General features: G+C 35.5%; 2 protein-coding genes across 2 annotated transcripts; both read right to left on the bottom strand.

The window, feature by feature from the left end:
• Positions 1 to 29,749: 29,749 nt before the first annotated feature.
• LOC145798153 (L10-interacting MYB domain-containing protein-like) lies at positions 29,750 to 30,923 on the bottom strand. Its single transcript, XM_082885640.1, has 2 exons — positions 30,513 to 30,923; positions 29,750 to 30,379 (listed from the first exon to the last, which is right to left on the bottom strand). Exons 1-2 carry the CDS (start codon positions 30,921 to 30,923, stop codon positions 29,750 to 29,752), a joined length of 1,041 nt encoding a protein of 346 aa, XP_082741766.1.
• An 11,109-nt stretch (positions 30,924 to 42,032) lies between these two features.
• LOC114318639 (uncharacterized) lies at positions 42,033 to 43,253 on the bottom strand. The gene has a single exon (XM_028265573.2). The coding sequence runs from the start codon at positions 43,053 to 43,055 to the stop codon at positions 42,291 to 42,293; it is 765 nt and encodes a 254-aa protein (XP_028121374.2). The 5' UTR covers positions 43,056 to 43,253; the 3' UTR covers positions 42,033 to 42,290.
• Positions 43,254 to 61,849: the final 18,596 nt, after the last annotated feature.

Raw genomic sequence — 61,849 nt, 5'->3', positions numbered from 1 at the left:
ATGAAAAGTTTTTTAAATTTTGTAAATATAAATTGAAAACTGAAAACGAAATGGTTACCAAACAGATCTTGGATTGTAAAAATATCGTAAAATTAATAAATAATTAAACAAGTTACCAACGTAAATGACTTATCAAAAGACTCTTAGACTATGTATGGTTTGATTTTTAGAATATTTTTTTAAATTAAAAATTAATTTAATTTAGAAATAAAAAAATAAAAAATAATTATCATTTAAGGGTAAAAAATAATTATCATTTTAACTTTTGGACAGGTTATATACATACGAATGGCTATTTCAATTTAATTTGTAAAAAATTATTTCTAACTACTCGAAAGATAAAAATTATATAAAAATAATTATTATTTTTTATTTTTTAACCAAATTAATTTTTATTTAAAAAAAAAATCTAAAAATTATTTCTAACCACTAGAAAGATAAAAATTATATAAAAAATGATAATTATTTTTTATTTTTTATTTCTTAACCAAATTAATTTTTAATTTTTTAAAAAAAGTATAAAAATCAAATCATATATAATCTAAGAATTTTTTGATAAGTCATTTCTTACGTTTGTAACTTATTTAATTATTTGTTAATGTTACGACATTTTTACCATCTGAAACCTGTTTGGTAACTATTTCGTTTTCAATTTTCAATTTATATTTACAAAAATTTAAAAAACTGTAATAAAATTTTGTTTCATAATTTTTTTAGTTTATAAATGGTTGTCTCAGTTTATAAATTTGAGGAAAAATGTAAATTCAAAAAATGAGTTTACGTTGGTTTTTAAACAGAAATTTAAAAATTTTACTAACAAAAAATTTTTTTTCAATTAATTTTTTTTCCCAATTAATTTTTTTCAAATAATTTTTTTCCCGATTAAATTTTTTTTCAATGAATTTTTTTCCAACTAATACTAGTCGATGGGGCAATTGGTAATGCTATTTTAAACCTTAGGGAGGGGATTGTAATTTCTAAAATGTGAGGGGTGTCAATGTAATTTACTCAGTGAGGGCAAAATTGGTATTTAAAAAAATTAAATTGCTAAGGGGGATTTTGTAATGAAATTTTAAACCTTAGGGAAGGAGATGTAATTTCGAAAAGGTGAATGAGGAATTGTAATAAACATAAACCTCAGGAGTGTCAGTGTAATTTACCCATTACAAATATATCATCACATTTGCTTAAAATATAAATTAAAATTTTTAATTTTATAATAAGTAATTTTTTTATTAATAAATTATCAAGTCAATTAATAATTTTTAATAATATAATAAATTTATTTTAATTAAGAATTCAACTAATTTTATTATTATATAAGAAAAGAGTTATAATTTAAATTTTTAATTAATTATGTTAAACAAAAAATTATAACAATAGAGTATTTATAATTTTTCAAATCACATGGAATAATTCATATTTTAAATAAATTTCAATGTATTTATTTATAATGTACCCTTATAATAAGTACTTCAAAATAAATAAATAAATAAATTATGGCATAACATTTATATTTATACTTTTTTATGGCAGATTTATTAAAAAATCATTTTTCAAGTGTTTGTATTTCAATAAGTCTATAAGATATTCTTATATTTCAATAAGTCCTATTATTTAAACATTTGATCTACCAAATCATGATTTTCATATTTAAAGTATTTTTTAGACATTTCTACCCCTACAAATATTTTTTGAACGATTAGCAATTTGGTGATATAAAACATTCATATTTTACAATGTGAATGTTGTTCACACTGTCAATGTGAGCATTCACACTATAAATGTGAATATTATTGAAGGTATTTTAGTAATTATGTCATTCCTAGGACTTATTAGAATATAAGAAAATAATGTAGATTAAATGAAATATAAGTAGGTGAAAAATGATTTATGAAAAAGTGCCCCATTTTTTATTTATATTTATAGAATTTTGAAAATTATAAATAAAAATTGGGAGACTTACTGACATTGTGTCGGTGAAACTTTTTTAAGTACAAAAATATTATAAAAATTAATTATTAATATTATAAACTTTTTTATTAGTTTGTAATTTTTGTTGTCCGACTCAACTGTCAAGTAGTTGTCCCTTAAATATTCAATTAGTTTTTAAAAAATGTAAATGTAAATAGTAACACAAAAAAAAAAAATCAACTTATTTGTTTTGGTTTTCAAAAAAACACTTTTTAGAAAATTTTATATTTTTATTTTTTGTATTTTTTTGTTTTCAATTAATTTTTTTAATATTTTAAACAATTTTAAAATTTTTAGACACACCTAACATAAATATACTTAAAAAGTAAAATATTTGTGAAAAAAAATCTTTAAAAATTTCACTAAATACCAAAAATATAAATAAAAAAATACGAAAATTCAGTACATTTTTTGTATTTTTGTGTATTTATTAATTTTTTAAAATATTTTTTTCACAAATATTTTACTATTTAGATACATCTAAGTAATGTGCATCTAAAACAGTAAAAAAAAAACTTAAAATTTTAAAAATATTCACTAAAAACAAAAAAATACGAAAAATAAAAAACTCAATTTTTAGAAAACTGAAACCAAACACACTGAATTGTTGTATTTTTTCCTCTTTTTTTTTTATATCTTCTTCTCTTTCCAAACACTTTCAACCACCAAAGTCAATTTAACGGTTGTTTGGAATGTTATAAATAAGTGCACTTTTTAACTTTTTATTAAATATGAGTTGGGTATGGGTTGAGTTTGAAATGACGTGATAGAGAGATGATGTAATTTAAATAGGATAGTGACTTTTTGACTTTTTTAGATTATGACAAACAAGGCCTTAATACTAAATTTTCTTTTAATGCCAGCTAAACTGAACCATTTATTGTGAGGACCCTGAAAATTTTATTCTCTTTAAAACCCTAATGTTTGAATTATTTTCTTAAAGCCCCTCAGTTCCTTGAATTATTTCGAATCTTATCGGTTACCCCTTTTTTTTTTTATATCAAAACAGGAATATCCTAGTTGAATTAGGTTTCTCAGCCTAATTTAATTTAATTCTACATAAGTAAGGGTCCAATACATGAATTTAATTCCAAGCCCTCACTTCTTTATTTAAATTCAAAAATTACCCCAAGAACTAGTACATGTACTTTATATTATAGGTATCATCAATCAAATTGAGATCTATATATATATATATATATATACATTGGGAGATATGTCCCTACTACCTAAATTGAATAAAAAAATAGCCCCATCACCCTTCCCAGTGGCCGGGCACCCTAAGAAGATGTGAGGAGCCTATTTGCAAAAATTATAATCATGGTCTTCTAGAAACCCTAACACCTGGTACCCCTAAACCTAGGGTTTTGTTTCTAATACTAGTTTCATTTCAACTAGGGACCAACTAGATATTGCCTAATCCTATGATTAAGCTCTCTAATCACTTCTATTCCATTAGACTCCGAGTAAATCCTAACTTTTCCATCCAATTCCAACTAGTGGGCCTTTATGTCTTTTTATACCAAAATTTGCCTACAAATACCACCACCCCCTAGCATGGCAAACACAAACAACACACTCACACACACATTCGGCCTAGAGGAGAGAAAGAAGAGCAACAGAGAAGTCTTGAGAGGGAGAGAAAGGAAGAGGAGAAGCCATCTTGTTCAAGCCTAGCAAGTAAACCACAACACAACCTTCTCTTTCATTTTCCTTTTTCAAATACATGTTCTTAAGGGTTCTAAATATTTTTTTCAGATGTATTATTAATGAGTTACTTGTGTTAAAAATGATAAGAGTTGAGCCTTGATTCTACCTCTCTTGTATTTTCCCTTATTTCGATACAAAACTATCTTTTTCATACCGATCTCTCAAACTTTCCAAAGGCACACCTTCAAGCAAATTTTCTGAGTTTAACATATGTTAGTTAGCATATTTTCATCACAAAAGGAACAAAAATTTTCCCTTAGTGGATCCATTTTCTCACAAATCTTCTTGTTTTGGGTATTGTGACTTAGAATCTGTTTTCGCAGCCAACTTTCGAAAATTCTAGAAAAATGTAAAAAATTATTCTGGACCTCTATTTTATGTCAAAACCTTCCTTAAGGAGTTATCTTTCAACTAAAATTGGTTTCATCGAAAAACAGTGAACGGTTTGCAAGAAAATCAAATTTTCGTAACGGTCGACAAATCTGGACAACGCTGGAGTGTTTTCTAAATAACTTAAAATCTAGAAAAGCTATCCCATTTCTGAAATATGTTCTGGAAACTAGATTAAATTCTCTATGAATCATAAGAAGGCCGAGTCCAGTGAAAAATCTAAAATAGTCCTTTTCATTCTAATCCTCATGTGATATCAAATCTGGAAATTCTGTTATGCACGGGTATTTTATGCTCTTGTGTTCATGAAAATGCTTATTAGCTTATGATCATATCTTGGCATGATAGTGTGCATGTTATGGTTATGTTATTTATCTCCTTCATCTTAATGATGCATGCTTTTGTGGATAGTATTATCTTGTTAAGTTGGTCTAACCTTAAATTAAAACATTTAACTCAACGGAAAACTTAATTGGGATGGTATTGGGTTTTTCGATCACTTGAGTAATAAAAAGATGATAATGTGTGATGTATGGATTGTTGGGATACGTTCCCTATTTGGAGGTTAAAGTCTTGCGCAAGTGGTTTTCGGAACCCTTGAACGGAGCGGTTGTATTCGGACCTAGGTGGTTTGATGTGAGGAGGGATTTGGGCAAGCCCCATTATTACCGTCTCTTTTGAGGCCCTGCAGTTGGCGCTACGCGGTATATAACCGTTGGTAGGCATCCAAGGTTAGTTCTACAACAAAGCAGCAAAAGAGGGGGCATATCGAATAATCCGCGTCCGATTCTTGTGGTTAGGAGGACGAAATCTCTTTGGGGGATTTATAGTTTACTAACATCTAACTTGTAACCCTTTATTTATTTAGTATCATGCTTTACTACTTGATGTTATAATTGTGATTGTGTATTGGGCTGGGAAAAAGGGACGGGGTGTGTATGTGTTTACTGGGCATTCAAAGCTCACGGCGTATCATGCCAGGTGCTGAAGAGGAGTTTATAGCTGGAGACGACGAGCCTGAAACCTTCGAAGACTATTGGCTATCTTAGGAAAGTTAGAAATTCCTTTTGATATTTTGTAAGACTCATATAAAGTTTTAAACTTTCTTTTTAGGATGTAATGTAATGGAACAAGCTTTTGAAATTAAGGATATTCGTGGTTGTTATGTGCTTTTATTCTATATTTATATGTATACACCTTATCGTTGCTTATAAGACCTTGTGTCAATACCTTTTAAGATCTGTCAAAAGGGTAGTGCGTTGCCTAAGAAAACCGGACTTAGAAGGGAGGCTAATTTGACTCCTCCGCCGATCTGGGATCTTACTTGGTTACTGACCATAGGACTCATTAATGACTTCCCCTTGACTACAACCAATAGTGTAGATTCAGGGCATCACAACTTGGTATCTGAGCCTAGGTTCAACCTTTAACCCGCGCAATCCAATATGCAACTCTAGAAGTGTAATAACCCTCACCACTGATTACTGATAACCCTACTGATTACTGCTAAACTGAGACTAATTATGATAAGTAATTGAATCGATTGAAATACTAAACTGATCGATTGGATGTGTTAGTTTAAATGCATATCTGTCTGTTGATTGTTAAAGTATCTGTTTATATTTTATGCTTTAAACTGCAAATTGAAGGCCTTATCGACAGCCGAATCTAAAATTGATTGATGATTTATGATCATTAGAATCTATGTGATTTTATGGCATATTTAATTAAAATGTGATTTGGTATGTGTAAATTAGATTAATTATTGATAAATTGCAAGAGTTAGCCTTATTTACCATAATGTCATTAAGTGAGCCACTTAGTCAAACACATATTGAAGCCTTATTATTCATCCAACACAACATTTGTTCAGCCATATTCCTTGTTATTGCCGACTAGAGAGAGATAGATAGGGAGTTGGAGTGAATTCATCTTGTATTGCTTGGAAATTGAGAAGATTGGAAAAGTTTGTGATCAATTGAGCTCCTAGACTTGTAATTGAGAACTTAGGTAAGGAGTTCATCCTTTTAATTGTGAATTTAAGTTAGTCCTTGCATGTTTCATGCTATTTTGAAGAGTTGAGCCTAGAATTGGTTTAAATTGTTGCATTAGAGCTTGAATCATGCATGCATGTGTGCATTGTTGAGTTTGGAGGTTTGATTCCATGGAAATCTTGTATGCATGTTCATGTTTATGTTAAAGTTCATGATTTCATCTTGTTTTTGAAAGAATTGGCTCAATTGAGCTAGCTTTTAAAGCTTGAAAGTGGTTTAAAGTCTTGCATGTTACACATTCATCATGTTCTTGAAGTATTGTGTAAAATTGGGTTTAATTCCCTCACCTTTGGGCCTTGATTTTACAAATTGAGCTTTGAATCATGTCATACTATGTATTTACAAGTGTTTTTCAAGAAATGGGCCCAAAGGAATCGAAATTGTTACATTTGTAGTTGAATTTGAGCTTGAGGTTCAAATCTGGGAATTCCAGATTTTGAACTCACGCTCGAGCGGGGTGACTGGCGCTCGAGCGTGAAAATCGTGCTCCTAGCATTTTGTTTTGTTTTGAAGCCAGCTCGAGCGGGGTAATTTATGCTCGAGCGGGACCTTGTGTCTTATGCTCGAGCGGGTGTCGAGCGCCCAATCGTGCGTGAATTTCACCTATCCAGCACTATTGACTGTTTTTCAGTACGCTCGAGCGAGTAAGTATGCACTCGAGCAGAAACCTTTGTCTGCATTTCTGCTCGAGCGGAGTAACCGACGCTCGAGCGGGACTCCTGTTTTTTGAAAATTCTGAAAATGCTTTTAAAGTGCATATTTGCATCCTCATTTCATCCTAGGCATTCTTAGGCCTAGTTTAAGGCATCTTAATGAGAATATTGATGTAGAATCACACCGAGTCAAGATAGGGATTAAGTTATATTTTTCCCAATTATATAGCTTAGTATGTGTTCACTCTGTAACTGTGTAAGGTTGGCATCCAGAGACGCGCTCTAGCTTAACTATAGCCCAGAACTCTGTGAGTAACAACTGTGTAAAGATATGTTTAAATATGAATATCTTCTGAATGGTTAAATTGTACTGTTTCTGAATTGATACTGTCAACTGAATGAATGTATGTCCTCTATTCTGAACTGTACTGTGGCATCCATAGCAACTACTGTTACTGTTACTGCTACTGTTACAAAGATCTCTGTCGGTTCCCACGTTGGAACCACTACTGTTTACTGATATGATGGCCATCATTGACTGTTCGGTCTTTTAAGACCTACTGTTTACTGTACTACTATGCTAATGGATGTACCACATAAGACTATTATGACTGAATGACTGATATACTGAATCAATTGACTATTTTCAATACTGAAAGGACATTCATTCTTAACCTCTTTACGCATTATGTTATTCACTGGGCTTTAGCTCACTGCTCATATATATATGTAGGTGTATAGGCACCGAACCGTTGCTAAAAGCGTCGGGGTAAACTCAGTTTTGTCAAGCCAATCTATGTGCCTCACTGCGAGGTTCCGAGCCTGCCAAGCTATGGCTTAGGGGTGTTTTAATTTTCCTCCGTCCGTCTCTGTATCTGTTTTGTATTATTGTACAGACTGATAACACTGTACTGTACTGTCTTAATAGGGATTAAGTCCCTGACCTGGATGATTGTAAATGTTGTACAAACTGTTTTGCACTGATTGTATATATGTATGAAAAGTCTTTTTGCATACAGACTGTCACAGTTCATTGGACACTGTTTACTTACTGTTTTGGCTTCCGCCATGCCCCTGTACTCTGTATTACTGTATTACTGTTAAGCAGGCCTTCGGTAATCTCGGATTACTGGCCGGTTACGGTGCTAAACTCATAGGGGCGGGTTTGGGCTGTGACAAAAAGCCCTTACCCCTTATCTTATTTTATTCTATCACTCTATTATATTTAAGGAAGACTAACAAATAAAAATCTTTTCCACCTTAGGATGTCATCGGGAGACTATCCAGGACGCGGCGTCAGTCTCGACTCGTGGGGTACTTTCCATATGCAAGGAAGGAGGGCCATGTCTGTCAGCCCCTACTTTAGCCGCCGACGCTGTGTGAGTGCCGCCGAGGAAATGATCAAAACAAAGATACGTAAGGTGGCAACGAAATACTCCTGCTATACGAGGGAGTAGAAAAGATCCCTGGTACGACGCCGCCTATAATTTTTAAGTCGGGCAGCGAAGAAGGCGATCCGAATGGAGCAAGATTATCAGATGATGGACTCCTTGATACACCGAGCTTTGACCACCATAGCATACCACTGACCACCGATTCAGGCTGAAAGCTACGAATCTTGTTATCAGGGGCCAGGCAACAATCAACCAATGGATATGGAGCAGCCACCCGAACAACAAGGGGCAACCCAAGCCTACCCTATAGAGGTGTCATCTGAACACAATCCCCCCTCACCAATGTACACCCCCCCGCTTTTCGGACCAAGCAATTGACTCCGCTGATGAAGACCCAAAAGAAGACTTTGATTGGTCGGGAAACGAGAACTAGTTCAAGGAATAGTAAAACTAGACTTTTGTAAGATCTGCCGATGGCGATCCTTAGAATAAGATAGCTTGAACTTTGTAATGCGTAGATGCCCTTTGAATGTAACTCTGATTTAGGAGCACTTTTGTAATGATGCCTATTATAATATATGAATGATGTGTTGATCTATGTTGTTGACTGTTACTTGCTTTAGTACACCCTAAGGAAACTGAACCTTTATTTCAAATCTAAGTAGTAAGATTCTCTAAAACTGGAAACCAACTCACCACGTGCCATGAACAAAATGGTGGACACACGAGTGAATGGTTATACCGAAACCAACAACAATGCACGAAACCGTCCCAGGAATCAACACGGACCTTTCCCCGCAAGGGCTGACATCCCTAATAACCTAGGTCATTGAATTTTGGAGGAACTAGGGCAAGTAAAGAACAATCGGCAGAATGAGAGGACTCGACTCTTTTCTGAGTTTCGAAAACAAAGGCCCCCAAAGTTCATAGGTGTACCGAACCTAAAGGTAGCTGAAAATTGGCTTCAGCAGATAGAGAAAATGCTAGATACCATGGGCATAACCGAGGCCGCTGATAGAATAGCTTTGGCAGTATTCGAGCTTGATGATGAGGCTGGCCACTGGTGGGAGTTAATCAAGAATACTTGTGACGTAACAAGTCTATCATGGAACCAGTTCAAGGAACTGTTCCTAAATAAATATTTCCCAAATACGATCCGCCGAGAGCGAGTCAAGGAATTCCAAAACCTGGAACAAGGAAATATGACCGTGACCCAGTATGTTGCAAAATTTGAAGAGTTAGCCCGTTACGCAACTAGATACGTAGCAAATGATGAAGAGAAAGCAAGGATATTCGAGTAGGGGTTGGACCTTACAATAAGGGGAAGAGTTCTTCCGCAACGACTCCACTCATATGCCGAAGTGCTGGAAACGACATTAGAGTCTAAAAGGGAAGTAACCAACGCTAGAAAGGCTCGGAACAAGCAGAGAGGGAGTCAAGCGTCTATTGAACCTCAAAGGAACCAGAAGGGAAACATGGCCTCAAAGCCCTACTCCAGACCACAACCACAACAGCAACGACAGCAACCACAGCAACAAATCCAGAGAGGAGGCTATCAACAAAGGCCGACGGGATAAATCCAGTGCTTTCATTGCCAACAATTAGGGCACAAAAAGAGCGAATGCCCCCAACTCCCTCCATCTGGGTACTAAGGAGGAGGTTCCGGAGCAAATACCCATGCATTAGGTGGGCAGAAGCCTTGGACGAACAAGACAGGATCTACCGGGCAGTAGCACCAGAAGAGTGGGGAAACTCAGAACGCCAAGACTAGTGGCAACCGGCAGAATCTTTGCCTTGCAAGAAGAAGAAGCAGACCCATCTGTAATTGAGGGTAATTTAGTGCTATACAATTCTTGGGTGCATGTTTTATTTGATACTAGTGCATCATATTCTTTTATATCCTCTGCTTGTGCTAAGTCATTAGAACTTGTATGTGAACCTTTAGAAACTGCCTTAAATGTAATGTCACCTATGGGAGGATGTGCTCAGGTAGGATTGATCTGTAAGGATTATAAGATAGGAATGTCGGACCTACGTTTAACTTGCGACCTTCGTATCATGGAAATGTCGGATTTCGATATCATTTTGGGCATGGACTGGTTGTCTGCCCACCGAGCGGTGATCGACTGCCGTCAGAGGAAAGTGGTAGCTCACACGCATGACGGAACACGTTTTCAGTTTAAGGGGGATAGACAAGACCCCACGGCTTCAACGAAACGTCGGACACAGTGGCGCGATCAACTTGCGGGTAGGATAGCAAGTCTCATTTTAAATGAGGAAGGCCAAAGAGAATTAGAACTTTTGCATGTAGTACGCGAATATGCAAATGTATTTCCTACGAAATTACCGGGATTGCCACCAACCCGGGAGGTAAACTTTAGTATTGAGCTACAACCTAGAACTACACCAATATCCATGGCCCCGTATCGTATGGCACCAGCAGAACTACGAGAATTAAAGACACAATTACAGGAGTTGCTCAAGAAAGATTCATTAGGCCAAGTACTTCACCATGGGGAGCACCCGTGTTGTTTGCTAAAAAGAAGGATGGGTCGTTAAGGCTATGCATCGATTACCGTCAACTCAATCGAGTCACGATTAAGAACTGATACCCACTCCCAAGGATTGATGACCTTTTTGACCAACTTAGAGGCTCAAGGTGCTATTCAAAGATCGATTTCAGGTCAGGTTACCATCAACTACGAGTCAAGGAAGAGGATATACCAAAAACTGCCTTTCGTACTAGATATGGCCACTATGAGTTTGTAGTAATGCCCTTCGAACTAACCAATGCACCGGCAGTATTCATGAGCCTAATGAATAAGATTTTTAGACTATATCTTGACCAGTTTGTAGTAATGTTCATTGATGACATCTTGGTATATTCAAGGTCTGAAGAAGAGCATGAACAATATTTAAGGATTGTTCTTCAAGTTCTTAGGGATAATCGGTTATATGGCAAGGCAAGTAAATGTGAGTTATGGTTGAATGAAGTAAAATTCTTAGGGCATGTAGTATCGGAGAATGGGATTGCGGTGGATCCAACCAAGATGGAAAGGTAATCGCGTATGGATCTAGGTAGTTGAAACCTCGTGAGCGTAATTACCCAACACATGACTTGGAGTTAGCGGCTGTAGTTTTTGCCCTAAAGAAATGGCGACATTACCTGTATGGGGAACAATTTGAGATTTTTACAGATCACAAGAGTTTAAAGTATCTATTTACACAGAAGGACCTTAACTTGAGACAGAGGCGATGGATAGAGTATCTTGAGGATTTCCAGTTCACTCTCTCATGTCATCTTTGGTAAGGCCAATGTAGTAGCAGACGCTCTAAGTCACAATAGCAGAGGAATGATGGCTAAAATCTCTACCAAGGAATGGGATATGGTTAAGACACTCAATGAATTCAGGATCCAAGTAGAATTTCAAGATACAAAAGCATATCTTAGTGCACAGAAGGTGATGCCTAAGTTGATGAATGAGATCATGGAGGCCTAGAAGCACGATCAAGAGGTAGCCTATATCAAGGGACGTCCGAAATCAGGAGAACCAATGCCCGATTGGGTAATTCACCCCGATGGGAGTTTAAGATACCAAGGTAGATTGTTTGTACTAAGTGACGAGTTGCTTAGAGAAAAGGTACTTAAGAAATGTCATCATTCTGCATTTGCAGTACATCTAGGAGGGACTAAAATGTACCAAGACTTGAAGAGGCAGTATTGGTGGAATGGAATGAAGAAGGAAGTGGCTAAATTTGTAGCAAAAAATCTAATATGCCAACAAGTGAAGGCGGAACATCAAAAATCAGGGGGAATGTTGCAACCTCTACCAATAGCCGAATGGAAATGGGAGTATGTGATGATGGACTTTGTGACAGGGTTGCTTAAGTCACCTAGAGGGCGCGATGCTATATGGGTAATAGTGGATCGCCTCACCAAGTCAGCACATTTCTTACCCTATAAGATGTCCGACACTTTAGAGTCTATGTGCAGGCTTTACATTGGAGAGATCATTCCACTACATGGAATTCTGGTATCTATTTGTGTCAGATCGTGATCCACGATTCACCTATCGATTTTAGGGAAGTCTATAGGAAACTCTTGGTACTGAGTTATGTTTTAGCACCGCCTTTCACCCGTAAACAGATGGACAATCTGAACGCACCATCCACACACTCGAAGATATGTTGAGAGCTTGCGCAATGGATTTTCAAGGAAGTTGGGAACGACACCTACCTCTAATTGAATTCGCCTATAACAACAGCTTTCAAGCTAGCATTGGTATGGCACCTTTTGAAGCATTATATGGATGACCTTGTAGATCACCGATTTGTTGGACTGAAATGGGTGATGCAAATCAGATAGGACCTGAACTTGTTCTAGAAACTATTGAGAAGGTCAAATTGATCCAACAACGGTTAAAGACTGCTCAAGACCATCAAAAAAATTATGTTGATAGAAGGAGAAGGCCATTGATGTTTGAAGTAGGCACCCACGTGTTCCTGAAGATGCAACCTAGGCGTGGAGTCGTACGTTTTGAGAGAAAGGGGAAGCCATCACCACGATAAATTGAGCCTTTTGAGGTATTGGAAAGAGTGGGCGAAGTAGCATACAGACTAGCTCAACCCCCGCAGTTAGCAGGGATACACAACGTCTTCCATGTATCTATGTTAAGAAAATACATCGCCGACCCATCACACGTCCTCAAATGGGAAGAAATCAGTCTTGACAAAGATGTTACATTTAAAGAAGGACCGGTAGCTATACAAGATAGTAGAGAGAAGAACCTTAAAGGCAAAACGGTTCACTTGGTAAAGGTGTTGTGGCGTCATTGGGGAATTGAGGAATCTACTTGGGAACGCCAGGATTGGGTGAAGGCAAACTACCCCGAGCTTTTCGAAGGCAGTATGTAGTTGAATTTCGGGGACGAAATTATTTTAAGGGGGATAGGTTGTGAAGCCCCTGAAAATTTTATTCTCTTTAAAACCTTAATGTTTGAATTATTTTCTTAAAGCCCCTCAATTCCTTGAATTATTTCGAATCTTGTCGATTAGCATTTTTTTTTTTATCAAAACAAAAATATCCTAGCTGAATTAGGTTCCTTAGCCTAATTTAATTTAATTCTACATAAGTAAGGGTCCAATACATGAATTTAATTCCAAGCCCTCACTTCTTTATTTAAATTCAAAAATTACCCCAAGAACTAGTACATGTACTTTATATTATAGGTACCATCAATCAAATTGAGATCTATATATATATATATATATACATTGGGAGATGTGTCCCTACTACCTAAATTGAATAAAAAAATAGCCCCATCACCCTTCCCAATGGCCGGCCACCCTAGGAAAATGTGAGAAGCCTATTTTCAAAAATTATAATCATAGTCTTCTAGAAACCCTAACACCTAGTACCCCTAAACCTAGGGTTTTGTTTCTAATGCTAGTTTCATTTCAACTAGGGACCAACTAGATATTACCTAATCCAATGATTAAGCTCCCTAATCACTCCTATTCTATTAGACTCCAAGTAAATCCTAACTTTTCTATCCAATTCCAACTAGTGGGCCTTTATGTCTTTTTACACCAAAATTTGCCTATAAATACCACCACCCCCTAGCATGGCAAACACAAACAACACACTCACATACACATTCGGCCTAGAGGAGAGAAATGAGAGCAGTCTTGAGAGGGAGAGGAAGGAAGAGGAGAAGCCATATTGTTCAAGCCTAGCAAGTAAGCCACAACACAACCTTCTCTTTCATTTTTCTTTTTCAAATGCATGTTCTTAAGGGTTCTATATAATTTTTTCAGATGTGTTATTGATGAGTTACTTGTGTTAAAAATGATAAGATTTGTGCCTTGATTCTACCATTCTTGTATTTTCCCTCATTTCGGTACAAAACTATCATTTTCATACCGATCTCTCCAACTTTCCAAAGGCACACCTTCAAGCAAATTTTCTGAGTTTAATATATGTTAGTTAGCATGTTTTCATCACAAAAGAAACAAAAATTTTCCTTTAGTGGATCCCTTTTCTCACAAATCTTATTGTTTTGGGTATTGTGCCTTAGAATATATTTTCGCAGTCAATTTTCAAAAATTCTAGAAAAATGTAGAAAATTATTTTGGACCTCTATTTTATGTCAAAATCTTCCTTAAGGAGTCAGATTTCAACTAAAATTGGTTTCATCGAAAAACAGTGAGCGGTTTGCAAGAAAATCAAATTTTCGTAACGGTCGACGAATCTGGACAGCGCTGGAGTGTTTTCTAAATAACTTAAAATCTAGAAAAGCTATCCCATTTCCGAAATATGTTCTGGCAACTAGATTAAATTCTCTACGAACCATAGGAAGGCCGAGTCCGGTGAAAAATCTAAAATAGTCCTTTTCATCCTAATCCTCATATGATATCAAATCTAGAAATTCTGTTATGTACGGGTATTTTGTACTCTTGTGTTCATGAAAATGCTTATTAGCTTATGATCATATCTTGGCATGATAGTGTACGTGTTATGGTTATGTTCTTTATCTCCTTCAACTTAATGATGCATTCTTATTTGGATGTTATTATCTTGTTAAGTTGGTCTAACCTTGAATTAAAACATTTAACTCAACGGAAAACTTAATTGGGATGGTATTTGGTTTTTCGATCACTTGAGTAATAAAAAGATGATAATGTGTGATGTATGGATTGTTGGGATGCGTTCCCTATTTGGAAGTTAAAGTCTTGCACAAGTAGTTTTCGGAACCCTTGAACGGAGCGGTTGTATTCGGACCCTAGGTGGTTTGGCGTGAGGCGGGATTTGGGCAAGGCCCATTATTATCGTCTCTTTTGAGGCCCTGCGGTTGGCGCTACGTGGTATATAACCGTTGGTAGGCATCCGAGGTTAATTCTACAACAAAGCAGCAAAAGAGAGGCCATACCGAATAATCCGCGTCCGATTCTTGTGGTTGGGAGGATGAAATCTCTTTGGGGGATTACTAGTTTACTAACATCTAACTTGTAACCCTTTATTTATTTAGTATCATGCTTTACTACTTGATGTTATAATTGTGATTGTGTATTGGACTGGAAAAAAGGGACAGAGTGTGTGTGTGTTTACTGGGCATTCAAAGCTCACGGCGTATCATGCCAGGTGCCGAAGAGGAGCTTATAGCTAGAGACGACGAGTCTGAAACCTTCGAAGACTATTGGCTATCTTAAGAAAGTTAGAAATTCCTTTTGATATTTTGTAAGACTCATATGAAGTTTTAAACTTTCTTTTTAGGATGTAATGTAATTGAACAAGTTTTTGAAATTAAGGATATTCGTGGTTGTTATATACTTTTATTCTATATTTATATGTATACACCTTATCGTTGCTTATGAGATATTGTGTCAATACCTTTTAAGATTTGTCAAAAGGGTAGTGCGCTGCCTAAGAAAGCCGGACTTAGAAAGGAGGCTAATTTGACTCCTTCGGCGATCTGGGATCTTACTTGGTTATTGACCATAGGACTCATTAGTGACTTCCCCTTGACTGCAACAAATAGTGTAGATTCGGGGCGTCACATTTACATCCCACCTTCCTTTACTTAGCGATGTATGCAGTGCGATCCGAGCAGTTTGAGAGTAAAATTATAAATCAAATGGCAGATTAGCGAATTAGTGGATTGACAAATTGTGATTTGAGCGGTTTTCGATGGATTGACGGATTGAAAAATATTCTATCTAATTATCAAACATTTGCATAATATGTAACATTAATTTGCATAATATTTTTCATATGTATGATACAAACTAATTTTACATAATATTATATATATATATAACTACTATTTTGTAATAAATTTCACATCTTAAATCTCTAACGCGCTTATTTTTACTTTGATATTTCATTATGAGTTAAAAAATATATATGTATTAACTATAGTAAAGCGGAGCGGTTTCGAAGGCGGATCATAAATTTTAAAGTTTAAACCGTGGTTAGCAAATAGAGCAATATGTATTGATGTTAATCGGTGCGGTTTTAGAGAATTGAGCAATATTTTGCACAACCCTACCTCTACGTACCCCTTTATCCACCACCATTCTTTTCCTTGTCATTCTATTATATTTTTTTCATTATTTTCATATTCTCTTCTTAAGGGCACCTTATCTCTAGTGCACAAAGTGCACTGGACGGTGCTGTTAAACCCGTGGGATCCACTACTGATCTTATTTCGATAATCCGAATCATTCAATGTGTAGAACTCGTCGAGTGCTTTATTCTTGTGAAAAATCACGTTGATCGGATGTCGATAGTTACTTGATCAAAACAAATTTTTGTCAACAATTTATTTTGAAAATTATATTTACCGTTGACAAAAATCTTATCCGATCAAGTAACTATCGATATCCGATCAACGTGATTTTTTATAAAAATAAATTACTTGACGAGTTTTACACATTAACAATTTGGATTATCAAAACAAAACCCATGATGGGCCCCCAAAGACTCAATAGCATGCTTCAGTCCGTGATCGGACTGGAGAGAAGCCTAGTCCCTCTTCTTATGTTTCTTTTCTTCTCCTCCCTTTTCTCTTTAATTAGGACTAGTATGTCACCCGTGCTATACACGAGATAAAATAATATATTATTTATTAAAAATATGATAATTATATATAATTTTTTTTGTATTTTATCTGTCGTAAATAATATTTTACATATAAGTTTAAGAGTTTTGTTTCAAATGTTCTTTTACTGTAATATATAGTATAGATAGATTAAAATTGTTATATTAACAATTAATAATTAAATTTATACTTTGTTATAAAAAAAAAATGACATAGTTCTAATACTTTACTATTTTAGAATAAAAATATATAAATTTTAAAAAATTGTCATATTGGTTTTTGAAAAGGAAATAATTAAAGAAAGTTTAAAAACTTAATGAATAAAAAATAATTATCATAACATGTAATTTAAAATATCAAAAAAAGTTAAAAAATAAATTAAGATGTGATTACAATTAAACTAATGCCATGTTTATTAATAAGTATAATTTTATTTTGGATATCTATTTATACTTTAACATGCTTATTTAAAACAAACTATAAATAAATAAAAATACTAATCAGCTTGTTTGGTTTTGATTTTTAGAAAATTCTACTTTTTTATTTTCTGTATTTTAATGTTTTCAATGAATTTTTTTAATATTTTAAGCAATTTTTTTTTTAATTTTTAGACACACCTATCATAAATACACTTAAAAAGTATAATATTTGTGGAAAAAATCTTTAAAAAATACACTAAATATCAAAAAATACAAAAAAAAATATATAAAAAATTAGTACATTTTTTGTATTTTTGTGTATTTATTATTTTTTAAAAATATTTTTTTACAAATATTTTACTCTTTAGATACATCTAAGTAAGATGCATCTAAAAAGGCCAAAAAAAAAAAAAATTTGCTTAAAATTTAAAAAATATTCATTAAAAAAAACTCAATTTTCAGAAAACTGAAACTAAACACACTAAATAATTTTGAGTTTTGAAATATGATTTTCTAGACTTGCTATATTAACTTTTGGAATGAATACATTGGAATTGTTTTACAAAAATTGAATGTTAGTCATTGAACAAATCTTATAAGATTTAAAATAAAATTTATAATAGGAAGAAATTAATGATTTTGCAACATATGCATTTTAACAATTTTAAATTTTGAAAAAAAAAAAAAAGATTAGGACTTTCAACTTCAATTATCATACAACATTTGCATTTATATAATAATATAAATAAGGATAGGTAATAGATAGATTAAAATTAATTATAAATATAGGTATATTTAAAGGTAAATTATCAATAGGTCGTAATAGTTAAACTTAATTTCCATCAAATCCTATTGAAAATAAGTCCACTTAAAATTGTTGTTAAAAATAATTTTTTGTGACAATTTTTTATATGTGTTGCTAAAAATTGACAATTAGTGACTTTTTTTTGTCATGATTTTTATAAATTGTCGTTAAAACTTACAATTAGTGACTTTTTTTATGACAAATTTTTTCTATAGGACCTATTAGACAATAAGTCTACTTATTAGGACTTACACGTAAGTACCCCTATATTTAAAAGGACGTGGTTTTGTATAGTTATATTTTAAATTCCAAAATTTATTTTTTAACTTCCTTTATAAAAATATTCAAAATTTTAAATTACATATAAATTTTTTTCCTAAAAACATATGAACTCACAGTGGAGTAGAGGGAGAAGTACCATAAAGAAAGATAGGAGTTGCACATATTAAAAATAAATAATTAAATAATTGACTAACACCTTTAATAGTTTTGAAAAAATAAATTAAAAATAATATTTTCCTTTTATAACTTTGAAAAACTATTATATGCTTTGGAAGTAATACTACATTAACTGTCAATTAACACATATCATGATATCAAAAAATATTAAAAGTAAATATATATACATTTTTTTAAAGTAATGATATACAAAGATAAAATCAATACAAAAAAATTACTAATAATGATTTTGTTTAGATTTTGATATGTCGCTTTATAACGAGTGACATATTTTTTGTTATACAAATGACTCTATCACGCCATTCTAGTATAAAAATTATAGTAAAACAATATCAACCAACAAATAATAGTTGGTAAAGAGGAGGAGAGAAATGACACACAAAATAAGAAATACAAAAAAAAAAAAAAATAGTCATAGATAAAAAAAAAAAATAAGAAAAAAAAATAGTGTACCTAAAGGATGAAAGAGTTTGTTTAAACAATAAAATAGTCTAAAACATAAACTAACTTCCAAATTGTCTCATAAAGAAAGTTAAAAAACAATAAGTGCGTTTGGTTTTAGTTTTTTGAATTCAGTTTTCTGAAAACTGAATTTCTTATTTTTTGGAGTTTTTGGTTTTTAGTGAATATTTTTTAAATTGTAAGCACTTTTTTTTTTACTTTTTTAGATACACCTTACTTAGTGTTAATCATATTGTTTAATTTTGATGATATTTAAAATATTATTTGTAAAAAATTAGATTTTTTTAATATACATATTATTTGACACAAAATATTATTTGTTTAAAATATATATTGTATGATACATTTGTTAAATATTATTTAAATAAAAATATTTTTGACTATTTACTTTTTGAAAAATTAGGTTGATCACTATTTATCTTTTGACAAATTTGATATTGATTGATTATATTATTTTGATAAATTTGATATTGATGAGTTGTCTTCTTTTGACAAAAATGATATATCCACATAGAGTGGTAGATTATGTTTAGTTTAAAATCTCTACAAAAATTTAAAAAGGGTATTGTTAGACTTATTTATTTTGATGATTTATTTAATTATATTTTAATTTATTTGAAAGAGAAAAATAGAATCCAAAATTTATTTTGATGAAATATTTAATTATATTTTAATTTATTTGAAAATGAAAAATAGAATCCAAAATTTATTTTGATGATTTATTTAATTATGTTTTAATAGAATCCAAAATTTATTTTGATAATTTATTTAATTATGTTTTAATAGAATTCAAAATTTATTTTGATGATTTATTTAATTTATTTGAAAGATAAAAAATAGAATCAAAATTTATTTTGTCCCATTATTTCTCACCTAAACTTTTATCCTAACTATTGTTTGAATGTATTTAATATTTGCTTAAATCAGGAATTCATTTCAACCAAAAAATAATGTTCAAACCAGAGATTCAAACAACCCAAAACAAAGGTTCAAATAGCCCAGCACTGCAGCAGGCCAAAAGGTTTAAACAGCCTAGCACAGCAGAATACCAAAAGGTTCAAACAGCCCAGCACAGCGGCAGGCCAAAAGGTTCAAGTGGAAGATATTCAAATTAGTAATGACGGAGTGGAAGATATTTAAATAAATACAACAGTTATAAACGGTTATAAATTCAAATGAATACAACGGTTATAAACGGCTATAAGTTTCATTATATATACCAAAGTCTCTAATGTAAACAAGTTACAAAAAAAATCAAAAAATATTATTTGATCTATAACCACTCACATCTATTCTCTGAAAAATTCTCTGAGAAGTGTTCTTCAATTTTTGTTTACATCCTCTTTCAGAAATTATACACTGAGACTTATAGTTTTAAATCCATCTTTCCTGTGTGATGTTTACAGAAAAACTAGAGTTTCATTTTTATATCTATCTTTGAGAGATAATTATTGTAGCTTTCTGTGAAAGCAAAAACACATTTTTTCAATGTTGTAAGAGTTTAGTATACTCAGTGTTCTTGACTTAGAAAGTCTGTGTAAAATCTGTGGAGGATTGCTTCATCTGTGAAGAGGTTGTTAGCACCCTGTGAAGTTAGAGTATAGTGGAAAATCCCAAGTGAAGCATAAGCAGTGGACATAGGCCGAGTTGAAGCCGGACCACTATAAATTTGTTTGCATCTCTTTTCCTTATCTCTTTATTTTATTTAAATTGTCATAACTATATTTCACATTTTTACTGTGCTAAAATCATTAACTGACACAGTTGTTAAAACACTTGTTTTAATTATTTTTATTTCATTAACTATATTTATCTATTGTGCTAGTCATAATTTTTATTATGGTATTATTATTTTATTTGTAAAAACCTAATTCACCTCCCTCTTAGGTTGTCTTTTGGGTAACAGGTATATATGTTCAGATCTATTATAAATATTATTTAAAGAGATTTTACTATGTATGTAAATATTTGATTAAAATATTATGTATAATGTATATAATATAAATAGAATACATCACGTGAATAATTAGATTTTTTACACTACATTGATTATATCATGTCACATATATATATATATATATATATTATAATAAAACAAGAAGAAAAATATGGAGCAAATCATTTATTTGTTTGAAAGTTGTGAATTTTGTATCAAATTACCTACAAAATGGTGGCTCCATGTTTGAATTTTGTATCATGTCACACACACACACACACACACAGATACACACACACACACACATATATATATATATATATATATTATAATAAAATAAGAAGAAAAAAATTGAAGCAAGTCATTTGCTTGTTTGAAAGTTGTGATTTTTGTATCAAATTGTCTACAAAAATGGTGGCTCCATGTTTGACAAAACAAAAAATGAAAAGAAAATTATCATTTGCTGTCTATTTGAATCAAGGAGCATGCCCATATAATTCATGACGTTAGCAAGGAACGCCCTACTTTCAACGGGTATATCTTTGTGTATAAATAGAAGTGTTATGTGTAGAAAAAAAATCAAGAACTTGAAGAGAAAAAATTTTGTGTGCTCCAAAATTTTGAGTATATTGTATTATGCTCTTTCACTTTCAGATCTAAGTGTAGCCTTTGTTTTTACACTTTCATATCTACTTTTTGTGAGAGAATTATTGTAAAAGAGGGTTTAAGTATCACTTATTTTTTCATTATTTTTGTGAGAGATTATTGTAAGGGTGAGGCGTTTATTGTTGAGTGTGGTTCAATATATAAGAGTAAGGCCTGTGCAGAATCCACAAATTTGGTGAAGAGTTGGTGATGTATTAATTCATTTTGATAGTAAAAAAATTCTCAAGGAGATTCCTTGGGGAGTGGACGTAGGCCTGGCATGCCAAACCACTATAAATCTCAGTGTTTGATTTTCTCTCCCTATCTCTCTTACTTTTATATTGATAATTATTATTATATATTTTATTTGTTAAAATTTTGAATATTGTGTTTATAAATTTTAATATTTTAAATTTTTTTTAAATAACCCAATTCCCCTCTAGAAAGTAAAATATTTGCGAAAATATATTTTAAAAAATTAATAAATGCACAAAAATATACTGAATTCTCACATATTTTTTTTTATTTTTGGTATTTAGTGAATTTTTTTAAGATGTTTTTTTTGAAAATTATACTTTTTAAGTGTATTTATGTTTGGTGTGTCTAAAAATTAAAAAAAATATTTAAAAAATTCAATAAAAAAAAATACAAAAAACAATAATGTAGAATTTTATGAAAAATATTTTCAAAAAACTGGAAATAAACATGATGAATGAGTTTCATCGTTCCATGAATGTAATATTTATAGGGCGATGAACACATAAATGGCTTGGGAAAAATAATGTATGATGGCTAGGGTTTTTGGATAAGAGAAAGAATTGGTTAGATAAACAGTGCATAAGAATAATTTTTTTCATTTTTCCTTTTCTAAATTATAAATCATGGAATCATTATAAAAAAAATAATAAATTGTGAGATTTAAAATATATATATATATATATATTACAGATATGCTTAAATTTATTTGGAAATAAAATTGTATTTAATTATGGAATATAGAGAGAATCTAAATATAAGGTTTAATTTTTATTTTATGTTAGACTTAATTTTAGGTTTATATAAATCAAACTAGTTGTGAAAGATATTAACAGTATAAATTTTATGGGAGGTGAGGAAATTTTTTTTTCATTATATTTATTTATTAGATTTATTAATAGTATACATCTTTCACTGATATTGTTTGTCAATAATTTATTTTGAAATTTATATTTACCATTGATAGAAATCCGATCCAATCAAGTTGCTATCGATATATGATCAGCGTAATTTTTTTATAAGAATAAAGTACTCAACAAACTCTACATATTAAGTATTTAAATTATCAAAACGAGACATATGATGGACCCTCTACAAACTCAACAATATACTCCAGTCCGTGACCGAACTGGAGAGAAGCCTAGTGTAACAGCCCCGACCTCTGATTAATGTTAATCCATGATTTAATACGCCTAATAAGTAACTAAGATGAAGTCCTGAGTTAATCAATGGTGTGTTGCATTATTAGTGTTTATATTTGTCTAATGTAGAAACATCTGTTTGTGTTTCTGTTTCGATCTATGAAATGAGGGCCTCATCGGCAACCGAATGCGAAATTGACTTGGTATGTGTGTTCGTTGAAATTTTTAGAACATTATAGTAGGTCCAATTGAAATCCGATTCAGGACTAAATAATTAGAATAAAATAAGTGTAATTGTTTAATTTAATCAAGGATTAATTGATGTCGCTAAGGGTACCTATATAAGCTATATGATGCCTTATACCACCACTATACATACACACTTCATCATCGTTTGCCATAAAAAACGTAGGAAAGAGAGAGAGTTAAGTGCAAAAGCTTGAGCTCAAGAAAAAGAGAGTTTGGAATGGGAATAACTTAGAGCTTTTAACTTAGGAAGTCAAACCATTTACACGTTTGGGCCATATTTGAGCACCTAAGGTAAGAAATCAAGCCTTTAATTGTGTAATTGAGGTAGTTAACACATATATTCAAAAGAATTAGGTGATTTGAGGCAAGAATTAAGCTTAATGGAGTAGACAAGAAGAGTTTACATAAATGCATATGCATTGCATTGCAATTGGAGCATGATGTCTGAGAATTTGTTCCATGCATGTTCATATTTTGGTTTTAGTTTAAGAATTCAACTTGTTTTTGTGCCAATATCTTTATTAACCATGTTTTGGAAAGTTGGAGCTCATATCATTGCATGCAAGTCATGTTCTTAAAGTTTCAAGTTGAATTTTGAACAATTGACTTACTTTTGGGCTTTGATTTTGTGAAATGATTCTTAATTTTTGTTGGTTTCCAAGTTTAAATATGTTTTCTCAAGTGTTTAGCCTAAAAAGATGAGTTTTGTAGCTTTGAGGTTGAGTTTGGAAACTTGGAGGTGAATCTGAAAATTTCAGAATTTGACCTCTCCACTCGAGCGATAGATCTTGTGCTCGAGCGGCCACGTTTGTTTTTTATCTCCGCTCGAGCGACCAGACGTCCGCTCGAGCATAAAATGCAAGCTTTCAGAAGTTTCATTTTTTTGCAAATTGCTCGAGCGACAAGAGTTGCGCTCGAGCGAGGACCTGAGTCTCACGCCCAAGAGACCGTCGAGCGTGAAAATCACACAACCAGTACTTTTTTCAAAGTTTGCAGACCACTCGAGCGAAGGAAGTTGCGCTCGAGCGGGACCCTTGTTTTCAGTATTTTTTATCAAGTGTTTTTAAATGCATTTTTGCATTCTCATTACATTCTAGGCATTCCTAGGCCAAGATTAAGACACAATAATGAGAGTAAAGGCTAGAAACATACTAAGAACAAAATGAAATGAGTTATCTACAAATCCAAGCGTGCATCTCAGTATATGTATCTATTATGTGTTATTGTAGGTCACGCACCGTAAATCGCTTGATTTGTCTGCTCTGTTTGTCTACACCCTAAGCCACTTGTGAGTAGTAACTTAGTAAAGTTATGTTCAACTTTAGTTATTTTCTGTATGATGAAATAAGATATGTTTTCTGAAATGTTATGTTCTGTACAATGAATGATTGTTCAATTTCTAACAATGTATTCGTGGCATCCTTAGCATCATGTGATATCTGTTAGCTGTTACCCAGTATCGGAGGTTCCATTATGGAACTTAATGTGTCTGCAATCTGTTACCTATACTGGAGGCTCCATTATGGAACTCAACATGTCTATATTCTGTTACCCGAATTTGAAGGTTCCTTTATGGAACTAGTTATTCATAACTACCATCTGTTCTGTATCTGTTCTGTTAGCGCTAATGGATGTACCACGTATGACTAAGTACGAACTCTGATTTTCTGTATATGACTTGAATAAGAACAAAAATATGTATATGAATATGAAATTCTGATTTCTGAATCTGAAATGGATATCATTCATCAAATTCTTTTCTCTGTTATTATTCACTGGATTTCCATTCACTATTTATATTATTTATGTAAGTGACCAAACGCGTGACCAGGCCTAAGTTGCAGCCTGAAAAGTTTTGGGGTCAGCCAGCCACCGTGCCTCTTAGAGAGGTTCCCGTGTCTAGAAGTCGAATTTTGTGGACCCTTATGTATCATGTTAAGAACGTTTATATTTTGTCTTATTTTGATATCTGTATACTGGACTAAGTCCCTTTTGATGATGCTTGCACGATGTTGCAAGACTTGTACGAACATGACATCTTATGTGTATATATTTTTTTAAGGATTAAAAGTTTTGTCCCTTGTATATTTGCACAGCTCTATGAACTATGTATATTTTGTTTATTTGCTTCCGCAGTTCCTAATTATATGTTATTATGTTAAGAGGCCTTTGGTAATACAAGGATTACTGGCCGGTTACGACGCTAAATCTATAGAGACGGGTTTGGGTCGTGACACCTAGCCCTCTTATTTTGTTTCTTTTTCTTCGCCTCAATTTTTCTTTTTAATTAGGATTTCAAAATTCTATAATTAAAGAGGGAGATAAAGGGTGGCAGAATGGTGGGTTGTATGGTACGGTCTTAGGAAGGTAGGGCTAATGAGGGAGGGGACTAGGGGTATCGGGGTGGGGTTGGGTTTAGGGGGTGGACATGGTAAGGAAAAAAAAAAGAGGTAAAAAAAAATAGTTAATTGTTATTTATTTTATTTTCTATTTACATTGTTTTTTTAGCTAGCACCCATTATAAATTTGTTTGGAGGGTCTTAATCTAAGAGTCCCCCTTATCTAGCCCTCAAAAAAATATATATATATATATAATTATTATTATTTGAACGGAAAATATTTGAGACCTCTAATAAAATCATTCGCAATTTCATTTACAATTATATGAAATAATAGGCATCAACTTTTGATTTGTTACATATTCAATCATGTGAGGCTCTACTAATTTGTCACATCATTAGAAGTGGGATATAAAATATGAGTCTTTATCATTACTCTATTTGAACTATACCAAAAAAACCAAAACAAGGGTTAAAAAAATAAACAAGATTTTAAACACCATCGTCAAATTTGTTGGATCAAGTAAATTTTATGTAATTTTTGAAATCTAAAATGAATCAAGTAATGATTTTTTATTATTATTATTTTTTTCTTGCGAGGGGGCGGGTTTGGGTGTTTGGGGTTTGTTTCAAGGGATGTGGAAGTGGTTTTATCTTTAAAGATGATATACTTTTGTTACTACACCAACGTTGCTTAAGTGATTTTTTTTCCCCTTAATTGAGGATGTTCAGCCTCCGTTTGGGAAGTGGGTTGGCTTTTTGGCTTTTTTGGCTATTTTAGCCTGGGGCTAAAAAGCCTGGTTTGGGAAGGGCTTTTTGGCTTTTTTGGCTTTTTGGCTTTTTGGTGAGGTGTGATGTTGTTAAATGACGAAATTGCCCTTTTCCATTTTTTTGATTTTTTTATTTGGGTTTGGATTTAGCATATTTTCGGTTTTTTTTTTTTTTGGTTTTTTTTTTTTGGTTTTTTTTTTTTTATACAAATTTGGCTTTTTGTTGTGAAAAAAATTTTGGTTTTTTTGTTTTGGTATTTTTTTTTTCCATTTTTTGATTTTTGTTTAAATTTATTTATTTATTTATTTATTTTTGGATTTGGCATTTTTTTGTTATTTTGTTTTGGTATTTTTTTTTCCAATTTTTGATTTTTGTTTAAATTTATTTATTTATTTATTTTTGGATTTGGCATTTTTTTGTTATATTTTTTTAAAAAATTTTTTATGTTATCTTTCGATTTCACGTATTTTGCTAATTTTTTTTTTTAGGGTTTGGATTTGTCTTTTTTTTTTTGTGTTTATTTTCTTTTTCTTTTTTTTCATTTTGGGTGTCGATCTGCCGACTTTTGATTAATTTGTTAATTTTTTTTATTTTTTTTTTTTGGAATTGAATTTGCCATATTTTGGTTCTTCTTTTTTATTTTAATTTTGTTATGTTGGGGTTTCGATTTTGCCTTTTTTGTTGTTTTGTTTTTTTGGAGGGGGGTTTCGCTTTGGCATTTTTTGCTTTACGTTTTTTTTTATGACAATTTTTGTATGTTGTGTTTCGATCTCCCGAATTTTGCAACTCCAAATTTTGTCTTTTTTATTTTATATTTTTTTTGTTGTAGTTTGGCGGATTTTGCGTTAACTTTTTTTTTTGTTTGACATTTTTTTATTTTGCGCTTGGATTTTTCATATTATGCTTAATTTTTTTTTCCTGTTACTTTTTTTCATTTTCGGTTTGGATTTGGGGTATTGTGCTTAAATTTTTCTGTTTTTATTTGGGAATTTATGTTTTTGTCTTTTTAAATTTTTATTTTTTTACTATAACTATGTTTTTTTTTTAACTATGTTTTTTTTTTGTCTTCGATTTTTATTTTGAAGTAAGTCTTGTTTTTTTTAATTGGTATACAATAACTTTTTTTTAATATATTTATGTGTTTCATTTATTTGTAATTCACATCGCACTTTACAATTTGTGTATTAGTTTTCTTTTTAATTTGTTTTTATTTGTTTCACCTTCTTTTTATTTTTCCAAAAGCAAAATTCGTATGGATTGTTGTTTTTTTAAGTTAGGCACGTCAGCAACTGGAAGGGGTTACATTCCCTTGGCAACTCATACATATTATATATAATAATATATTTGAATACAGTCTGTTCCACGTGTGTCATTACGTGACGACCATACGAACATTATTTCGAGTACTATATATTTCCTAACATTCCGTTATTACGCATGTAACATAATTTGTCACGTATGTGAAGGCGGACCAATGCCATATGGGGGTCCTCATCTCCAACCATTAAACCATCCTCGTCATGTTCAACTTCTGGTATGGCATTTACTATTGTCATAGCCTCTTCCTCGTCACAGATTGGCTGAACAGTTGTTGGGTTACCTGTGTTTCGCCGTATATAATTATGTAATGCCATTGACGCACCTACTAACTGAACTTGCACATTTGCAAAGTCATACCGAGGCATGTCTCGAATAAACCCCCATCGATTTTTCCAGGTACCGAAAGTGCGTTCCACGACACTGCGTAAGGACGAGTGGACTTTGTTAAATAATTCCCTTGGCGTGTTTGCCATCGCGTTTCTTGCAATACACCGGAATTCTTGTTGGTGGTAACGGTGGCCTTTGAATGGTGCTAAGTAACCAATCCGGTTTGCATAGCCAGAATCGACAAGATAATATTTGCCTGCAGACATGACGACAATGTATGACACCAAAACCAACATTCTGTGTCATTTTCATATAACGCTTTGTCAGCAAATAAATATTTGTTAACAAATCTAATAACATGGCCATGTGTTACCTTCGTCAGGATGTGGGAAGGGGACGTTGTCATTTGTTAGTATCTCGTTGAATATGCGACTATCATGCATACTTCCTTCCCATCCGCAAGAAATGAATATGAAACACATGTCAAAATCGACAGCGGCCATTATATTTTGTGTGTGACAGTATTTCCTACCGAAATATGTTGCCGCATCTGGCCCCGTAACCCATGCACTGACATGTGTTCCGTCTATTGCGCCAACGCAGTCCTGTCAACATGGATCATATGTTTTGATTCGTAACTTTGTAACAAGTGTTTCACATTTGTCACGTGCAGTTAATAACAAAAAACATATATATTTTCTTCATTTATATGTCAATCATGTTTTGCTGAAGTACCTTGAACGGTAGGTATTTCCGTCTAGACCTCACGTATGGATGTATACGATGCTGACTGTATGTGGGCCGGCAATGGACAACAGTGAACTCTTTCATGGAATTTAATACGTTATGCACGTGCCTCGACGCAGTCTCCCCAGAATGTTGGAACCGTTCCTGGATTTCCCGATTTTGCTTCCCTTTCAAGACATGGATAAACATCGCAACGCTTTCTTCAACAGCTAAGCCATGTGGACGTTGCGGGACTTGTAATCCAAAATCATTTACTAATGTCTCACACAATGCGGCAAACACTTCCTTCGGCATGCAAACATTTTCCTCAAAGCGACCCATATGCCCCGCATATAGTTCGCATATCCATGTATTCCCGGTTAGTATAGAAGTGCGACATGGCGTTTTATGCATGTGTTTTTGGTACCATTCTGTCGCCAAGTGGCATGCTTGTAGAAATGTGCAGTTCTGTTCTTGTTGCAGCTGGACCGCCATTTGATTCAGCATTTCCATTATTTCATCATGGTTGCTTCCATCCCAGGGATTCATCGCGTTTTCGTTGATGCAAAACCTACAAAAGTGGCAGGCTTTCAATTAGTTTGCACGTGATTCATTGAGTTAAATTATATTGAATTTTGCCATTATACAATGTCAACATTGTTTGTAATGAACGCAATGCTGTCACCAATGTCCTTTGGAAGGCATGATCATATGAATTGCCAAAAAAAAAAGAAGCTGTTCAACGCATGCTTTACAGGGGGGCCATGGTTGTAACAACCACAAAACTAACAAAAGAACTTGCGACATATAGGCATTCAGAAGCGTGCATCGAAAACGTAAATTTTGTGTCTTAAACGTAGCGCCACAAAATATTAAACCGTAAACATCCCATTCATTTCCCAAAAACGAAGCACAACCATGCTTCCGGTCCGTCAACCCATGCACTTACCTAAAACTTGTCACTGCCCGTAGCTAGCAAGAAGAAAAAAAAAAAAAGACATAATGCAAAACATGCACACACCACCATCCTGTTTTAGTACATAACAAACAGTACCATAAGTCTAAGTTTTGAAAAGGAAGAAAAAGACATGCATCTTCAACACTCGTAAGACCGTAGCATCACATCCGCCTACCCCCAAACAGGTTTGCAAATGGCCCCGACGCAGTACACTGGAGCTGCTTCTGTGTAAGCCAGCCAATGATGTGGTCGTCATCAGGCTGGCACATCATGACCTCCCGGTAATCAGCGTTATCCATAAGTGTGGAGGCGAAGTGGAATAACGGTGTACCAATCAGGGACGGAATACTGCTCAGTTTATGCATGCACTCGGAAATAGTGTACAGTGCTTCGTTGCCTGTCAGGTGCCTGACCGTGACCTGCTGATTCTTCGAACGGACCACATCTGTCATTCTGTTCATGCTCTCCGCAATAACAGACGCACCACTTGTTGCCTTCTTCGACTTTGAAACACTTGTTGATGGCGTCTTTCTCCGTTTTGCCTTTTCAATCGACACATGCTCCAGTGAAGAATCAGAATCCACGTCCTGTACTCCTGTGGGTATCGGATCAGCGAATGGCTGGGCTCCCAAACTACGCACTGAATCAGATGAGTCCGTAGCAGCTTCAGGAATGTTCTCTCCCGGGGTCCAATGGTGCTTCCCAGTAGCTGCTGCCCCCATGAAAACCGTCTCCAGCAAGTCACGGTGTTCCAACGTTTTCTTCCTGAACTTCGCACACACCTTGTTGATCTGCAGACATGTACATGTGTAAAAGAGGTTGACGTTATATTTCATGTTCATAAATTTTATTTTTAGTTGAGTTAAGAAGTAAAAAATGTACTGGTAAATGAGAAATATAAAACTTGTTTCTACATGTACTTACTGATTCCATCTTCTCCCACCACTCGTCAGGTGCCTGAAACAAACCGGTGTCATAGTCAAAGCCTATCCGGGACACTCCCTTGCTTGAATCCATCAACTTCAGCCACGCTTGCCACTCTTTCTTCAAGCTCATGTACTTATTCTTCAACTGTTTAAGTCCATGTTTTTTTCCTGTTTTTCTCTGAAATTTCCTTGACAACGACTTGTACCCTGCCTGGCTGAGGACTAAGAATGGCCGATTTCCTTTACTAATCTCATTTGCAATCAACTGGAGGAAAACTCGGACTGACTTACTGTCCCATGAGGCCTTGTGGCTTAGCTGAGTTTGTGTCTCTTCAAGACTGGTTGACTTGTCACTGACAACGGCTTTGCTTTTCGAGTGGTTACGAGGCGAAGTACGTGTGGAAGCCATTACTAATGTATGGTTACAAAAGATATAAATCACAAATTTTGTTGTTATATACACACACACAACAGATGACACATTAAAAACAACAAACGCAGATATATGATGCTGAAGATGAAATTTGCATATACCCATTGAAAACATTTTTTACGTACGTACACAGGTTCCATGGGAGTTAGTAGTGGACAAAAACATGATAGTTAGTATTACGGCTCCCATATGCGACAACATAATACCATCGTACTACAAACATACTAACTACATACTAACTACATATTCAAGACATACTAATGTCTTTGTACATACTAAGAACATGGTAACGGTGCTTACATACGGCACAACAAAATAACAACGACAATGCAGAGCACATACACAATGGTCTTAAGCACACGCAAGGATTGTTGAATGTCTATGACATCAGCCCGCAATTGCATGGCAATTTCATCTCCGGCTGACGCATAGCCTTGGTTCTCATGGCTTCGTTCTTCACACCAACCAATCCAACTGACACAAGGCTGATGAGTGAAAAGTATGCAACTATTAGTTTCATGGGTTGTTAATGTTCATTAAGTTATGACCGGTAAAGATTGGGTCACTCACCACAGGGCGGGGACATACAAAGTAGGAACGCCCTGGATTCTTGGTGGACCTGGAAATCCTAACAATACACGGGCCATATCCACAGGCACACATTCGTCCTGGCCATGTACTGGAAGTTGCAGTAGAGGTGAACGACGCCATGCTACGATTTAATATAAAGTAAATTGACATGAATGAACATGAACACGATTGCGTACTCAAATTAATAAATCTATATTGTAATATATTTTGATACTGTTTTTTATGATAGGCAGCAAAATTGATTGGTGAGAATATATTTGTACAACATTTGTTATGATAGGCAGCAAAATGGATTGGTGAGAATATATTTGTACTATATTTACGTTTGTGAATGTATTTATGATAAAATTTTTCATACTCACATGTAGTCATATCTGTTTATTAAAACTTGTACACTCTTTATTGTTTACCTCTAAATTTATAATATATAATATTAATACATTAGTACTATCTGTCTAACATTTGTTTAAGATATATTGGAAATAAACTATTTAGTTAATATATTTGTAATATATATTTGATATATTTTGTAATTTGTTGGTAATATGTGTACATAATATATGTGGCTTCCTTCCCAAATGTAGTTCGAAAATAGTTATGGTGCTAATTACTTTATTTTTAGGAAATGAGAATTGACCCTTTCGTGTTGAGTTAAAAATAAACGCAAATTAATACATCTAATCTGTAATATATTTTGAATATATATATTTTTTTATTTAACAACATTTTGGAATATATGTACGATATAGTTTTCCATAATTAAATGTAGTCAAATCTGTTTAATAAAACTTTTACACTCTTTATTGTTTACATCCAAATTTGTAATATATAATATTAATACATTATTAATATCTGTCAAACATTTTTGTAATATATTTTTAGTCAACTGTTATTTTTCTATTTTTCTAACATAAATTTCATAAATTTAGGAATTTGTTGTTAATATATGTACATATATCTACCTTCCTTCCCAAATGTAGTTCAAAAAATATTTACGGTGCTAATTAATTTATTTTTTAGAAATGAGAAATGAGCAGTTCGTTCTGAGCAAAACATATATGCAAATTAAGACATCTAATTTGTAATATATTTTCAAAATTTTTTTTTTCTTGATATTTTGAAAATATTTGTTGAATATATTTATGATATAGTTTTTCATAAGTAAATTTTGTCATATCTGTGTAATGAAAGTTTTACACGCATACATTTTTAACTCTAATGTATTTTTAATAAACTGTTTGTTTAATATATTTCTAATATAAAAATAATATATTTTGTAATTTGGTGTTAATATCTGTAGATAATATATGAACCTTCCTTTTTATATAATTTAGTTGGAAAATATTTTGTATGTAATTAATTTCATTTCTTGAATTGAGAATTGACCATTTCGTCTTCAGAAAAAAATATACGCAAATTAATACATCTAATTTGTAATATATTTTCCATATATTTTTTGGCTGTTTTGAAAACATTTATTCATATATTGATGATAATGTTTTTCATAATTAAATTTTTACATATATGTGTAATAAAATGTTTACAGTGTTTACCTTGTAAATCAAAATTTCTAATAAACATTTCACATATATTTTTTTAATATCTTCGTAATATATTTTTAATATATTGCTTAATTGATTACAATTTTTAATTAGCCTCTTTTTCGACCACAAGTTATATATATTTTGACAATTTGTTGTTAATATCTGTAACTTGTAACCCAGAGTTGGAATAAATTTTTTTTATGTAATTCAAAAAAAATTCACAAATGGGAATTGAGCATTTCTATTACGCAACAATCAGGGGAATTGAGCATTTCACAAATGGGAATTGTTAATTTTTGTTAAGCACAAATGGGAATTGAGCAACTCAGAAATGGGAACAGCATTTCTTATTTATATATAAAAAAAAAAAATAAATTAAAGATCTGCATTTGAAACTATAACCGAACAGATATTCCAATTCTACACCAGATTTGCATTTCCGAACTTGTTTAAACAACGGTGCCTTCATACATATGGTCACAATTTTTGATTCTAAAGCTCTATAAATCAGACCAACTATTGGAATCAGATCAGATATTATATTCATACATGAATTCGAATGTGTAAACTGAAATTTTAGATGTTTCTTGATAATTATAAGCAAAAAATCAGAAAGACGAAAGAGTGTTTTTCGGATCTCAACACAGCTTTACCAGAATCTGATATTCATTCCCAATAACGTAAGTGCATTCACAGATTTGATTCAGAATTTATTTGAAAAATGGGTACAGAGCTACAGTGGCACAATGTGTACATCAATTTCAATAATCAGATTTCATTCACCTAAGGAATACATCAATTCAAACTTGTGATCTGAAATTTGTATTTTTTATAATTATAAGAACAAAATGTGTGAACCCAAGCAGAAAATCAACAAATCTGAAAAAACATCAGATTTGACTATGAACCCAAATCAGATTGTGATCTGAACAAAATGTGTGAACCCAAGCACACAATTTTTCAGTTCTAATTGTGATCTGAGAAAAGGCAGATTTTTAATGATAATTATAAGAACAAAATCAAAAGAAGAAGAGAGTGTTTTACGAATCTCAACCTAGTCCGGCCCTAATTACGCACAGAGTTGCAGATTTGTATTTAAGAACAGATATATGTATATATATATATATCTGTCTCCAAAATGTGTGAACCCAAGCAAGACGAATCACTTCAACAGGTCGGTAATGAACCGGATTTGTAATGAACCCAAAATGGAAAAAAAAAAAAAAAAAACTTTGGAAAAACAAAATATGGCAAAATTGAAAGATACAGATTCTCCACTTTTATACAAATTTGCGAAAAATCCCAACCTTGTATAAACAGAAAGGGGCTCCAGACATGAATCGTAAGCAGAGGCCCAACACACACAGATCTACGAAATCAGAAGGATTTGAAAGAGTTACCTGAAGATCGGTGGTGTTTGAGAGGGTTCCGTCTATTGTTCGCCGCCGCCAACGTTAGGGCCCAACCGTCCGATTTGCCGACCTGTTCAGGAGTCGTCTTCGCCGCCGCAGATGCCTACTCCGGCCCGATCTCCTCCAAAACGCTTGGCTCAGATGTCGTCGCCGCTGGTAGCCACTAATCGCCTCCTTCCCTTCGTCTGTTAGGTTTTTGGTTGTGTTGTGCCTTTGGATTCATTCATCAGAGTTCCTCAATGATGATTTGATTTGTTTGAGGGTGTTTTCGTAATTTTACCCGAACAACGTTTCCTCTCCCACCCGTTGGAGAGGCTTTGTCGTGTAGTGGCTATTTCAGCCTTGTTTGTCGTCATCTGGCTAATTTAGCCTCAACCACGCTTCCCAAACATACGCTCAATAATACCACCTTAGCTAAAAGACGAAGGTAATTAGCTTTGTTTGGTTTAATTTTTAGAAAAAAAAAGGATTTTTTTTGTTAGAAAAAATAAAAATTAGTTTGACAAAAATAAATAGGGCAAATTGCAAATACCCCTCTCGAGATTTGGAAAAAATACAGATTTCCCTCTTGAGATTTGAGAAATTACAAATTGCCCCCTAAGGGTCAAATTTTCATAACAAATTAAGAAAAATTAGGGGGGAATCTGTATGAAAATAAAAATCTCAGAGGGTAATTTGTTATGAAAATATAAACCTCAGGGGACGGAATGTAATTTCTCAAACCTCAGGGGAGAATTTGTATTTTCACCAAACCTCGAAGGGGAGTTTGTAATTTGCCCAAATAAAAACTACCAAAAAGAAATTAATTTTTAAAAATTATTTATGATCTCCAAAAAGATAAAACTATATGAAAATTATGATTATTTTTTATGTTTTTTATTTTTCTTACCAAATTATGTTATAGATTTTAAAATAAAAATTCCAGAAAACAAATTCGAAAACCAAATCAAATAGAGTAATATTTTGCTACATAACAGCAAACTCAATGATTGGGCTTTCACGATGTTACTGAACGACCCATATTTTGCTACGTAACCTGATTAACCCCCCATTAATTGGGCTTGGATGACAAATAAACCTACCACAAGTTGTATATGTTGAGAAAAAACTATTTGATAAAAGAAGGGCCATCTTTTCCTACACAGCCTGGTAACGTCATTGATTGGGCTTGAATGATGAATAAATGGGGGATTTTATTTGTACTAAAAAAATTATTAAATACGTTTAATTTTTTAATACATCTTATTAAATTTTTTAAAGTTATAATTTATTCTTAATATATCATATTTTTCTTTTTACAAATTACCCTTTAAGGTAGACCCAAATAATAAACAAATAAAAAATTCCAAATTACATCACTTTGAAAAACTTTTCAAAAATTTTTAAGCAGATTTCTGATTATAATTATTCATTTTATTCACATGTTTTTCAGAGGTGTCCTTGCCTAAATTGATTTCTCCATTGTTGAACCCAAATTTCTCATTGGAGGTGTTCATTACATTAGGGGTGGGCGCGGGTCGGTTGCGGCCACGGAACCTTCAATCCGCCATCCGTCCGCCAGATTGGCGGATTGAAGAAAATCAATCCGCATCCGTCCGCCAATCCGGCGGATGTGGATTGAGCGGATTGGCGATTTGACAGATGGATGCGAATCGGTTTGGCGGTTTAAAATTTTATAAATTTTCAACATAATTCAATTTGTCCACTTCCTCAAAAAAAAAGAAAAAGAAAGTATTACAGTCAATGACTTAAAAAAGTATTACAATCACTGTATGCCTTATCCAAAGAAAGAAAGTTTGAAACTTTAGAATATCACAATCACTGCATGCCTCATCCACATATTACAATCACAACATGATTCATCCACATAAAGTATTACAATCTGTGATTCTTAAAATATAATAACAATTCAAACCACCAAAACTATAAACAGAGCAGTAGTAGAGATTGTTTGTCTCTGCATTGTTATATCTACATATGTTTTTGAAAACAAAAACCAACCAGCATATATCATATTTTCTATTTATTATTTTTAGAGCTAGATTTAAAAACCAAAAAATATAGATAAATAATACGTTTATTTTTTTCAATTCAAAAAATATATTCAAGTTAAAAACTTTTTTTCAACAGAATATTTAAACTCTTTTTCAATTGAAAACACAAACACAATATTTAATATTTAAACAAATTGAAACTACAAAGTCTTATAAATTACTAGGGGTGCTTGCGATTTGGCGGTTTGGCGGTTCGGTTGCGGCCAAAAAAATCTTAAATCCGCCATCCGTCCGCCAAATTGGCAGATTGGAGAAAATCAATCCGCAACCGTCCACTCGTCATCACGCATCCGTCCAAAATGCGGCAGATCGGTTCAGTTCGGTCGGTTTTAGCGGATCGGTATATCCGTTGCTCACCCCTACATTACATATCTCCATTGTGTAGAGGTGTTCAAAAACCCTTATATATCTCCATTCTTGCTTAAATGGTTGGTTCAGATTTCTCCATTGTTGAAACAATGAGAAATCGTTATACATCAATTATTTAGAGGTGTTCAAAAACCCTTAAAACAGATTTTTCCATTGTTGCAGAGGTCAACGAGCATCTCCATTTGAGATGTGAGTTGGCTTTTTGGCTATTTTAGCTTGGACTAAAAAGTTTCGTTTGGGATAAATTTTTTGATTTTTTTGACTTTTTTGAAAGAAAAAAATGAAATGATTATGGATTGAATATGGCATTTTGTCTTATTTGACTAAAATAACCTATTTGGTCCTATATGACTATTTTAGCCCAAACTACTAAGGCCTTGTTTGGGAACAGACTAATTTAGTAATTTTTTAGCTATTTGGCTAAAATATGAGCTAAAAAAAACTAATATGTTTGGGATAATTTTTTGGTTTTTTACGAAAAAATGTGCAAAAAGTAGAGAGAAAAGAGAATATTTGACTTTTTGATATAAGTTATTGACTTTTTGACTAATTTAAATTCCTTTATTTTAATTGTTTCAAGTAGGTGTGCTTTTATCATGCTGATGCTGTTTAGGTTTAGCAACTAATTGAGATATACCAATCACAGAATTAATAACCTCACAATCACAATTTGAGTTTTTGGTGGGATCAATTGGAGTTTTGGAATGAGAAAGAAGATAAAGAGAAAATAATTAAAATTTTGAAAAAAAGTTGTAGAGAGTTGAATATAAAGAATACATATAAATGATTTAAGTGTACCATAAAAAAAAAATTTATTTTAAAATTTAATATGCATTGTCCTTATTCATAAATTTATATAACAATATAATAAGAATTAAAATTTTAATTAAATATTTTAAATTATTATTTGAGTGCAAATAAAACCCTCAATAAACCTACCCAAGTTTCCAGTTGGACGGTCACAGGAAGGTCCCAATCTAATTTTAGACTTGGCCAATAGTCCACTTATAATTGCCTGAAATGTAGGTTTTGGGCCCCCCAAATTGTAGAATCATGTTATTGATTTTAAATTGCGTAAATTTTAAACACATCCCTAAAGTTTACTAATACAAATTGTTTTATGTGGTTTTAAAAATTACATCTCGTTCCCTGAAATTTTTAATTTTATAACAAATATCCAATTTTATTAATAAAATATTAAATTAATTAATAGTTTTTAATGATGTTAAAATTTTATTTCAACTAATAATTCAAGTAATTTTGTTATTGTATAGGAGAGTGGTTAAGAATTTTATTTTTTCAGTTAATTCTGATAAATAAAAAATTCTGACAATGAGATATTTGTAATTTTTTAAACTATAGGGGGCAATTCGTATTTTAAGTAAACCTCAGGGGTGCATTTGTAATTTACCCTTTTGAATTTTTAGAAAATTCTAATTTCACAAGTGAAGTTGACACAATGTGAGACTAATCTTGACACTAATCTATATTAATTTCAGTGATTTGAATCGTTTATCTCATATAACAAATTGATAATAACATGCATGTTAAAAATTGAGTTAATTAGACATACATAATCACTTGATTAAATCACTCATATATTATAACAAATAGACGGTCTATTTTTAAAAATAATATACCATATAGATAAAAATGATATGATAATATGACAATCAATATTTGATTAACTTGATTTAGTTGTGTGTATGAAATAAACAATTTGAATTTTCGAAGTGAGTTTAAGTCAGTCTCACAAAAAATTGAGATGTCAAATTCAAACTCGATGACTAACTCATAAATCATGAGTTTGAACTCTCCCACCCCTCACTTATAAATTAGATATGATTTTTGTTTGATGTTCTTGTCCTCGTCCCCGTAAAATAAATTCAATCTCAAATTAAAGACCATATTGTGATGCTGTTGGTATCAAAACAATAGCTATGGCACTCTACCTGGAAAACAAAAGGTAATAATGCTTTCAAAAAAAAAAAAAACCTTCACTTTATCATTTGTGGTTTGGGTCATGTGTCATTTACCTCCTACGTTTGAAAATGACCACATAATTCTCACGTGGTTTGTGAACTCATCATTAAACATTCTGTCCAACGTAACAGCAAATGTGAAATACATAACAAACATAAGCTCATTTTCAAATGTCAATGTGGTAAATTACATATAAAAGAAAGCACAAGAATTAAAGTGCACTTCCAAACAAATGACAAAAATACAGAGATACTTTAATATTTTTTATTAAATTGTTAATGATCCTAATGGTGCACTTCAGTTCACAAATCATAATAGGGTTATATCAATTTCTAAATGTTAGGGGTAAACTGTATATGATCCAAACTACCGAGGGTAAAGTGAAATTTATCCAAAAAATAATAAAAATCTACTGCTTTTAAAAACAAGTCATTTGACCACTAAAGTTTTGTAGGAAAATTGCAATTCATGTAGGTTTTAAAAAAATAAAAAAATTAAATCAGTGGTACATCTTGTCAATTTTAATAATTAAAATTATAAATAATTCTGTAAATTTGTAAATATTTTGTGGAAGCTCCACCTATTGGTAATTTTTCCATGTTTGTTTTAGTTGGCATATTTATGAGGGTAAGCATCAAAAGGCTCTAAATGTAAATGAATTCTCCCATAACCAAAGAGTAGCATAAGCTACCTTTAAATTGAATATATATACATATATACTAGAAGATGGGCACACACATGGGTGCGCTTGAAATCTACAATTACAGGGATATATAGTTGTAATTGAATTTGATAGTTACAGAATTTGACATTTACAAAAAGGATAGTTCAGGAATAAAAAGAATCTTTGACATCCACACCAACAAACCTGTTATCTTTATTTAATAGTACAGATATATTTTGAGGTGGGTAATGCTATGGTGTGTACTATATGTAAATCATGATTTGTAGATTTGAAATTTTTTTATGAGAGTCATAACTTCAAAAAAATGAGTTATAACCAAATACTACATAAAATAAATTTAAAGAACTCTTTAATTATAATAAAAATAATGTCATAACTAACACCATAATAACTCAACACAAGCTACCCATTCCATCGTCGAGTCGATCCGATTCGTTCTTATCTATAGATAAGGCAAGAGAGAACTTATGACCTCGCGGATGGAGAGGGATTCGAACCCCCGGTATTCCTATCAACCGGATAGAGCCTTTGGGACATATCCACGCTTACCTAGCTTGTTCTGAAACAGAGAAAGCAGGAGCGAGAGACGCTAGAAGCGAAAGCGGAAAGCACGAGCACCTCAGCACGAGATGAGCGCTAGGACTTGATCGAGGGATCAATTGACTCCGAAACATAAAGCAACAAGACCAGAACCCCGTGTGGACTATGAACCAACAAAAAGAAGAATGCCTTTGAGCTCATAACTAAAAATATATATGTTATAGAATTTCCCGATTGGGGTACCCTACTAAAAAAGTGGGAATAATTGTCCACACAAAACAAAAGAAAAATACAATATGCACTAACCATGTTACGTGCAATAGTTTATAATTTTACGAATGTGTCAAGACTAATTTAGTTCATAGCTAAAACAATACAAAAAATTTACAACTAAGGCTCCATTTGGGGTATTGGTTTTTGACTAAAATAATTAAAAATCCAAAACATTCAATCATATCATTTTTTTATTTTAATTTTTTTACACATCTTTCATAAAAAAAAAAAAAAAAAAAAATTAAAATTGTCACTTCTCAAACACCCTCTAAAGTATTTCAATTCATAATAAAATACCACAAAATACAATATGTAACCAACACTCTTCAATTCATAATCAAACACTACCAAGACTCACAGACGAAAACGTCGCCAAATCTCAAAATCAAAGCCACTTTGGCCTTGGTTTTTGGGTCTGTGGTTGGATTTTTCAGGCTTTGGTTGCTGGTGTGTTCATTCGGGTTCTGGAGTACGATCTTGGTGCTTGCATTTTATTTAGCTTACCTTTTCCGTGCCACTCTTGTTGGTATGTGATGGTTTTCCACTATGCAGTGTGCACTTTCCTTTTTTGTTTTGGTATGCAGTGTGCACTTTCCTTGATGCTTAACTTTCGGCTAGGAGGTGGATTTCCGAGAGGGTACTTGTGGAGTCTATCATAAGTTTTATTTTGATGATCTGAGTCATTTATTATGTTAGGCACTTCATGTATATCATTCACACAAACAAATTTAGTCAATCCGATAATCGTAACTTATTCAATTTATTACGTTTATTATAAAAAAAACAAATAGTCTATTTTCAAAACACAATCGTCGTCTATATTTTTTAGTAACAAACACGTTAAATTGAATAGGTTATGATTATTGAATCGATAGCTCAAGACAAAATAAACGATTCAGATTATTTCACACCCGTGGTAAGTTGCACGAGCACAGATAACTCCATCTATTCCAGACTATGGATTGGAGGAAATTCACCTCATTTTGGTTATTATCAATAAACTTTTCTTTTTTGTTGATTTTTTTTTTTTGTTTTAAAAAAAAAAAAAACCCACTTCAACTCATAATAACCTACAACCACAAAAGCCTTCTAAACAAGTTCAACACAAATTTAATGGGCAAAAAACTACACATGATTCATGACTAAAACCACGAGATTTCATAACTATGATAAGGACACTTGAATCTTTTTAAAAACTAATAACCAAGAAGGGTCCTGCTACGTTTCATGAAAACTGTCATGAAAACTGTCTACACCGTTAGATCATGAGACACATACCTGATCTAACGGTGCAGATGATTTTCATGACAGTTTTCATGAAAATTCTTCATGACACCTAGCATTTCCCAACCAAGAAAGCTAAATCTACCAGCTTAGTAAGAATTAATGGAAAAGTTAAATTGTTGGACCGCAAGTAGTGCACTGATTAGTGCAAAAATACATAATGTGAAAGTTTTCATTAGTGGGAAGACCCATAATTTTACAAGTTTATGTGCTCAAAATGAGTGTACTTTTGATTTCTTGTACATTGCTTAGAATTCGCAGCCACAGGTAATTTTGATTGATATCTCAAGCTCATTTTTTTTTTTTAATCCCCAACCAAATTCCACAGAATTGGAGGCTTAAAACAGGTGTGAGAGAAGCACAATGATTTGATTTAATTCCACTAGTGGAAAACCGCACATATAATTAATTACATAATATAACAAACTCAATTTGAGAACTATATGATTTCCAATCCTTCTGATTCTCAAAGCACAAAAAGCAATTGTGCAGTAAACACAATACATTGAACTACAATATAACACATAAATTAGTCATATGCTTACTTTTAATCTTGTGTATAATAAACAACACAACCCCCTCGCTGTCTCTCTATCTCTCCCTAACATTTACGGAATATAATTATCTCCTTGGGCTTGGCTCTGAGGATACCCCTGCTGCCTCTCATACTCTTCCATGGAGTCAAACTCATTTGAGTCCTTACTGTTACTATAATAAGCTCCGTGGTTGCCATTTCCACTGACAGACACATACCCTTTAGTGCCATAGTAATTGTTCTGATTATCACCCTTGTAAGAGTATTTACCATTCTCCAGAAACCTCGTGTCGCTCATCCCTTGTCTCTCAGCCACATAACCATTGTTGTTATAGTTGCCAGTGTACCCGTTGTTGTTGTTGTTGTAATTGTAGTTGTTGTTGGTGTACCCATTGTTGTTGTTGTTGTAGTTGTTGTTGGTGTACCCATTGTTGTTGTTGTTGTAGTTGGTGGTGGTGTACCCATTGTTGTTGTTGGTGGTGGTGTACCCATTGTTGTTGTTGTTGTAGTTGTAAGTTTGACTGAGTTGTTCTGTCTGGAATTCATTTGTTGTTGTTGTCGTGGTCCTCGTGGGAGGAAATTCATCAGTAGACTCGTGACCGTAAAGGCCATAGCCATTGCTGATCATGGGAGGTTCTGTTTCTGGTGCTGGTGCAGATGCAGGTTCAAGTGTGGGTGGGAATGTAGGTGCTAATATGAGGGGAGGTTCGGAGTCTATAACATTGTTGTTGTTGGGAGTGACCTTGCTGAAGAACTTGCTCTCTCTAGCTTCAATGTGGAGAGAGGTTAAGAGCAATGTAAGGAAGAGAAAAGAGAAGTGTTTTGCACAGGGAGCCATGACACACACACAAAAAAGAAAAAGAAAAGAAGTTGGTGTTTTGTTTGCTTGGTATTGAGAGATTTTAAGCTCCTCATATATATACAGTCATAGACCATGACTCTCTCTCTCTGTGGATCTCTTTTCCTTGTTAAAATTTGCGGGATGATATGCGGGGATTGAGGGGATAGGAGCATGTGGGGTATGAAATTATGGCATATAGTGCACGCTCCATGTGCACTCAATGAGAATGTCTAACATGGTGGCACCTAAAACACACTACTAGTACTCGAGTCAAAATAGGTGGCATTTCTTCATATTCACTTAAACAGTGGTGAAGTCATTAATTCCATGAAACAATGTTTTACCTAAATGAATTTTTTACTAGATTTTTTTATCAATAAATATATAGAATAGTGAAATTCACATTAATAAATATACATGGACCTTTGTCTTTGTATATAATGATGAGAAAATTAAATAAAAAAATTATTTGTGTATAATATTTAATTCCAATTCCATCCTATCGAGGAGGAGCATTAATGCAACACTCCTGGGAATTACAAGATTAGTTATGTCATCCTTATCTCTAATTGGTACATGTATTCATGTGGTTCCTGGCTGCATTAAAACAGGAACTAGGTTTATTTCAAATCCATCCAAGTGGACTGGACAGCGTAGTTGGGCTCGTGAGGTTCATCTCGGATTCTATTTCAGTAATCTAAACTACTTATGTAAGAAACTTTGTGTGTATGTCATTCAAGAGAAAAAAAAAATTGAGCCAATAATTGTAGAAAAATAATTTCATTGTATTAGTCTTAAAAATATACTTGCCGTCTTCTTTTTAAAAAAAAAAAAAAATTATTTATAAAAATAAATACTATCAAATCATGTACCTACAATTATGAGATCAATTTAATTTTTATTTTTATTCTATGAATGCTTCTTTTAGAAACAGTAGTTTACAAAATGAATGACATAGATCATAAGAGTGAGATCCACAGTACGTTTCACAAGCTAAACTGCACTGTTTAGTCTATTTATAATGAACTAAATACTAGCTGCTTGGTTATCATTCCGAAAACAATGGCCAAGATCCGGAGCAAACAATAATTTTTGAAAAGAGAGACGTGCTTTTCTTTTATGTAAGTAGGGTAGCTTGAAATAAAAGAAGAGGGGTCCAATATCTCACTTTGGCAGTTTGAGTTAGTTAGGGATGCAACTTTATGTTTGATCTCTTGATAGATTCGCTTCCTTTGTCTTATACAAAATAAACTAGTTAATTAGTTATACCGGTGGCTAGTGTGTATATACAAAATGTGTTTACATCATTTTTTGTATGTATATATTGGGATGAAATATGGTGTCCTAATTGAAATTGTAAGAAGAACTGGAATACAAATCATGATGTTTTAATGCACAGGAAAAAAGCAGTATAAAGGAAAAGATGAAGAGAAGGTAAAAAAGAAAAATTAACAGAGAGAGATAGAATAAGTTTGGTCTGTTGAAAATCAAAGGCATGTTTTTGGTATGTCTTTGGAATCTTCTCTTTAGTTTATATTTATTTGATTGATGTTATTGGGCTTTTTTAGCGTGATTATTGGAAGAAAATGAACGGTGGGTCAAAGGAGTGCCTTGTTTTCAAATTGTTTGACTTTAGACTGATTGGGTTAATAATGGGCTGGGCTGGGCTGGGTTTTCTCTGAAGTTGCACTTGGCACATCAGTAGCTGGGTCAGGACCTGGGCTTGGCCTTGAAATTGTGCTCTAATAGAGATGCTGATGTTTTCCGTTTTGTTCTCTCTTGAAAATTAAATCCTCATGATGGCGGCTACCCCAGAAAAATAAAAAATAAAAAATAAAAAATAAAGAAGAAAAGGAAAGAAAAAGTAAAGAGTTTGTTAGTATTTGCGTTGTGTTTGATTCATAAATTTATGTAGAAATTTAAAAAAAATAAAGAGAAGAGTTAGGTGAAATATGAATAAAATATAATTATAATTTACTTATATTTTATATACATTTTTCCTTTTTAAATCTCTGCTCAAATTTATAAACTAAAAACAGTCTTATTATTGTTGTTTTGAAATGTAATCTTCACATTATAGTCTTTGATGAATTCTTTTGCAACAAGAGTAAATGTGAACCGTGTCATTGAATTTCTCATTTCATGTATGCGCTTGAGCCCATTTGAGAACTAGGATTTTAAACACCAAGCCTTTTTGTCTTCAAAATAAAATGTTTTGTTGTAAAAAATATTAAGAGATTAATTTTAATTCTAATGTGAATCGTCACAAAAAAATAATTCAAAAAAGTATAAACAAGCTTTAGCGGCCAAATTTTAAAAAATGTCCCTAATAAAAACAAAATAAGTTTGTATCAAAACATTTACTTTTTTAAGATGAAAATTTTGATTCAAAAAATATAATACTATATATCTAATTTAGTCACCAAAAATAAAACAATAACACTTTTGATAATTAAAATATTTTCTTAAATTTGATCTTCAATATTGCCTTTTTGTATTAAGAGTCTTGCTAACAAGTACCCCTAGGGCACAAGCAAAAGACGAAATATTTGCAGAACATAATATATTTTTATTGAAATCAATATATTTTAAAATATTTTTTAATACATTTTAAAGTAATTTTTTATACACTGTCTAACATTAAACAATACCAATGAGGCATTTGTTAGCATTTGCTTTGGATTAAAAGTCAACCTTTTTCCTTAAAGTATAGCGGCTAAACTATAAGAGACTAAAGTTAACTTTTCTTAAAAACATTGAATTTAATGAATAATGTTTGATTCATCGAATTTTGCTCTGGTCGGATTGTCCAAATTTAATATTCATTTTAACGAAGCAAAATTCTATAAATGTAGCAGTATTAGAATTTAATGTAACAAAATATTCTTTTAAAAAATATTAACAAATATATGAAAATTTTAAAATTTTAATTATTCATATTTATAAAATTTAGCACTGATGTGTAATTATTATTATTATTATTTTTATTTATAGATTTTACACTAAATTGCTATTTCTCATTAATTAAATAATATTTTTTGAGAAAATTGGTGATAAATTCACTTTAGAGAGTGTCTAAGGTATTAGATCTAGTGAATATTTTTTGTTTGTGAAAGGTTCACCATTTGTGAAATAGTTTGGTGAAAAGTCATTTTGTTAGTTTTAAAGAACATTTTATTTTCAATTTTACCCCTTAATTTATCTGTTGACCTTTTTTATCTGTTAACTTTCGTTGACTACCTGTTCAATTTTTTTCAATTGTTCAAAAAAATTTCCTATCTGTTCAAGTTTTTTTCTATCTGTTCAATTTTTTTACCTTATTTGTTTAATTTTTTTATCTTGTCGATTCAAATTTTCTTTATCTGTTTAAATATTTTTCCAAATAAAATTATTTGTCCAAATTTATTATCTGTTCAAAATTTTTAACTATCTGTTTAACTTTTTTCCCTTATTTGTTTAAATATCTGACCAAATTTCATTATCTGTTCAATTTTTTTATATCAGTCCAAATTTTTAAAAATTTAAAAATTGAATAGATAATTGATTTTTCTAGCACTTGGGTTTTTGGGCAAGAAAAATTTAAAAATTGATTTTTCACCCAAGTACCTTATTTTTCTTACATGTTAAAAATAAAATTATGATTAAAACTACATAAATTATAGTAGTCTTTATTTAACATAAATTGTAAAAATATCTTTCTTTCTTATTTCATATGATGAAGGTTTACAGATATTTATACTCGATGTATTCTCACTGAGTTTGTTACAAAACAATCTAACTAACTCACAATCTAACTCACTCTACTCTCATAACCATATCTATTATAACTGCTTTGATATCTTGCACATGTGTGAGCTGAGGTGTTTTGTGTCGGCTTCTCTTTTGGCTTCACTTGTGTCTTGAGCTGAGAGTGTGGCTTGAGCTGTTCAAATGAGTATTCCTCAATACTCTTATCATTATTACCTTGTTCAAGTTGGATGATAATGAGCGGTTTATATCACCATATTAGTTATTATCGCTCCTCTTATCTTCATCATCAGCTTGTCACTGAGGAAGCTCTCAGATCTAATTTATGACCGAGATTCGATACTATTAAACGCGTTGTTATATGTTAGACGACCACTTCAAATCAAATATATTTTATTTTGAAATGTATAGGTGAGGATTAAGATACCACATTTACCGATTGTGATGGTACTGATAGTAAAGTTGATTGGTATTATTTGTTTGATGGTGTTTGTTTGTTTGTTTGTTTTTTTTTTTAATAATATCTTTCTATATAGAGGTTTCCTTCTTTCATAAAGATTATCTCTACATGGAAGTTTATTTTTCTCGTATCTTCTTTTACATGGAGATTCTTATTATCTTTTTTAGAATCTATTTTCTATATTTAGTAACAGTAACAATGAAAGCAGAGGAGAAGTGAAGATTGAGAACCAAGAACTGCCTAAGAGTGAACATTTTCGTTATTTAGGGTCGATTATCACAACAGCGGGAGAGATTGATGCAGATGTGGCCCATAGGATTAAGGCGGGATGGTGTAAGTGGAGAAGTGCGTTTGGGGTATTGTGCGATAAACGAATACCCACTAGACTAAAAGGTAAGTTTTATAGAACGGCTATTAGACCAGTTATGTTATATGGGACGGAGTGTTGGGCAACCAAGAAATAACATGTAGATAAGATGAGTGTGGCTGAGATGAGGATGTTAAAGTAGATGTGTGGTAAGACAAGACAAGACAGGATTAGGAATGAGTGTATTTGGGAATGGGTAGGAGTAGCACCGATAGAAGATAAGTTGAGAGAGAATCGTTTGAGATGGTTTGGTCATATTCAACGGAGACTAACAGAGGCAGTAGTGAAGAGATGCGATGCTGTAACGATAGATGGAAGTGTTAGGGGACGGAGTAGGCATAGATTAACGTTGACCAACGTTATAAATAGAGATATGAATCTACTTAATTTGACTAATGAAATGACATTTGATAGAATCGCGCGGAGAAAAAAGATTTATGTAGTCGACCTCATTTGATGGGACTTAAAGTTTGATATGGTTTAATTTTAGTTTGGTATTAAAATAAAAAAAATACATTGAATGATAATAGTGATAATTAGGCCTCGTTTGGGAATAGGCTAATTTAGTAACTTTTTGACTATTTGGCTAAAAAGATAAGTAAAAAAAACTTGTATGTTTGAGATGACTTTTTGGCTAATTACGAAAAGATGTGCAAAAAGTAGAGAGAAAAGAGAATCTTTGAATTTTTGGTATGAATTGTTGACTTTTTAACTAATTTAATAACTTTTTGACTAATTAACTAAAAAAATAAATGTCCAAACGGGACCTTACTGTATCCATTTGATGGTGAGACACTGTCACGTCATTTTTGTCTGTCGTTACCAATTGGTGCATATAATTTCATTCTTCAATTTTTACTGGACTTCCTAGTTGTAAGTTCCGACAGTGCTGATGGTCCCCTCACCCACTTTTTGTAAGGGTACGACATTCTTGTGGTTGTGGCCTACACTTGTCTAAGATTTTGTTGTAAAATATTTTATGTTAAAAATATTTTTTTAATCATAAAATATTTTGATGTATATTTTTTTAATCATAAAATAATTTTGTAAATATAAATTTTTAGGGTGTGTTTGGTAACGTTTACGTTTTCAATTTATATTTGTAAAAATTTTATAAATTGGTTTTTGTTTATTTTTAGAAAAACATAAACTACAAATGCGTTTGGTAATTGACAAAATATTTTAAAAAATTTAAAAATATAAAAAAGAGTGAGAAATAACAAGTGGCGGCGGAAAACGGTGGTGGAAAGTGGTGACGGTGGTTGGTGGGTAGCTGGTGGTGGTGGGTGGTGGCGAGTGGTGGGTGGTTGCGAGTGGGTGGTTGTGGTGGTGGTAGTGGCGAGTGGCGAGTGGCGGTGGCAGATGATGGGTGGTGGTGAGTTGTGGCGGATGGCTAGTGGTGGGTGGCGGATGGTTGGTGGTGGGTGGTGATGGTAGGTGGGTGAGTGACGGTGGCGGGTGGTGGTGGGTGGTGATGGTGGGTGACGGTGGAGGGTGGAGGGTGGTGGGCAGTGGTGATGGTGATGGTGGGTGAAGATGGGTCGTGGCGGGGGTGGTGGCGGGTGGTGGGTGGGTGGTGGTGGTGGTGGTGACGGGTAGTGGGTGGGTGGTGGTGGTGGCAGGTGGGTGGCAGATGGCGGGTGGTGGTGGGTGGTAGTGGTGGGTGACAATGGCGGGTGGTAGCGAATGGGTGGTGGTGGTGGTGGTAGTGGTGGATGGTAGGTGGTGGTGGCAGGTGGGTGGCGGGTGGGTGATGGTGGTGGCGGTGGTGGTGGTTGGTGGTAGGTGGTGGGTGATAGCGAGTGGGTGGTGGTGGTAATGGTAGCGGGTGGTGGGTGGGTGGGTGACGGTGGCGGGTGGTAGCGAGTGGGTGGTGGTTGCGGGTGGTGGTGGGTGACGGTGGCGAGTGGTGGTGGTGGTGGTGGCGGGTGGGTGGTGGGTAGTGGCGGATGCCGGGTGGCGGCGGGTGGGTAGTGGGTGGTGATGGTGGGTGACAGTGGAAGGTGGTTGGCGGTGGTGACGGTGGGTGGTGGTGGGGGGGGTGGTGGTGGTAGTGGTGACGGGTGGTGGGTGGTGGTGGCAAGTGGGTAGCGGATGGCGGGTGGTGGTGGGTAGGTGGGTGACGATGGCGGATGGTGGGTGGTGGGTGGTAGCGAGTGGGTGATGGTGGTGGTGGTGGTGGTGGTGGGTGGCAGTGAGTGGGTGGTGGTGGTGGTGGTGGTGGCGACGGGTGGTGGTGGGTGGATGGTTGATGGCGGGTGGTGGTGGGTAGATGGTGGGTGGTGATGGTAGGTGGGTGGGTGACGGTGGCGAGTGGTGAGTGGTGGCGAGTGGTGAGTGGTAGCGAGTGGGTGGTGGTGGCAGGTGGGTGGCAGACAGCGGGTAGTTGTGGGTGGTGATGGTGGGCGACGGTAGAGGGTGGTGGGTGACGGTGGGTGGTGGTGACGGGTAGTGGGTGGTGGTGGTGACGAGTGGTGGTAGTGGGTGGGTGGCGGATGGTTTGTAGGTGGGTGACGATGGCGGGTGGTAGGTGGTAACGAATGGGTGGTGGTGGTGGTGGATGGTAGGTGGTGGTGGCAGGTGGGTGGCGGGTGGGTGATGGTGGTGGTGGTGGTGGGGGGTGGTGGTGGCGGGTGGGTGGCAGGTGGTGGATGGTGGTGGCAGGTGGGTGGTGAGTGGTGGTGGCAAATAGGTGGCGAGTGGTGGTGGATGGTAGTGGCAGGTGGTGGGTGGTGGCGGGTGGATGGCAGGTGGGTGGTAGCGGTAACGGTGGCGGTGGCGGTGGCGGCGGCGACGGCAAGGGGTGGGTGGTGGTAGCGAGTGGGTGGTAGGTGGGTGGTGGCTGGCGGGTGGCTAGTGGGTGGTGGTGGTGGGTGATGGTGGCAGATGGATGGTGAGTGGTGGTGGCAGGTAGTGGTGAGGGGTGGGTGGTGGGTGGTGCTAGCGGAAAACAGTGGTGGAAAATGATGGCGAGTGGTGGCTAGTGTTGGGTGGTAAAAAAAAAAAAAACTGAAAACTGAAAACGAAAACACATTTTTTGTATTTTCATTTTTTGGCCAAATTTATAAACTGAGACCACTAATTTATAAATCAAAAATTTTACCAAACAAGTTTTTATTTGAGTTTTTAAAATTTTTGTAAATATAAACAGAAAACTAAAAACGTAAGTGTTACCAAACGGCACCTTAGTGTTTGGTTGCATTGAAATTAATTAACGTCAGCTTGAAAAACAACTTATCCAATTTTGTTAGGAAAATTATTTTACGATAATTGAAGGAAAATGGTTTACTAAATTTTTTGTTTTAAAAAAAATCTCAGCATTATAATAAAATAATATTTAAAATTTATCAATTAAATCAAAATATTTTTATTTGTTTACAATCTAAACAGTTTGTTTATTTCTATTAAGTAAAATTATTGAAAAAAATAATATTTAAGTAATTAAACTCAATATATGTATACATAAAATATTTAAAATAATTTTTTATGTTTAATTAATCAAATTTTTTTCATTTGTTTTATTTAATGAAAATAGTTAAATGGTTTAGATTAATAACAAATCAAAATATTATAATTTAAATTACAAAAAAAAAAAAAAAATCTTAAAATTTGATCATTGTAATAAATAAATCTTAAGCGGTGCATGGGCATTGGTGCCCTGATCTATCTCGCCGTTGTTCTCAAGTACCTTGCTGAAGAGGTATTATCATAACAACTCTATCTGTTCGAAGCTGGCTCAAGACCCTGGGCCCAGGCCCTCTGTTTGGAAGCCAAGCCCAGCCCAACCCACAAGCCCGGCCCAATAGAAATTCACACCTTGCTAGCGACCCAACCCGTGGCCCACCCCTTAACGACTCTCTGATCTCCCAAACTCCGAACGGTTAAAAAAAAAAAAAAACAAATGGGCATGTGATTGTTGATACATCTTAAAAGCCTTTTTTTTTTTTTTTACAAATTCACCTCCTCTTCTCAAACTCCTATAAATACCATCCATCTCCCATTTTATTTCTCACAAATAATTATCTCTCTCAAACTCTGAATCTCTGTTAACTCTCAACTCTCTCAATTAATTTTCAAATCTTATATCTAAGTAGCAATTGCAATTGTGCAAGAAGAAATTTTTATCAGAAAAGCTAATTTTTGTATCCCATTTGCCAGTCGGTAACATTAATTATTTGAATTAAATTTATTATTTACTCATTTTGTTACATTAATTATTTCTTAACATATATTAGTTGTTATTGTTTACTCATTATTTTTCACTCATTATTGAAATTAATTGTTAGTCCTTATATATTATTTTATTTACATTACTATGGAGCCTAATATTCCTAATGTTTATGTCGATATTGATACATATACTACACAACATGAATCTGTTGATTATCCTTCTAATATATACCTCATATCCATTTTTTAACAGCAAGATCATCTAGGGGCACTACTAGTAGTGTTTGGGATCATGTTGAAAAAATATATGTAAATAATCTGATTATACAATTACATTTAAAGCAAAATATAAATATTGTGCACATTTACTTAGCGTTGTATCTGTAGGGGGTACTAATAATCTAAAAGGCATGCCAACAAATATTTACAAAGTCAACAACATGATATTAGAAGTCAAATGCAATTAGCGATTTCATCAGCTGATCATTTGCAAACATTTTTGAGAGGGTAATTTTTGGTGAAAATTGGGTCGAGCTGTGAGATGGACTTTGTGGCCCAAAATACGAAGGACTGTGTAAAAAGGCCGTAATATTACTCCGGCCCAAGAAAGGTAAAGTTACTCCGGCCCAAGATATAAAGTTACTTCGGTCCAAGATGATGTAAAGTTATTCCGGTCCGGAGGCAACTTGGAGTTAGGCCGGTCTCAGAGTTAGTCCGGTCACGACATAGTATGGTTAGAACGGTCAAAACCTTGCTACTTGGTAGTTCGGTCTAAACACACCATGGTTGAACAAGAGAGAACCGAGATAAGGAGTGGATGGAGAAGACCGAGCTAAGGATAGTTCGGCCTACTCTGTGGCTCGGCATAGCCAGTATTATTTCGGTCATGTGGTAGTTCGGCCATAGTAAAAACCATCCCACTTGGTTTAAGCAGTGTGGGGGGTGTAAAAGGATAAGCATTATCCTTTAGGAGTATGAATCCTAGGAGGACTCTGCATGGAGAAATAAAAGTCCTACTAGGATTGTGCCACTCGAAACTTATAAAAGCTCACAAGCATCACCTTGAAGGAGGTAACATAACACAACATACAATTTTGCTTCCTGATACATTGAGCTTTGTCTATTTGTCAAGTTTTCTGACTTAGGCATCGGAGAGGTTTCCGGCACACACCCGCCGGCTAGCTCACGTTTGTGTTTTCAGGTGACAAAGCGACGTCGTACGGGGAAGCGTGGACTTAGTCAACAGGATTATACGAGGAGAATTATTTCTTCCCCGTACAATTGGCGCCGTCTGTGGGAACAACAGACAGAACAAAACCTCTTGATTAAAGCTTCTCCCCTTTACAATCAATGGCACACATTGAAGAATTGCCGCAGTCCGCTGTCGACGGACTAACTCCAGATGGGGGCGCAAGGCGTGAAGGATTACCTGCTGTCCCTCCCATGGCGGACTTGGAGCCCCAAAGACATACCTCCAGGAGGGATGCTAGGGGGAGACGGACTCACAGCCCCCGTCAATCCCATTCTCAAAGTCCCGACAGGCAAAGACGGAAGATTAACCCTCAAGCTCTGGAAGATCGCGTGAAAGAGCAAGATGAATTGATAAAAAAGATGGCGGCGGACATGGAGGCCTTGAAACGCCAGATGAAGAAAAAAGAAGTGGCGACAGGAGAGGGGCGCAAAAACAAGACGCCCCCTCGCCACTCAGAAAATCGTAGTAGGAATACTACACCCTCGCAAGGAGAAAACAGAAGCCTCAGGACAGGCGACACTCAATCCTGGACTTCCAGAACTCGTCACTCCAGGTCGGAGAGGACGAGATCTGAAAGGTCATACACTGAAGGAAGCACATATTGGCCCTCGCATTCGCACCAAACCAGATCTAAACAGACGGAATTACCCAGATCATCCGACTTACGAACCGTGCTCGAAGAGAAAGCACGATGCAAGGAGGATGCCAGGGCAAGGGATCCACATAGAGTTTCAGCCTTGCAGCGGTTGGCTCCTCGGACGCATGGAAGCGTCGAGGTTAGAATGCCAATACCGCGCCCTGCCTATGAACCGACGGACAAGGCATTAGCAAGGCTACAAACTTCACCGTTTGTTCCAGCGATCGAAAACGCGCCCCTACCATCAGGCTTCCTTCAGCCGAAATTCACTACATATGAAGGGAAGACGGATTCCTACTCACACTTAAGCCATTTTCGCCAAGTCATGGCTGTATACAGGCGAAACGAGGCCTTAATGTGCATACTCTTCCCATCAAGTCTTGGCGACCTCGGCTTGACTTGGTTCGAGAAACTTCCTGAGGGCAGCATAGCCTCTTGGGCGCAATTGGCAGAAGCATTCATAACAAGGTTCCGAACGAACACTAAAATCCCGGTAGAGATCGACCAGCTTCTCTCCATCGACATGGGAGAAAAAGAGACCCTCAGATCTTACAACAGTCGCTACTGGGAGACATTCAATCAGATAGGGGACTGCCCCACCAATCTCGCCATTGCACAATATAAAAGAGGCCTTCCAGTTGGGAATAGACTGAGGGACTCGATTACCATGACGCCACCCCTCACTATGGAAGCCCTGATGGAAAGAGTGCATCAGCACATCAGGGTAGAAGAGGATGGCGCACGTACCAAATCAAAATCTAGTGCGACTGCAATACCAGAAAAGAAAACCTCAGCCAAGGTCAACACGGTAGACCGAAGTAACAGAAACGGACGTGGCAGACGAGATAACGGAGAAGACCCCGATAAGAGATGGTTGAGAATCCGCACTGCCATAACCATGGTGTTCAAGAAACCGATATATCAGATTCTAAGTGAGATAAGAGATGAGCCTTTCGTCAAGTGGCCAGCCAAGCTAGGAGAAACTCAGAAGGACTATGACGAGAGATCACAGTGCACCTTTCACAAAGAAAAAGGGCACCGCACTGGGAATTGCACACCATTGAGACAACACTTGGAGGAATTGATGGCAGCAGGCCACTTGGATAAGTACATCGAAGGAGGGACGCAACCAGCCCCCCAGGATCACAATAATCCCAACAGAATGCCAATTGACGCCCCGCCTCAAGGCATTATCAATGTAATACATGGAGTCTTTGAACCTGAGTGTGTATGCGAGCTCAGAGGATCAATCAAGAAGGCTGAGCACTTTAGAGACGTGTTAAGTGCCCAACCTGCCATCAAGAAGGGAAAGACAGCGGCAACAAACGTCATGTCCTTTTCGGATAAGGACCTGGATCGAATATACTGTCCTCACAATGATGCTCTGGTCGTCACTCTCCGAGTCAAGGACTTTGACGTCAAGCGGATTCTGATTGACCAAGGTAGTTCATGTGAGATCATGTACTACGACACATTTAAACAACTGAAGCTACAAGACAAAGACTTGGCGCCTGCAGTTTCTCCCCTAATTGGATTCAACTCCATGCCAGAATGGCCCGTCGGCAAAATAATTCTCCCAGTCAGAGCAAGAACCGTAACAAAACAAGTGGAGTTTTGGGTATTAAAGGTCCCCTCCACTTACAACATCATCCTGGGCAGAACATGGCTGCATGCCATGTGATCGGTGGCGTCATCCTACCACCAAGTAATGCGGTTCCCCAACGACACCGGCATAATTGAAGAAGTCTATGGAGATCAGATCATGTCAAAACAATGCTTCGCCACGGTGAATGGCAGCCGCGCTGCCAAAGGATATGTTCATTCGGTGGAAGAACCAGAAAGTAATGAGCTATTCGCAGATGTCGGCAAAGCGGCGGATCAGAAAGCAGTGGAGGACTTAGTAGAGGTAAAAATAGATGAAAAGAACCCGGATAAGTTCTTTTTGCTTGGCTCGTCGTTGTCCAGCACTGAAAGATTAGAGGTCTTGGAATTCTTGACCTCTAACATCGAAGTGTTCGCCTGGACACCCTACGACATGCCAGGCATTGATCCAAACTTCATCTGTCACCAACTCAATGTCCACCCGTCCGCCAGACCAGTCATTCAGTGCACTCGCAGATTGGCACTTCACCATGCCGAAATAGTGGCAGAAGAAGTAGGTAACCTGCTGGAGGTAGGAGCAATTAGAGAAGTGCACTACCCAAGATGGATCTCCAACACAGTCGTAGTGCCAAAAAAGAATGGTAAATGGCGTGTCTGCGTCGACTACAAAACAGTCAACAAGGCGTGCCCAAAAGATAGCTTTCCTCTACCAATGATAGATCAACTGGTAGACCTAACGGCAGGGCATAATCGACTTAGCTTTCTGGACGCATACAGAGGCTACCACCAAATCGCCATGCATGAACCAGACCAGGAGGTCACATCCTTTACAACACCAAGAGGATTGTACTGCTACAAGGTCATGCCCTTTGGCCTAAAGAACGCAGGGGCGACATTCCAACGGATGGTCACCAAGATGTTTGAACCATTGTTAGGCAGAACAATGGAGGCTTACATCGACGACATGGTGGTCAAAAGCAAGGATGAGAATGACCATCTCAGGGACTTGGGAGAAATGTTTGAAGTCTTGAAGAAACACAAGTTGCGCCTCAATGCGTCCAAATGCGCATTCGGAGTGGGATCTGGCAAATTCTTGGGCTTCCTTGTGACCAACCGGGGTATAGAAGCAGACCCCTCCCAGATCAGAGCAATCCAGGAGCTGGAGAGACCAAACTCAGTCAAGGAAGTGCAGCATCTCACCGGCATGGCGGCTGCGCTCAATCGGTTCATAAGCAGATCATCAGACAGACTACGACCATTCTTTCAAGCTTTAAAGGCCAAGTTTGAGTGGGATGAAGAATACGACCAAGCTCTGGAAAGCTTGAAGGAATACATGTCTTCCCCACCTCTGCTTGTTACCCCAGTACCTGGTGAAGAACTCTTTTTGTACCTGGCAGTCTCTCAGCACGCAGTGAGCGCAGTGTTGGTTCGTGTAGAAGGAACACAACACTTGCCCATCTTTTATGTCAGCAAGACATTGTTGGGAGCCGAAACAAGGTACTTGCCCTTGGAGAAACTAGCATTGGCATTAATGATGGCCTCCAGAAAATTGGCACACTACTTTCATGCCCACACCATAGTCGTCCTCACAGCTTTTCCACTAAAAGCTTTGTTCGAGAGGGTGAACTTTTCTGGGCGAATCTTGAAGTGGGCAGTAGAGTTGGGACAATTCGACATCAAGTTCCAACCCAGGACCGCAATAAAAGCCCAATCTTTGGCAGACTTCATCGCAGAGTTTACTCCTGGAAGTCATCATATCTGTCCAGTCGACCTAACTGACACAGTCGAACTAGGGACGGAAGTTGACGCCGGAATAGTGCAACCCCTAGTAAAAGGTACTCAATCAAACTCCAAGGCAGATCAGACTAAGGACAACAAGGAAGAAACAAACAAAGGCTCACCAACAGTACAATCAGATGACGAAGGGCAGACAGCAAGCATGGACCTTGAAGAAAACACCATTCTTGACCCCACGACATCATCTGACCCCTCCACGTGCTGGAAGTTATTCGTTGGAGAGATGTGGAAGCTCTTTGTGGATGGAGCATCCAACCGGCATGGTGCAGGGCTTGGCATAGTCCTCATCTCCCCAGACGGCCTGGATGTAGAGCAAGTAATCAACCTTGGCTTCCCAGCATCAAACAACGAAGCGGAGTATGAAGCGCTTCTCGCAGGACTCAAATCAGCATGCTACATGAAGGCCACCGAACTAATGGTTTACAGCGACTCACAGCTGGTAGTAAATCAAATTTCTGGCGACTATGAAGCGAAGGATGATAGGATGGCCAAGTACCAAGAGTTGGTCAGAACAGAGATCAAGAAATTTGAAGTAGTAAGGATAGAGCAAATCGGCAGGGAGGAAAACAGCAGAGCAGACGAACTAGCAGGCTTCGTCTCAATGGCAGATTCCTCCATACCTCATCCACTACTAATCGACTACCTACCTAGACCAAGCATAGAAGACCCCGAAGCAGAAGAAGTATGTTGCACAGAACTAGGCCCCTCTTGGATGGATCCCATCATCCTGTTCCTAAAAGACGGCATCCTACCAGAAGAGGAAAAAAAAGCCAACAGAATACGAGCGAAGTCGCAGCGATTTTGGCTATCTCCATCTTTGGCATTATACAAGAAGTCATTCTCAGGGCCTTACCTAAAGTGCGTCCATCCCAGCAAAGTGGAAGCATTCTTGTTCGAAATACACGAAGGGGTGTGCGGAAGCCATCAAGGGGGAAGGTCACTAGCTTACAGGGCCATTTCGCAAGGTTATTGGTGGCCATACATGCAGGCAGACTCAGAGAAATATGTCAAGAAGTGTGAAAAATGCCAAAAATTCGCACACCAAATTCACCAACCAACAAGAGAACTCCTACCATTGACCAGCCCATGGCCTTTCGCAATGTGGGGCTTGGATATAGTAGGACCACTTCCAACAGCACCCGGCAACAGGAAGTTCTTTATCGCAGCAACAGACTACTTCACAAAGTGGGTGGAAGCAGAAGCATTGGCATCAATCAAAGAAAAAGATGTGAAGAAGTTCGTTTGGCAGAATATCATCACTCGGTTTGGCATACCAAAAGCCCTAATCTCAGACAATGGCATTCAGTTCGACGGCAGAATCTTCAGAAGCTTTTGTGAAGAATACAAGATAGAGTTCTACAATTCTACACCGGCAAATCCTCAAGCAAATGGCCAAGCAGAAGCATCAAATAAAGTCGTCTTGGATGGACTTAAGAAAAGACTAGAGAAGGCAAAAGGCAAGTGGGCAGATGAACTTCCTCATGTTTTATGGGCTTACCGCACTACACCTCGACAATCAACAGGAGAGACACCATTCTCCTTAGCCTATGGAATAGAAGCAGTAATCCCACTGGAAGTTGGCCTCCCCACAATCCGAAGCGAAAATTTTGATCCAGACTTAAATGGAGAAGCCATAGCATTGGAACTCGACCTTGCAGAAGAAAGAAGAGAAAGGGCACTGGTTCACATTGCTTCATACCAACGAGAGTTAATTAGAAAATACAACAAAAAGGTGCATCCAAGACAATTCAAGATCGGCGATTGGGTACTGCGCAAAGTAATGGGAAACACCTTGGTACCAGGAGATGGCAAGTTGGGGCCAAACTGGGAAGGTCCTTACAAAGTGGTTGGGTTAGCAGGCAAAGGGGCATACCACCTAGAAGACAAGGACGGCAAAGCAATCCCTAGGCCATGGAACACGGCCAATCTCAAGTTGTTTTATTTTTAACTTTTTTTCTTGCAAACATGTAATTTCCTCTTTTTGCTCAATAAAACAACCAAATTCTTTTTCAGCATGAGTTGTTCTTTGTAAAAGTTGGTTTTAGTGAAGATAGGAATATTACAAACCTAATGTTCTAAGTTTGCTGGAAAAAACTAACTTAGAGGTTGGCTGGAATAAACCAACACCCTTCCTAAGCCCAGGACAAGGATCCGGGCTGCAGGACGTTTGGTCGAAATAACCAAACAGTGTTCTAAGTTAGCTGGAAAAAACTAACTTAGAGGTTGGCTGGAATAAACCAACACCCTTCCTAAGCCCAGGATAAGGATCCAGGCTGCAGGACGTTTGGTCGAAATAACCAAATAGTGTTCTAAGTTAGCTGGAAAAAACTAACTTAGAGGTTGGCTGGAATAAACCAACACCCTTCCTAAGCCTAGGATAAGGATCCAGGCTGCAGGACGTTTGGTCGGAATAACCAAACAGTGTTCTAAGTTAGCTGAAAAAAAAAAAAAAAAAAACTAACTTAGAGGTTGGCTGGATTAAACCAACTCTTAGTACTTTTCAGCCGAAGTAAGGGTATGGCTGAAGAGTGGTTGGCTGGAATAAACCAACTCTTAGTACTCTTCAACCGAAGTAAGGGTATGGCTGAAGAGTGGTTGGTTGGAATAAACCAACTCTTAGTACTCTTCAGCCGAAGTAAGGGTATGGCTGAAGAGTGGTTGGCTGGAATAAACCAACTCTTTGTACTCTTCAGCCGAAGTAAGGGTATGGCTGAAGAGTGGTTGGCTGGAATAAACCAACTCTTAGTACTCTTCAGCCGAAGTAAGGGTATGGCTGAAGAGTGGTTAGCTGGAATAAACCAACTCTTTGTACTCTTCAGCCGAAGTAAGGGTATGGCTGAAGAGTGATCGGCTGGAATAAACCAACTCTTAGCACTCTTCAGCTGAAGAATGGGAATGGCCAAAGAATGGTTGGCTGGAATAAAACCAACTCTGAGTACTCCTCAGCCGAAGTAATTATTTCGGCTAAGGAGTGGTTGGCTGATAAGCATAGTTCAACCATTTAAAACCGGAATAGCAGTTGGAACAATAGAAGACATTACAAGTGCAAGCACACATGAAAAGCGGAATAAGAGTCCAACAAAATTTTCATTCATTGAAAATCAATTACAAAGAGGCATAGCCCGGTTACAAAGACAAAAGATAACAAAAAAGAGAAAAAGTGCAAAATCAAGAAAAAGGATCTTCAATTTCGGCGTCAAAGGCAGCGTCGGCATCAACTTGAAGACCGGTTTCAGTAGGAAGGACGTTTTCAGTCGCAAGAGTGGTTTCGGTCGGAACCACGGTTTCACCTGGTTGTTCAATAGTTAGATCTTCCACCGTGGGCTCCGACCGAACTAACTGATCTACATTCGCAACCGGAGTATCCTCAGGGGCAGAGTCTTCGTCAGAGTCTGAGTCCTCAAGAAACTGCTGCTGCATGGCATTAGCATACTCCACAAGGGAGCTCGGTATGAAGTAGGCTGGAGGGTTGAAAACCTCGGTCTGTGGATCGTGACCAAGCTTCTCAACAGCCGCCCTCCAACCGCACTTGAAGAACAGCTCCTTGGCAGCATTGCATTGCTTGGCATAAGCATCCTCTGCCTTCTTGAAGCCTTGTTTGCCGGCTTCTTTTGCGCTCTCCTTCACTTGGGATATTTCGGCATCTTTCTTTCTTTCGAGCTTCACCAGCTCGCACAGGTACTTGTCCTTCAGAGCTATGGCAGCCTTCTGCCTTTCTGCTTCGGCCGAACTAACCAGTCCGGTCAGCTTGCTGTTCTCAGCTTGTAGCTCGGCCATTTGCTTCTTGATGTCTTCTACCTCGGCCGACTTCACTTCGGCTTCTGCCACAGCTTGCCTTGTAGTTTTTCTGAGTTCCAGCACTTTCTTGTGAGTGTTGTAGTTTTTTTGAATTGCCTGGCAAAACAAAGACTTCCCATGAGCCGAAGTAAAAATTAAAAAAACTAGACAGAAAAACGGACAGAGCTGCTTACCAGGATCATGGACTTCGTTGCAGACCGAATGGACTTTAATTCGGTATTTAGCTGCTTTTGGTGGTGCTCCATATCCTTGGGGAGGCACACACTCTTGGCCAGGCTAAAGGCCAACTGGTGATCTTTTTCGGCGACAACCGAATCAGCATCTAGGATATCTCGGTCGTTGAAGCTAAGCTTTGGTGCCCAGCTGGTGATAGTTCGGTCGGCAGGCTGCGGTTGGGGGCTCGGTGGCAGAATCGGTGGAACAGCAGTCTCATCTTCTACCAAACTTGGTTCAGACTCGGTGGTTCGGGCGCGTTTGGTTCGGCGCGATGAAGATGGCTGTTGAGAGGGGAGGGCCACAACGGCAGGCTGCGTTTGGCTTGGTAACGGTACTTCGGGCCTACTTGTCTCGGTCAGAAGCGCCCTTAGTCTGTTCTTCTTGGCCATTTCCTCTTCAGAGGTTAATGGAATTAATCTTATTTGTGGCAAGGTTGGGTCCGGCTCTGGGGCGTCTTCGAGAAGAAAGTCAGTTACTCTGGCTTTACGGCGACCACTGTATTGGTAGGTCAGCTCGAATTTTAGCAATTTGGCCCAACTACGTTCAGGATATCGTAGTGCGGCTCGCAAAATTGCAAGGTTTGGATAGCTGTATAACGAATGAAGGTGGGCAGAATCTGCGACGGAAGAAATTGTTAGTTCGGTTAATAGACTAACAAACCGAAATAAAAAAAAATACAAGGAAGAAGACCGAAGTCAAATTACCAGGCTCTCCTTTTTTCCAATTTATAGGTCGGCCAGGAATT

Source organism: Camellia sinensis, chromosome 8, assembly GCF_055761805.1.
Source record: "Camellia sinensis isolate YWXY chromosome 8, ASM5576180v1, whole genome shotgun sequence".
In the NCBI taxonomy this organism is placed as follows: domain Eukaryota; kingdom Viridiplantae; phylum Streptophyta; class Magnoliopsida; order Ericales; family Theaceae; genus Camellia; species Camellia sinensis.
Note: the sequence above shows the minus strand (reverse complement) of the source record. Positions and strands in the feature narration are given on the sequence as shown.

Excerpts from the sequence above, each read along its gene's own strand:
- LOC114318639 (XM_028265573.2), bottom strand. The coding sequence starts at position 43,055 with ATGGCTCCCTGTGCAAAACACTTCTCTTTTCTCTTCCTTACATTGCTC.
- LOC145798153 (XM_082885640.1), bottom strand. The coding sequence starts at position 30,923 with ATGGCTTCCACACGTACTTCGCCTCGTAACCACTCGAAAAGCAAAGCC. Across the intron at positions 30,380-30,512 it reads GGTGGGAGAAGATGGAATCA|ATCAACAAGGTGTGTGCGAA; the intron begins GTAAGTACATGT and ends ACATGTCTGCAG.